The following is a 72,089-nucleotide window of genomic DNA, read 5'->3' as shown; positions in this document are numbered from 1 at the left end:
AGATAAGCAAGCTTTTTAAACATGGAACTATTTTCAAAACACTCCTGCTTCCTGTCCCATTCAAGAGAAAACTCAATTATTCATTCCATTAGTATGTTATATAAGCACAGCAGGGATTTAAGATCTCTCATTTTCTGAAAAGAACAAGACATTGTCATTAGAACAGGGAAACAAGTAAATATTAGAGAGAAGAAGCAAAAATATGGAAAAGTAACAAAAATCAACTCAAAACTCAGTATTCTCATTTTGCCTTGTCGGCTTGTGACAAGATCTAAGTACCGGTACATTCAGTAAATGAGGACAAAAAAAAAACTTGGAACTTACACTTATCTCTGTATTGAATAAAATATGCCTGTAAGCCTGAGCTTTGCATAAGATAGCATTAATTAAGATGATAACAGGATCATATTCTATATATTTGTCCACTGGTTTCTGACAGGATTTCTGAAAATAAGAGAGCAAAAACAAGTTTAAAAAAAACCCAATTGTAATATTTAAAATGCTCATTAAAGTTCTTGAAACAACCCATAATGCCCTAAAAATAGCCTCAAATAGTCCGTTCAATATCTTATTTAATTCTCACTGGAAAGTTTTGCCTATACAGCAAGCAAGTTTCAAGTTTCACTCAGAGTTTCTGCAGACAAAAATACATATACACATTGAAAAGCCTAACTTCAGGGAATGTGCTCAAATTTTACAAAATCTTATTGCTATTATTATACATTTTTATTCATTTAAACTTGCAATTAAATTTCATCATATATTAGCAGAAGACTGGTATTTTAGAATTAACTACATACTATATATTAAATAGGAACAGAGCCATGTGGTTTACAAGATGATCCAAAAGACCCATGAAAATATGATCAGGCTCTTCAACAGCAGGGAGCAGTAAGCGCTGATGGATTCCAGACTTATACCAGTCACAGCTCATCAGGAGGCTATGCTGCAACGATGGAAAGGAAAACTTCGTGTTTGAATATGGTGTTGCGTGTTATTCTTTAGTGGAAAGATGAGAGAAATAAATATTAGCTAGCAAAAGAGATTCCACCTAAATATTAGAAAGAATTTCCTGATTGTAAGAGCTGTTCGACAGTAGACTACACAGCCTTGGAGAGTAGTGGAGTTTCCTTCTCTAGAGGTTTTTAAGTGGAAGCTAAATGCCTATCTGTAATAAGTGATTTGATTGAATATTCTTTGTATGGAAGGGGATTGGACTGGTTGGCCTTTGTAATCTCTTCCAATTCTGTTTCCATTGTTCATTTAGGAAAGGACCTTATAAAATTAATCCACAAGTCTACTGTTGCCCTTATATGGGTTGATGGCACACCCATTTATGGGATAGTGTAACAGTTCATGACACCGATTGCTTGAAATCCACAAATACAGCCACCAGGTTGCTAGTCATGTCCAAAATTTTAATTCTAGTCACCTGCAGAGCAAGTTTCTAGTATACTTCATGCCAAAAGTAATAATAATAATATTATAATAATTTTATTTTTATACCCCGCCCCATCTCCCCGAAGGGACTTGGGGTGGCTTACATGGGGCCAAGCCCAGGCATCAGACAATATAAAAACATAACAATAAAACAAGTAAATCAACAATAAAACAAACCATAAACAAATGAGGTCACATACAATAAATATACTGATAAAATCTTGGGTTGGCTCCAAAAAGAACTGGGCCAAAAAGTACAAATAGTGTCAGTTACAATCAGGGAGAGAGAAATACCAGAGCTATTGTTCCCATTAAAGTGCTGGGGAAGGCGTACACAAGGAAACTATTGCCGGCTAAAGAAATGAAGTGCAATAAAGATAAAACAGGCAACAGGTTGATCCTTTACTATGGAGATCAGTCGCCACAGGCCTGCTGGAAGAGCCAAGTTTTCAGGCTCTTCCGAAAAGTAAGGAGGGTAGGGGCCTGCCTGAGCTCCCTGGGGAGAGAGTTCCAGAGCCCGGGGGCCATGATGAAGAAGGCCCTCTCTCTCGTCCCCACCAACCGCGACTGCGAGGGTGGTGGGAGCGAGAGGAGGGCCTCCCCTGACGAGCGAAGAGACCGTGCAGGTTCATAGGGGGAAATGCAGTCACAAAGGTAGGTGGGTCCCAAACTGTTTAGGGCTTTGGAGGTGATAATTCACTGTGGTGCAGGCTGGAAAGCAAGCCAGCTGCATCAAGAGGTCATGAGTTCAAGGCCTGCCCGTGCCTGCGTCTTGTCTCTGTCTCTGTTCTATGTTATGGCATTGAATGTTTGCCTTTATGTGTGCAATGTGATCTGCCCTGAGTCCCCTTCGAGGTGAGAAGGGCGGAATATAAATGCTGTAAATAAATAAATAAATAAATAAATAAATAAATAATAGAAGAATGGCTGCCGAGAGTTGTACTAGTTGTAAACGGTCATTAGCAAGACAGGAGAGTAGGTAATGGCTCTCTTTCATGTTGAACAGCTCTTTCATGGCAACATATGAGTCAGGATGTATTATTGTTGTTACAAGCTGATGTAAAATATATTGCCCTATGATTACTACATGTTGTATCTCTGAAGTGTGACTGTGTAGTGGACAGCAGGTTGGGAGTATCAACAAAATGGGGATAAATGCCAAATTAGTTAATTGTAACAAGGTCCAAGAGTAATTTTTCTGGACCTTAGTTGGCCACAAACCCTTCAAATCCTCAACAAATTGTCTTGTAAATGACAATGTGCTTCTAGGTACAGTACTTATCTAACATAAACCGGCCGGCAGAACGTTGGATAAGCGAAAATGTTGGATAATAAGGAGGGATTAAGGAAAAGCCTATTAAATGTCAAATTACGTTATGATTTTACAAATTAAGCACCAAAACATCATGCTTTACAACAAATGGACAGAAAAAGCAGTTCAATACACAATAATGTTATGTAATAATTACTGTATTTACGAATTTAGCACCAAAACGTTGCAATGTATTGAAAAACAGACTACAAAAATATTGACTACTAGAAGGCAGACTGCGTTGGATAATACAGAACGTTGGATAAGCGAAGGTTGGATAAGTGAGACTCTACTGTACTACAATTTGAAATTCAGATATAATCCTTCTTGTTTTCCTGGTTGCTTTTTTAAGAAATGGGGAGTGACTAGATTTGACAGAAAACTCATGAATTTAATAATGAAATAGTAAAGAAAAACAAAAGGCAAAAATATATACTTCACTGAAGTTAAGGAGTCAGAAAATACACTGGGATTATAAACATAAAGTTGAAGTAGGAGAAAGCTTGAACAAAATTAAAAGAAAAAATCAGTAAGCCAATAGTTTATACAGCATCAAAGCATAATCATAAAGATAAGCAAAAAATCTGTAAAATATAGTGTGAAATCAGCCATTTTGAAATTAGAAGGCCTGTGTTGAAAAATATTGATAAAATGCAAGAATGTAATTTAAAACTCAAGGATGACACATATTTACATTTTATCTTCACAATAAATGCAATCATTTATTCAGAAATGAACCAAATCTTTTAATTGGAACTTTAATATCAGATAATGTTACCTAAAACTCACTTATCAAACCCCCCACTTATCAAAATTAATTATCACATTCTTTTTTATCTATTCTTACTAAGTCACATGTACATTTAATCCTATCCAGACAGAATTGCATTTATCCCAAAAATTTTCCAGATTATCCAGATCACTTCTATACTGGGGATGGGGAAAGGGGAATGAAGTTCCCATCATCATCACAGAATATTCACTCTTTCACGTACACAAACATAGTCCTCATCATCTACAGAACCAACTGTGTGAATAGAATAATATTATGGTTCTGACATCAACTTGCTCTGGAATCAGATGCAGAAGTAAGGCTGCATTGAAGGATATTACCCTCAGTTGCCATACCAAGCACATTTTCTAGCTCTTAAATTCCACTGAAATCAAGGAAAATTAGTTTTAATTTAGTGACAACAGTACCCTAATTGGGTATTTAGATATTCCAAGATTCAATTACTTTAAAACTTTACATCATTTTTATATGCAATATGGACCATTATAGCATTAGTGCTAACCCCGAACAGCTTGTTACTTAAGGCAGAGCAGCAAATGGGAACACTTCCCTCTCCTAGACCAGTGTGCATTGGGTAAGCACTCCTCCCTATCTATGACAATAAATTAACAAATTAACTAATAACATCCATTCATAACATTGCAAACTTTCTGCCTCCTGGACATGTTATTCTACCAAGAAGTCTGGACTAGCCTTCCCTGACATAACCTGCATGTTCTTTATATAATTCTTATTTCCTCCCTGTTAAATTGCACCCTGTCCCTTATCCCTTTAGATACCCTGCAAAATCCCTTGCCTGACACCCCCCACACCTCACCAATACCCCAAATACCACAGTGTAGAGCTTTCTAAACTGTGCGTCACAACACATTTGTGTGTTGGCTGCAGTGTGTATGTAGATGAATGTAACAAGAAATGATGACAAAAATCTTGGAAATGTATGTTATTATTTTACAGATCATATATTTTAAAATATATAAAAATGAAAGGTTTTCATGAGATATGTCATGTCTCCATACATTTCCTTAATGCTTAATATCTCATAAGAGGTTGGTTTAACTTCCAGTTTGCTAGTAAAACTGAATAACTGTGTTGTGAAATGATGCATGTCTAAAAATGTGTCAGCAGCATGAGATGTCTGGAAAGCTTTGCCCTGGATAAGTTCCCACCTGATCTTGAAACCTAAGTAAGGTCAGTCCTTATTAGTAGTTGGATGGGAGATTACCAATAAATACCAAGTTTGTTGTTGTTGCTAACTGCCTTCAAGTTGACTTTGATTTATAGTGACCCCACGAAGGAGAGACCTCCAAGTCACTCCGACCACCAAAGCCCTGCTCAGGTCTTGCAGACTCCATACTATTGCTTCCCTGATTGAGTATCTATCAAAAACTGCACTCTTCCTTTTTTTTCCTACTGTCTTCTTCCTTTAAAAAATCACTGTCTTTTCTAATGAGTCGTGTGTTCTCATGATATGGTCATCTTGGCTTCTAGGGATTGCTCAAGCCTGATTTGCAGTGGGACACACTTATTTTTATTTTAAGGGGTCCCCTCCAAGCACCAACCTTTCAAAATACAGTAGGTTCCGGTTATTCAACATAAACGGGAGGGCCGAATGTCGGATAACTGAAACTGACAGATAATAGGGAGGCCCTATTATCCCTCCCGGCAAGCTGGTTTAGGGAAGCTCAGTGCGTGTTGCTGCCTAGCAATATGCATGGGGCACCTCCAAAGGGCCGAGTGCTCGCCGCAGGGACAAGGCTCGTCCCTACGGTGAGCACTCGGTTTAGGGAAGCCCGTGTGCGTTGCTGCCTAGCAACATGCACCGGGCTTCTCCAAAGGGCTGGCCTGGCATGTCGGATAATACGAAGGTCGGATAACAGGAACTCTACTGTAGTTGATTTTATTGCTACCAGTGTTCTCCACCATCCAGTTATGACAGCCATACATAGAAATATGGTAGTAAATACAATGGCTCAGACAATTCTAATTTCAATATTTGGTGACAGAAATTGTCTAGTTCCTTTGTAACTGTCCTTCCAAGGCCTAGGATGCACCTACACTGTAGAATTAATTCAATTTGACATTGCTTTGACTGCTATGCTTCTGGCTTGCTTAGGCACCAGAACTCCTTGGCAGAGAAGACTAAAGGCTGTATGAAACTACAAATCCCATGATTCCCCAGCACTGAGCCATGACTGTGAAAATGGTGTCAAACTGAATTAATTCCACCACTATTATTCTTCTGATTTCTTGAGGCCCTTCCAGATAGGCCCTATATCTCAGGATCTGATCCCAGGCTTTCTATTTATCTCAGATTATCTGGCAGTGCGGACTCATATAATCCAGTTGAAAGCAGATCAGATCCTGGGATATAGGGGCTGTCTGGAAGATGACCTGTTAGGATCATAACCTATTGAATAGTCTATTGGATAAGCATGATCTTGTTAGAGACCATTACCTGTTGCCTATTGGTTATTCACTGGCCATATAATCATATGTAGGATTATGACCTGTAAGGATCACAAACCTTGACCATGACCGACTGGGAAAACCATAATCTTTATATCTGTCAAGAAAAGAAATGGAATCCACATGCATTTATTTGTTTAGCAGATCTTTCAGAAGTGTTAATTAGTATTCAAAATCATCTATTCTTTATAGACATCTTGTTTCTATTTCATGCTCTCAGGAGAAAAAATTCAAGTAGTCTTCTTTAAAATAACATGATTGTTTTGCTCACAACTTCATGCATTTAAAAATACAGGCACCTTTCTTGTCAATTTAAACTTTAAAACATTTTGGTTTGTGTCTTTAACTTTCAGTCTTTATCAGCCTCTTCAAAACTGCACTGCTCTGTACAACTCTTTCAAAACTGTCCACTTCCAACGGACTCAAGCCTCAAGAGTTATTCCTCAACTGTAATCCTCTTAAAACTGCATTCTAAACACTTCCTGAACTGATCACATGGCTGCAGCCCCTCCCACTACCTCAAATACATAGAGCTAAGAAAACTGCACACCAAAGAACACATATACTCTTCAGTAACAAAACAACATATTATAAACAGACAAAACATTAAATAGAGGAGGCTTGAGAAGGTTGCCTATTTCCAACCGGAAATTGACTGAAGCCTCCATACTGAGCAATGTCTGAACCAAAATATGGAACGTTTTGAAACTATTTCAATGCCTTTATCATCTACCAACCTTCAAGTTATGTAAATCATCATATTATTTCTGTTTTCTTAAATGTTCAGCTGCAATTTATATTTTTTGTCTTGACCTGAACTGGCAAAACACCCCTCGAATACACACCTTGCTTAAGAAAACCCCATGAAATTCACACTCACATCTGCAGCTCCACAATGCTGTACTAGGGCCCTTCTGCACAGCCATATAACCCAAAATATCAAGGCAGAAAATCCCACAATATCTGCTATGAACTGGGTTATCTGAGTCCACACTGCCATATAAGGAACACTGATGCAGGCTGGGGTATTCTGTGGCACAGAAGGGGATGGTTCTGTCTAATACAGAAAAGTGAAAGAGAAGGAGTTTTGCAAATAATTTTATTCTGTGCTTTCAAGATGTTTCAAAATTATAGTAACCCTAAGGTGACTCTATAATGGGGCTTTCTGGGGCTGAAAGTGTGTGATTTGCCCAGATTCAGACCCTTGTCGCCCGTCATATAGGGTGCATCTACCCTGTAGAATTAATGCAGTTTGATACCCACTTTAACTGCCATGGCATAATTGTGGGAACTGTAGTTTTACATATCTTTAACAATAACTCCCATGATTCCATAACACCAAGCCATGACAGTTAAAGCTGTGACAAACTATATTAATTCTGCAGTGTAGTGGCATCGGTAGTCCAATGCTCAAACCACGACTTATAAATGAGATATCTAATTTTCACCCTCACAGACCCTACCTTCTTAATGGCTAGTAACTATGCACAACCAAAGCAAAATAAAACAATTAAGGCTGTATTTCCAGCCCTTATATTTTTTCATACTATTTCCAGCAAAACATTTACGAAACTCTCATGTGCTTTCCATTTCCAAACTGCTCTAGGAATGAACGGTTGGTCACATTAATATCATGACCCACAAGTTATTATTATGGATAGTGTGATTTTAACAGTAATTACAATATGTATATGTTTTAATGTGCTTTTTAACTCTTAGTTTTTAAATTTTAACGTAAATGTATTTAATTTTCTGTTGCCTAAAAGCATCAAATAGTTGCCATATGTAAAGCCGCCTTGAGTCCCCTTCGGGGTAGAGAAAGGTGGGATACAAATAGAGTAAATAATAAATAAATAAATAAATAAATAACCCAGTTCAAAGCAGAAAATGTGGAATTTTATTCTGCTGGAAGGGGCTCTAGAAATAGGAAAAGCCAAGTCAGGCCTATAGGCCTCCTTGGGATGCTTCCTTCCTGGGTTTCCCCGTCTTCTCCCAAAACTCACGCAGATGGAGATCCGCACCACGCCGCGCTGGTAGTCCTTATACAGCTCCGCCGCCTTCTGGTTGCACTCAATGCACCTGTACACACGAGGCTCCTCCATCTCTTAGGCTGGGAAGCAGGCCACAATCCTGTTACCACGGAAACGGCGCGTCTCCCCCTTTCTGGAGCCTTGCCTCGTCCCCTTCCGGGTTCCTCCACCAGAGGCAGGGAGGGTACCGAGGGAAGTAAGGACAAGCCGCGGAGCATCCTGGTATTTGTAGTTCCGTGACTCACAGGGGCTTGGGGACCTATCTGGTACTGAGACTACATTTCCCAGAAAGCGACGCGCGCCTTCGCTCTCTGAGGGCGGTGGGAGCGCGGGCCCCAACGAGGAAAAGGGCATGACAGTGCGCAGGCGCATGGGGAACATGGCACCTGCCGCCGGCACCGAGCGCCGGCCTTGGGTGCTCTTGTGGGTCGTGGCGGCAACGGCGGGCCGGGCGGCGCTGGCCCTGACGGAGCGGTACCCGCCGCTCTCTCTGCTCAGGTCCGAGCCGCCGGCCAAGCTCCTGGCCGCCGAGTGGGAAGGGAGGAGGCGCGCTGGGGAAGGAGGAGGAGGAGGATGCGGTGAGTGAGTCAGGGAAGGAGGGAAAGTGCATCTGGCCCAGACATGGGCCGACTTGGGCCCTCCAGGTATTTTGGACTTCAGCTCCCACCATTCCCAACAGTCTCAGGTCCCTTTGGTTCCCCCCTCAGCCGCTTAAGTGGCTGAGGGGGAAAAGGAAGGGGCCTGAGACTGTTAGGAATGGTGGGAGTTGAAGTCCAAAACACCTGGAGGGCCCAAGTTGGCCCATGCCTGATATAGCCCATAAAAAGATTACATTGTTTTAGGCGTCTGCATTTAAATTCTACCTAATTACTTCCATCCAAACAAAGGATTTCTCTTTGACCATCAAAATATTTCCATTTCAGACTCTTCTTTTTTACACTTCCATGAGTCAGACTGTGATCTACATGGATCTCTGTCCTGTGAATCCCTTCTTTCTCTCAACACTGAAAAACTTTTGGTATGTTTACCTCTCACGGTACAGAGAAAGCAACAGTGAAGTATACCTAGGGTAGTCGCTAGACTTGTGCATTTCGGCTGAACCTCAATCTGTTTCAGCAGGCTAAATTTTGGGATGCCCCCAGATCCGTTTTTGTGTGCCTCCCGAAAATGGGCAGGTAGCCAAATAGCCTTTTTTTTAATCTGCAGCCGAAAAATGCGGCTTGATCCAGCCCATTTTTAGGACTGTCAAGATGGAAATGACCATACTTGGAGGACACATCTACCACTGTTGGCCCACCAAGTTTCATAACATTTGGATCATCCCCTGAATTTTAGGAATTTCTTTTCTTTTTAGAGCACGGAGAGAAATATAAACAGAGAGAACTGTTTGCAAAGAAATGAAATTATATGTAGGTAGGTAACTAGGTAGTTTTCTGAGAATTAAGCTTGTTGGTTTGTTTGCTGGGATTATTATTAATCATAATTGTTAATTTTATAAGGCATTTCTGAAGGAGAGGATGGTAGGAGAAAAATAAGCTAAAGCAATGGTTCTCAACCTGTGAGTCCCCAGATGTTTTGGCCTTCAACTCCCAGAAATCCTAGCAGCTGGTAAACTAGCTTGGATTTCTGGGGGTTGTAGGCCAAAAACATCTGGGGACCCCAGGTTGAGAACCACTGAGCTAAAGGGTGACTCAAGGCTCTCAGAGACACCCAGATATTTTTAAATAAAAGTACACCAAGAGCAAAGAGATGGTCTTTCTTTCTCCCAAATCCCCAAATGCGTGGGCGCACCCCAACCGCCCGTCCCTCACTTTCCCAGTTCCAAGTCCCACTAAATAAAAATAATCAAGAAAATAAAGGAAAATTGAAAAGATTCAATGTTAGAGAAAGGCCAAGCCAAGCCAAAAAATAAATCTGGGAGCAAGCGGCAAGGCAATCGGACTGAAGCAACTCTCTAGAGCCAGGACGCATCTGAGAGCAATGGGGATGCTCACCCCCTGAAACTGACAAAGCTTGCGTAAGACATGTCATGGCATTCTTCTATTCTGATTAGCCCAACAGGCAAGGCTCACAGGGAACCCCCATGCAAGTGCCGCATAGGAGAGGAGCCATGACTGGCTGCCACGTGGCCGGTTTCGGCCAAAAAAAAACATGGTGGCTGAGCCTTTACTGTTATGGCCAGCCAAACAAGCTGGATTAGGCAAAGGGAATTTACCAAACCAAATCCGTGCACAAGCTTAGTAGTAGCTATTTTGCTATTTTTCTTAGCAAATTAATTTTATTGGAGATAACAGAATTTGGTGTTAACGTTCAAGGCCAACCTCAAATATTTTGCTCCCTGAATCAGAGCAGCAGATGGTATTCTCCACTCTCTTGTAGTATCCAAGGATAATCTGTTTTGGCACCTGAAGCAAGTAAGTCCACTGGTGCCCCTGCCTGTTAGGAATAGAAAAATTATACTACTAATAATTTTCTGTCTTTCAAAGATACCGCAAAGCGTATTGGCTGAAGCAGATGTTTCACTGCCTAATGATATGGCTGCTCTACTGATTCTTAAATGATAGATCATCAGCACTATGGAAACCTAAACTTATTTGATTACTCCAACTATTTGAAGAGCATATACGTGAACAGAATTCAGCACCCTGAGTGTCACTGAAACTGTACAAATTTGTTTTCTACAAATACGTGTGACTTCACAAATATTATGGAATCCAGATCAAACTTTATCTTGTCTAGTGCTAAATTTTGACAAGTCATGAACGTTGGACAAAATCCAATGAAAGTTAATTTTGCAGACATGTTGGTTTCAGTTATGGAGTCAAACCCGTGCTTAAGCTCTTTTGCATTAAAATTGATACACCTGGAGTAGTTAGATGAGTTTGCTCTTTTGATTTTTATTTTGGTAATGTTATAATATTTATATTATGAATTTTTTTCCAGAGTCAAGCAAAATCACTTGCAGAACAAAAAAGATTTCCATTTGCTACTGATAATGACAGTACAAATGAAGAATTGGGTAAGTTGAGTAGTGATTATTGATCAGGAATGGGCAATATGTGATCTGCATTTCTCCACCCCACTTTTATTTTTTCATATATATTTTATGATAAACTTGCCCTAGAGAAGCTGGAAAAAGAGTCGTTGTAGTAAAACTTGACTAGTTAGGAAACTAGGTCTTGAAATTTAATTGTCAGAGCTATGGTATCCCTATTTAGTTTTGTAAAATAACATTTAACTGTTTTTATATAGGTGATAAAACTGAAATTCATGGAAGCTTGTTTTAATAACTTGTAGCACTATTTTGGCAGCTATCGCCTATGTGTTAATTGGCAGTGGCCTTTATGATGAAGCAATACAGCAGTTCTCAACAATGCTCCAGGTAATCTTTCACTCCTTTGAACCATTGTAATTGTATATTTCCATGACTGAACATCCCAAAACAGGACACCTGCCTTTCCAGGAAAGAATGACAGAAGTGGAAATCTTCTCAGTTTATATTTAGTGCCTTAAGCACAGGAAATAAAGTATCTGGGCATAATTCTGTTAGATACATCTCCATGCAGAGGTTTTCTTGGGCATGCAGATCATAGAATCATAAAGTTGGAAGAGACCACAAGAGCCATCCAGTCCAACCCTCTGCCATTCAGTAAAAGCACAAAGCACCCCCGACAGATGGCCATCCAGCCTTGGCTTTAAAATCTCTAGAGAAGACAACTCCACTATGTTCCAAGCCAGCGTATTACACTGTTGAACATCTCGTACCATCAGGAAGTTCTTCCTAGAGTTCAGTGGAATCTGTTTTCCTGCAGTTTGAATTGCTCTGTGTCCTTGTCTCCAGAGCAGTTGAAAGTAAGCTTTCCCCCTCCTCAATGTGACATTCCTTCAAATATTTAAACATGGCTGTTATGTCCCCCTCTCAGCCTTCTTTTTTCTCCAAGCTAAGCCTACCCAGCTCCCCCAGCCTTTCTAATAGGGCTTGGTTTCCAGATCTTTGATAGGTTTGGTCACCCTTCCCTGGATAATTTTAGCTTGTCAATATCTTCCTTAAATTGAGGTGTCCAGAACTTGACACAATATCATTTTATAGGTATTCCCTTCTGTAGCCTCCTTTTCTGGGAAAAAAAACCCATGATGTTGCCCTGCATAACCACCCTGTGCTTCTAAGTAAGTAGACAGGATCGGAGAAATGTTTGGCTACATCTCCGTAACCAGAAATGACATGACGAGGTCCAATAGGGTCCTCCATGAACCTCAATGTTGCTGTGTTCATTTTGCATCTGGTTATAGGATGTATCCAGTTGTTTCTATGAGCGTGCCTGCTTATATTTTCTTTATAGACAATTAAATACCTTTTCAGAGGTTTTTAAAGAACATGTGATCTCATCCATGTGATGGATTCAGGAATTTGAAAAAGCATTTTCCGATAGAATGTCTGTCTCACATGGCCTAGTTTGTTCTGAATTCACTCACCAAAGAGAAATCAAACACTTACTGTTCTTCCAAAACCGAAACCTATTTTCATGGGAATTGACTCAGGATACATATACTTTTTAAATGTATACATACAGAAGCTTTGGATAGCATGGGGAAGGGTTAACACCCCTGTGATGTTTGTTTTGCTGCCTGTGTCCCTGTTCAGAAGATTTCAACTCACTTTCTGTCCCTGTGATAACTGGATTTTGAAGAATTTGGCTTGTTGTTGGTGATAAAGCTTCAATGGAGACACCTTTCCCCCATGAGAACTCTTTCAGGAGTGAATTTCCCTTCTGAAAACTAGATTTCCTCTCACTTCCTACTGTCTCACCTTCATTCTTCACTGAGTCATTTGTAATTTGGGTGTTTGTAACTTGGGGACTGCCTGTACATACATACTTGTGCGTCAGCTGCACTTGTACCTTGGGAAATCAGACTTGGCTATGGTGGTCAATACTCTTGTTGCATCCTGAATAGATTACTGCAACACGCTCTACGAGGTTGCCTTTGAAGACTGTTCAGAAGCTCTAAATGGTCCAACGGACGACAGCCAGATTGCTCACTGGAGCGACATAAAGGGAACATACAACTCCCCTGTTACGTCAGCTCTACTGGCTGCTAGTCTGCTACCGAACACAATTCAGAGTACTGGCTGTAGCCTATAAAGCCCTAAACAGTTCCGGCCCAGCTTATCTGTCTGTATATATGAATCAATGAACCATCGCAGAGATTAAGATCGTCTGGGGAGGCCTTGCACTCTGTCCTGCCTCCTTCACAGGCACGATTGATGGGGAAGAAAGACAGGGCTTTCTCAGTGGTCGCTCCTCAGCTGTGGAACTCCCTTCCCAGTGACATTAGATCAGTCCCCCACCCCCCCCCCCCCCCTCTGCTGACCTTCAGAAAAAGAGTAAAAACATGGGATCAAGCCTTCGGAGAAGAATCACAGTGCAATAGATTGAATTGGAATTATGTGCAGTGATTGCCAGATGGCCTGGATTATGATTGTGGATAACATGCTTTTAAACAGTGATTGTAATGTTTTAAAATGTTTTAACATATATTATTTTTGATCTTAATTTTAATTTAAATGTTTGTTTTAATTGTATATTGTTTTAAGACATTGAATTGTTGCCTATCTGTAAGCTGCCTTGAGTCCCCTTTGGGGTTGAGAAAGGCAGGATATAAATATAGTAAGTGAATAAATAAATACATTTTAAAGACATGAGGTTTGAGCCTACAGCATAACAAAGAAGTAGTCTGAAATAAACAGTCAGCATCAGGTAGGCAATAGGCTGTGGTTAATAAGGATAAGGAATTGGAAAATATAGTGCAAACAATTAAGGGATGCATGCGTGCACACATATCCTAGAGCAGTTTCCCCTATAAACAATGTCTGTGTCAAATTGTTGAACAAATTGCTCTTTGTATTTGTGCAGGCATACTAAGTGTAGATCATCCAAGCACACATAAATAGTTTATGTAAATTTGGACTCAGAATCATGGCTTTTTAAGATTTAACATTTGTTATTAAAACAGAACCTTCTAAGATAACTTTTATTTTTCTCCGAATAGGAACAACCAGAGCTTGTTAGTGCAATTTATGGACGAGGGATAGCATATGGAAGGAAAGGGCTGCATGTGAGTATCATATTTGTATCATACTACAATTAACATATAATATTTGAATAGTCAGAACTCAAGAGCACCAATAGGTTTAAGATATGTTCAGACTAACTGAAACACTTAGCTGTGAACTTTGGCAATACATATTTGTGCCTGAGACTGGTATATAAACCACTGCTATTACATTTTGATATACTGTAATGTAAAATCTATGTCATATGTCCACATATTTGAAAATGTGTTTTGAGCTGTATATGAAGAATCAAAAGTTCATTGTAGTTAGCAGACATAAATATAATGGTAAAAGCAACTGGTTTTATTCACTTGGAACTGTTCTATTTAAATTGTAGCCCTACTCTGATTAAGCATGTGCTGTTGATTATATAAATTATTTTCTATTTTTAAGGATATAAAAAATGCAGAGCTTGCATTGTTTGAGCTAAGCAGAGTAATTAGTCTGGCTCCAGATCACCCTGAAGTGTTTGAACAGCGAGCAGAGGTAACTTTTTCCCCTTTTAGATGGCCTGCTGTTAACTAATTTAGTTATCTGTTTTTGTTTGCTAGTAGCTAGTTTGCTTTTTTCTTGAAAGTACTTATTTTTAAAACAGGGGCGGGCAAATAGTGGCTCAATTGCCACATGTGGCTACTGACTTTTTCACCTTTATGGCCCCCATTATACTATAATTGGATTTTTTTTTTCTTTTTGCTTGAAAACCATGCCAAGTTGCCCCAAACACAGCAGTTTGTTATTACTATCCCAAACACCCCCAACATCAATCCCCTTTTAAAACCCTGTCCAAACTGATTACCAGATATAATGTGTTACCACTTCTTGCTCACTTGTACACATTTACAAGTTCTGGGGAACTAAATGTAGTTTGAAGCTAAATTTTGATTAATGTTGGATATGCAGTTCTTAATGCATTAAGGAAAAATTTGTTTGTTTTCAGTATGCAAAAGGTTAAGTCACATTTAATTAAAATGTTTTGTGAAGGAACTAAACAGCATAATTAAATTTGTGCTTGTAGTTACCAGTCTTCAAAGGGAATTCAGATGTTTTGGGCTGTTATAATGACATGTGCTTATTAGAAGAAACACAAGGAGACTTTAAATAAATTCCATTTCAAAACCTCCCAACATATCTTTTTTCTTCAGTCACAAAATGTCTGAGAGCATTAATTGGTGTTGGTGTGTTTTTTTAAAGATTAAAGAGGTATAATTAATTCCTGAATATTAATGTACAGCAGCTTCTTTACAGAGTGATGCATTTATTAAATTATTTGGGGTTTCAATTCAAATTTAAAGATTTGTACATAAATCTTGCATATTATCTTGAATGGTCTAGAAAAAGGAAACGTTGCTTTCATGTTCTTGTTAGGCTAAAGTATTATCTTAAATGCACAGATATTGTCCCCTCTGGGTCGGATTGTTGAAGCACTGGCTGACCTCAGTAAAGCTATTCAGCTAAAGCCATCAGCACGACTTTACCGGCATAGAGGTACTCTTTACTTCATATCTGAGGTTAGTTTTCGATTAGACACATCTAGTCATAGAGTTTGGGGAGGTTTCAAAGAAAAGGAAGAATGAAACATCAAGATCAGTAATTCCCAAACTGTGATGCTCCAGATTTTTGGGACTTCACCTCCCAGAATCTCTGATAATTGTCTAAAGTGGCTGAGTTTTCTAGGAGTCAAAGTACAACACTTGGGGATCACTGGTTTAGATGTATTGGGAAAAGGTTTATCCAGAGTCTTGGGTGGAGCATTTGTGAAAGCCAGTTTTCATACTGTTTTTAAATCTTTCTATTGAGATACTGTATTTTTTTCTGTGCATCTCCTTTCTTCCTTTGACTGGTGCCAAATTTTTTCTTGATTCATTCTCAATGGTCCAAATGAAACCTGCCATAATTCTGTTGAGAGTTAATATATATGTCCCTTTAAATAGGATTGTTTGGGAGTTTTTTTACAGGAAGGATGTGCAATTTTTTTACGGTAATGTTAACAGATTTACAAAAATATCCATATTTTATTTGTTGTTAGAGCATTTATGCTACACTTTTCTATTACAAAGTTTAAGGTAGCTTACAATCAATGTTTTTGTGTAAATAAAGGGTGAATGCAGTATTTCCCTATCATATTAGCTTTGAGGAATAGCTGATACCTACTGTTTCAACCAGCTTTTAGCAGAGGTGCTTTAGACTAATTGGCCCATTTTATAGGCAACAACTTTTTTCATCACATATAAGAATAGATTGAACACATTGCCTCCTACAAAGTGGCCCTATGCATACTCAGGCATAAACCCTATAGAATTGAATGTGTACTAGTTTGCAGTTTAAGTCTGAAATTAGCATGTAATTAGATTGTTCTAGGTGCTACTAATTTTATGAATTTTTGTGGAAGACACAGTATTATTTGTGTACAAAGGATTTATCTTGTCTTTATGAGTCAGATGCAGCACTTTTGTATGATAAAAGTTGTTTTTTTGTGAAATAGGACTATGCAACAGCTCAGGAAGATTTCCAGAACTCACTTGAATTGAACAGAAACCAGCCTATAGCCATGCTCTACAAAGGTCTAACATTTTTTCACAGAGGGCTTCTAAAGGTAATTATTTTTGAATGGTTGTGGAATTCCCATGTTTATACAATGCCTAATGCTGGATTAGTAGAGTCTGTTTCATGAAACTATTTTGCTTTGCCAGACCGGTGTCTTTCCAGTGACTCAGAATTATTTTCATTAGTGATATGAAGGACTGAATTTGAGACCTTGCTTTTTTGTATAGAAAGCATATGCTATATTCTTGAACCATGTCCCCTGATAAATGTTTGCACTGGCTTGATTGTTGTGTGCCTTCAAGTTGCTTCTGACTTACAGGAACAATAAGGCAAAATTATCACAGAGTTTTCTAGGCAAGATTTGTTCAGAGGTGGCTTGCTATTGCCTTCTCTGAGGCTGAGACAGTGTAACTTACCTAATGTCACCTTTTTCATGTCTGGTGCCCAGTGCTTGGCTAACCAAGCTATGGTGCAGGTTTTCCTGACTCTTCTTAAATCCCACAATAAGTATTTGATCGCAATAGAACTAACAATAATTACCAATTGTGCTTAAAACAGGAGGCTATTGAGTCATTCAAAGAAGCCCTGAAGCAGAAAGCAGATTTTGTAGATGCATATAAAAGTTTGGGGCAGGCTTATCGGTAAGTAACTTCAAAATCCTTTAATTTCAATACGAATTTTGCAAAGTCAATCTACAAATTGAAACATACAGAATGTGGTCTTCAACCACATTGCATTACACTGACCAGATTCTCAGTTTGTGTTTAAAACCTTTATATCATGAATTTGCAGCTTGCTTTTATTTATATTATTTATTTACGTCTCTTTTATCCTGCCTTTCTCAACCCCGGAGGGGACTCAAGGCGGCTTCACAACATAGGCAATGTGTTTAAAAACATAGTACGATAAAAATAAATGGCACCAATAAAACAATTAAAGCATTTGAATCCATACAACAAGTAGTTTAATGCAGAATTATGGTTTAATATTATTGTATTGTAGAAATATTCCCTTTGTCACATGATAGGTCCGCCCATTATGAACATCTTGAGTGTTTTAAATTGATAGTGCATCCAGAGTAAGCCCCAATGAGCTAAGTAGATCTCATTTAATATACGATACATGATTCCAGTTGAAATAACTGATAACATATTGATGGGTTTATATAATAATGAATTTTAGTACCTATGTAAGTTGTTGCTTTTTGCTGTTCATTTGACACTTGTGTTTGATGTTAGAGAGCTCGGTAACTTCGAAGCTGCTACAGAAAACTTCCAGAAGGCATTGATGCTAAATCAGAACCATGTGCAAACCATACAGCTTGGGGGAATGATGCTTTATCATCATGGAAGCCCAGATGAAGCTCTGAAGAATTTTAAGGTGAGCACTGGTGCATTTGGGGTACACTGCAGCCTTTATATTGTATTGATTAATATTTATTTACAAATTGTTTTTGTATTGAGTCTCCTTCGGGAGAGATAAAGCGGGATATAAATAAATATAACAAGCGAACTTGTGTGAAGTATGGTGAGTGTGGATACATACATTCAGACTTTTATACATTATTATGTTTTATATTTCATTAAGTACATGCTGAAAGTCTTTCACACAGTATCCGATATTATAAAACATAGTCTTACATGTTGCAAATTAGCACTATTCAGCGTGATGCCTTGTAAACCTGTCTTTGTGAACCAATGTTGCTGTGTGTAAAAAAAATTCCAATAAGCTGTGCAAAATGTAGTGAAATCTCCATGTGTCTTGAAGATTGAATTCTTTTTGGATATCCTTCAGCGATTGAAACATTTTCTAAATGAGACTTGAGACCTCTGTTTGTTAAATAGATCAACACAGTTCTGTTGAATAAGCATGGAATGCAAGATTGTTCAATGAAAGTCTTTGGTATTTTTAGAAAAAAATTCTCCAGGAAGTGTGTAATTTTTTATGATTCACTGCCATGCTGTGGTGAACTCCACACTGCGTTAGATGATTTTAAGCAGGGTTTCTTGTCTCCCTGTCCTAGAATTTCTCAGCCAGTAAGAGCAGCTTTCAAACTCTGGTTTCAGAGGGGAATTAGACCAATTCATGATGGAACAGGCTTATTGATTTTAACATAACTTAATAGAGTTCCTGTGTCCAGAGGCAGTCCTAGAATGAGCTGTTACTGTCCTGCCCGTCTATGGGGCCTTCCAAGACACCAGCCTCCCCAAAGCTAGAAACAGCATACTATTCTTCTTTTTATGTTTATTTATGCCCTGCTTTTTCTGTCCACAAAGGAGACTCAAAATGGTAAATGGATCCCTGATTGAAACTCAGGATTGTTTTTATGCTATTGGGATGAAAATTGTCAGAGCAAGTCTATCTTTCGTTTGTAGAAGGCATAATCCTGAATTATTTGTAAAAGATTAGCTTTTGCTTGCTAGGTTGACAGAAATTTGTTTGAAATAGATTTCAGGGAAACAGATAAATTTCTCTTACTTTGAAATGTGTATGAATAAGGTTGTCTGTTTTTTTTAAAAAAAATCTGAAATTTTAAACAAGTATTACAGGAGTGGGAATAATGTAGCCTTATTGTTAGTATAGTCAGTGGTGAGAAATGATGGGAGCAGTGGTTTGGCTACATTTGGAGGACCACATTATTGCATCCTTAAGACATTCAATCTCTTTTGTTATCTCCCTTCCCCATATTTTCTAGAGATGTCTGCAACTTGAGCCATATAATGAAGTGTGTCAGTATATGAAAGGCCTCAGCCATGTTGCCATGGGGCAGTTTTATGAAGGAATCAAAGCTCAGACTAAGGCTATGCTAAATGACCCTTTGCCTGGTCAGAAAGCTAGTACAGAATACCTAAAAGTAAAATACCTCCGGGGTAAGTTGCAGCTAACTAAATATTCCTTGTCTTATGTTCAGTTCTGTATACAGTTTACCATCACGATTGCAAACATCTTTTTTTTTAAAAAAAACTTATGCTTTCTGCTTTTGCCTCTGTTGTTCTATGTATTCTGTATTATCTCAAAGAAGTATAAGCCAAAAGATAACTTGAGATTTTTTAAACAAACATGGACAGCTGTTTGTTTCGGCTTGTAAATCATGTTTAGTTTTTTTTAATGCAAACAATTCATTTTATTTATATAATTAGCATATTTTCTGTGTGTTTGTTTTTAAGAATAAATATATATAGCAATGTATGAATTCTGCTTATATTGATAAAATTATTTTAGGGGTAAAGATAATGAGCCGTCACTACTCAATTTTTGTTGCTGTATAGTGCATTTCCCCTGCATATAGACTTCTGCCTGTTGTTTTAGGCTTGATGTATTTTTTCCTTAATAAAAATTGAATTTATGCAATTGTCCATATATACCCTGATAGGTCTGATATATTTTGACAATGGGAAAAGTGTGTTTTAGGAAAGGATGATATTGCTATGGTCTTGGGAAAAGGAAAACTCAATGGCTGCAGTGGTGCAAGTAGGATCAAATATTGAGGCAAATGATTGGAATGTACTCAGGAAGTCATAAATTTGTTTGTTGTGTAATCCTTTGTGTAACTGTAAGACATTTGCTGGGTAGGAATAGCTAGAAGTGACACAAATGGTGAAATATATGGTTACTGGTTAGTTATACTTACGATCTTCTGTAATCATATAATGTTTTGTCGAGGATCTTGAGTGTTGGTGTACAAAAAAAACCACTTATTTTTGCTTCCTTCACAGAGTATTCTCGCTATTTGCATGCACACCTTGATACCCCACTTACGGAATACAATATAGATATGGATCTTCCTGGAAAGTTTAAGGATCACTGGGCAAAAAATCTTCCATTTCTTATAGAAGATTATGAAGAACAGCCAGGACTACAACCCCATATAAAGTGAGTAAAATACAAGTACTTGAATCTTCTGTGATGGAAATGTTTAAAAACATAGTCTTGAAACCATCTGTTTTGGCTATCCATGTAAGCAGATTCATATTTTTCTGTCTAAAAGTTTGGAAAAAGTATTTCAAATATACATCTATCCTGACTATTGAATGCAACTGTGGTTGGCTTTTCTTTGTGATACATTAGAGCAGGGGTCCCCAAACTAAGGCCCGGGGGCCGGATGCGGCCCTCCGAGGTCATTTACCTGGCCCCCGCCCTCGGTTTTATAATATAATATATTGTATATACATATAATATTGATAATAATATTATAATGTAATACAACACTAATAGTATCACCATATAATAATATTAATTATATATTCTATATTACATATAAAATTACTAATAATATTACAGTATAGTGGTATAGTTCAATATAGTAATATATAATGCTAATATTGTGCTATGCTAATAATATAATATATTGTATGTATATATAATTTGTAAGCCACTCTGAGTCCCCTTTGGGGTGAGAAGGGTGTGATACAAATGTAGTAAATTAATGCAGTAAATAAATAAATAATAAATAAATACATTTTAGACTTAGGCTCGCCCAAAGTCTGAAATGACTTGAAGGCACACAACAACAACAACAACGACAACAACAATCCTAATTAACTTGACTACCTCATTGGCCAGAAGCAGGAGCACACTTCCCATTGAAATCCTGATAAATGTATGTTGGTTAAAATTGTTTTTATTTTTAAATATTGCATTGTTCTTTCATTGTTCTTGTTGTTGTTGTTTTTGCACTACAAATAAGACATGTGCAGTGTGCATCAGAATTTGTATTTTTTTTTTTCAAATGCTAATCCGGCCCCTCAACAGTCTGAAGGATTGTGGACTGGCCCTCGGCTTAAAAAGTTTGAGGACCCCTGCATTAGAGTTTTATGGTATATTTAGTGGGCAAGTCACACTACCTTAGCCTCAGAGGAAGGCAAAAGCAAAACTCCCTCTAAACACATCCTGCCAAGAAAACCCCATGATAGATTTGCCAAAGACAGAAACGATTCAAAGACCTAAAACAACAACAAATTCCCTTATTATTTAACATCAGAGTTTTGTTCATGTTTTTAAGGGATGTGGTACTTCAGAAATTTGAAAATTATAAACCTGAAATGCAAGAGATGATATGTATAGCTGATCACCTGGGGTCACTAACACAATATGAGATGCCTGGATTTCTTCCAAACAAGAGAATACATAGAGGTATGCTGGGAAAAGTTTATCTGAATAATGAGAAAAAATGTACTCTGACTAAAAATTGATATTTAAGTAAAGCTGCAGGACATGTAGTCCTTAATTACTTAAGCAAAAATCCTAATGTTTACAAACTTCATGAAACAGCAACCACCCTGATAACATTATAATAATAATAATAATAATAATAATAATAATAATAATAATAATAATAATAATGTTATCATCCATTGCATTTTAAATATAGATTGCAGCCCTTGCACACTTCATTGGAGAAAGTATTCTGGGGAATTTAGAGTAAGATATCTTAGGGGGTAATCCAGTGTGTTTTAAACATGAAGTATAAATGTGAATAGTCTTTGGTGGTAACTTGCTGTGTTTGTTTAGCAATGGGTCTGGCTGTGCTAGAAGTAATGCAAGCTCTACAGCGAACGTGGGTGAACTCGAAAGTACGGATGAATGGGAAAACCAGGCTGATGCAGTGGAGAGACATGTTTGACATTGCTGTGAAATGGAGAAGGTAATAAAGAAGGAAATTTGTTGAACTGGTACTCTGTGAATTTTGTTAATTATCAGTACTGAGAGGGATAAACTGGATTACGTATTTCAGTATTAAAAGGCCTCAACTGTTGCCTAATTAAAGCACAGCCATCATAGATTGGGAATATAGAGCCTTGTGTTTCCTCTGTATTTATTTTATTGCATTTCACAAAAGACATTATAGAGTTAATAAAGAACATAGTTAAGAGAACTGAGCAAATTCTCTGTTAGGAAAGTTTACTACACGTGGAACATTTTAGCTTAGGGAAAATGGGATAAGTAAAGATGGATATAACGGAACTTTAGAAAACCACGGCACATGGAGAACGGATAAAGAGAAATATTTCACTCTTTGTTATGAATACTAGAATCCTGAGTCACGCAATACAGCTGAATGATGGGAGAGGAATAGGCTTAGAACCAAGAAAAATCTTCCTTTGCATTGCTTATTGAAAGGGAAATTCCACAGAACATGGCAATAGCCATGAGTTTATAGATCTTTTAAAAATTATTAGATAAGTTCCTGGAAAATAAGGCCACCGTTGGGTATTGAACATGCTCACCATATGCTATGTTTCTGAGAACATACACAGGAAAACCATTTTTGTCCTATTTGTGGACTTTCTATGAGCTTGTGGTGTGAATTAGATTAGATAATTCTTTGGCCTGCTTCAGCAGGGCTGCTCTTATGTTCTTGCTCTTACATTTCTCTTAATTAGTACTTTTGCAGTCCAGCCTGTGAAAGCACATACTCCCAAATATCTTTGTCCTTTTGATTTCCCATGAAATTTCACTTGGAATCCTAGAAGTTTGTCTGCTTGAGTTGAAAAGAATTGAATATGTTTCAATCAACCTTCTCCTTGCAAATGTGCATTTATTACAATTAATAGTGTCTCTTTTACAGGATAGCTGACCCTGATCAGCCAGTATTATGGTTAGACCAAATGCCAGCTCAAAGTCGTAACAGAGGCTTTAATAATCACATCAATCTAATCAGGTATGGCTCTGTAGTAACATTTGTTTTCATCAGAGGTTACATCAGAATTGTATATTTTGAAATTACAACATTTGTGTCAAAATATTTATTTTATTTATTTAATCCATTTATACCTCGTTCTTCTCATCCCCCCCCCCCCCCCCCAAGGAGGGGTGGGGCGGGACTCAGAGCGGCCTCACAACCGGCAACTATTAGATGCCAAACACAACAATTATAAATCAATTACAGTAAAAAAAAATAGTTAAAACATCAATTACAAAACATCAATTTAAAAATTACACAAGTTCATAATATCTGTTTATGAGGGGGTTTTTTTAAATCTTGGCCTGTAACATTTTCTTCTGGCATTGAATAATATGTGCATTGCATATTGTAAACAAATTATAGCCTTCTTTGTCAGGGAGAATAGAATCATAGAGCTGGAAGAGACCACAAGGGCCATCCCATCCAAGTCCCTGCTATACAGGAACATAGTCAAACCACACACCCCTTCCCAATAGAAAATCTGGAGGTAAAGTAAAGGTAAAGGTTTCCCCTTGACATTAAGTCTAGTCGTATCTGATTCTGTGGGGGTGGTGCTCATCTCCAATTCTAAACCAAAGAGCCAGCGTTGTCCGTAGACACCTCCTAGGTTATGTGGCCGGCATGACTGCATGGAGCACTATTACCTTCCTGCCAAGGTGGTACCTATTGATCTACTCACACTTGCATGTTTTCGAACTGCTAAGTTGGCAGAAGCTGGGGCTAGCAGCAAGAGCTCACTCTGTTCCCCAGATTCAAACCACCGACCTTTTGGCCAGCAAGTTCAGCAGCTCAGTGGTTTAACCTGCTGCACCACCGGGGGCTCTATCTTAATGCTAATGTCAAATAATAAACCTCAAAATAGTGTTCAGATTGTGGAGGCTTAGCACAGACTTTCAAGTTGATTAGTTATAGTGAACATAGTTGCCATTATCAGTGTTCCTCACAATCAGCAATTACAAGTGCAAGGCACTGTGTCCACAAGTACAGGCCTCATTCATATGTGATGATGCTAAATTCAAAGTAAATATGTGCATTGAACTATAGTTGGAATGCCCTGCAATACACAGGAAATCTGGATGAAGCAGATGTGTGTTGAAATATCTTCCCTTGAGCAAAGTGTGTCCTTTGCTTTAGAAGTGTGAAAATGTTATCACAGTATTCACTATCCCATTTTAAAACGTTCATCTTCACAGGGGGCAAGTGATTAACATGAGATACATTGAATATTTTGAAAAGATGCTTCATTTTGTCAAAGAAAGAATCCTTGTTTATCACAGGTAAAAAACTATTTCTTGAATTGCTCATATGGAATGTTTAAATATTTATATGCCATCCCAAGAACTGTCAGCTAATGTTACAAATTGTGTCTATAACTTTATAATCTAAATAAGGTGAAGGCAAGTCTGTCTAAATACCCAGAGGTTAAGTTGCAACATCCTCACTACACGAAAAGAAAAAAGCTAAAATCATATTAGTTGTTAGCTAGGAATCTCACAGGTCTTTCAAGTGGCGAAACTTAATATTATCTTCAGCTCTAAATGTTCTTGTACAGGTGATTACAGTAGAGTCTCACTTATCCAAGCCTCGCTTATCCAAGCCTCTGGATAATCCAAGCCATTTTTGTAGTCAATGTTTTCAATATATCATGATATTTTGGTGATAAATTCGTAAATACAGTAATTACAACATAACATTACTGCGTATTGAACTACTTTTTCTATCAAATTTGTTGTATAACATGAAGTTTTGGTGCTTAATTTGTAAAATCATAACCTAATTTGATGTTTAATAGGCTTTTTCTTAATCCCTCCTTATTATCCAAGATATTCGCTTATCCAAGCTTCTGCCGGCCCGTTTAGCTTGGATAAGTGAGACTCTACTGTACTTAGATAAACTTTAAAGCCTAATGCCACGAGATCTAGAAAAGAATAAGCAGACAATGTATCTGTTACAAAATAGATGTAGCAAGAATTATGTCTGCTACCTTCAGCACTCTTGATATTTGATACAGCTCTACAAAGAGAGACTTGTCACAGTAAACATTATGTGTGAATCAGAATAATCTGCAGTCAGATTTTAGCTACAATTTTTGTATAAACCAATTAAAAACCTTGTTGGAAGATAATAAGTTGTTTGTTCCTCTTTGTCAATCAGAAAATTCAAGGTATGGTTTGCTGAAAACAAAAGTGGTTGTATCTTTTCAGAAATGCACCAGAGTTGAAGGGAGGTTAGAGGGCATGAGCCTAAGGACAAAGGTCATATAAAGTGGTCAGTATAGAACTAAGATTCAGTTTTGCAGACATTAAATAAATAATATAGCTTATGTAGGCAAAAGAATATATGTTATGGGCCATCTTGTTAAAATGCTTAATTTAAAAATAGCAACTGTTGTATGTTTTTAATGTAAAATTACGACCAAGTTATGGTATTGTATGATATTTTAACTTGTTTTAGTGCAAATAGCCACAAAGAACTGTTGGAAGTTCGAGAAGCACTGGAACAAGTTCATAAAGTGGAAGATCTTCTCCCCATCATGAAGGTAATATTCCATGCCTTATTTTGGCTCCAAATCATGTTTAGTAGCATCAGAAGCAAGATTGTGAAAGCATAATGGTGAAGAAATTAGAGATGAGAAGCAATCCATAAGATTTTACCAGGCATTAATCCCCTTTATAAAAGCCTTTTCTAGCATCACAACAAAGGGTTATGTTTGGACGTTACAGCAGTTTACAAGACAGAGGAAAAAGAAAATACATATTCTGCTGCTCCCATTTCCTGTGTAATGTTTAAAGTGAGAAGTGTCTGGTTTAATTCCAGAGCATTTTGAAGGTAGCAGATTGGAGAGTAGGAACTTTCACATCTCACTGGAGTGTGTTTTGCCACTCAGGGCCTCTGGTGTTATATAATTGGGGTGGGCAAAGTACAGTCCTTCCATTTCTAGGGGTAGATTTCTCTCACTTCCTGTTGTCTCATCCCCATTCTTAACTACGAGTCATTTGTAAGTTGGATGTTTGTAACTCGGAGACTTCCTGTATCTATCTATCTGTCTATCTCCTTCCCTCATATGTATGCATAGTGTGTGTATACAGACCACTGACTGGAAAAAACATGGCATGGCCTAATTATAAATATTATGGAAGACTTTTCTATGTCGGCAACTCTAGAAATTTGATCTAAGGCTGCATTCAGCCCTACAACCACAAGGTGCTGATCCCTTTTTTAGAGTGATTCTATCTAAACGTAGCAGATTCTCTGTTCTTTTGAAGTACTAAAGGTATTAGGTAAGTGAAATAATCCCAGCAGTGAAAAGAAAAATATGCCCATATAATATTACCATAATCAGATCTCACTAGAATAAAATAAACTGCATGGTTTCTAGAATGTTGTCATTTCAACTGTATAAGGAATGTTGAAACAGTTTTAAATATACTTATAATATATGTTAAAGGTCAATATTGTTGTCCATTTGTTGGTGATTTGAAAGCAGCTTAACAGCAAAACAAGAGATGGATTCACTGTCAACACCAAAGTCCCAAGCCTCAAAGATCCAGGAAAAGAATATGACGGATTTACTATTACCATAACAGGAGATAAGTATGTTGAGCTTTCATTCTGTCATTTAACTGTAGGCAAAAAAGAGATTATACATCTATGTCTTTTTAAAGATATATGTGACTGTGAAAGTAACCAACTTTATTTACTATTAATAGTTCTGTTAAAGATGTTTTGAATATTATTTCTAAATTTTGGTGTTTTGGTTCGAAAGGGAAATAATTAGTTATGCTGAATTCATTGCAGATTGTAGTGGCAATTGTTGGGATCATTTACTCTAGTTGCTTGTATGTTTTGCATAACTTATATGCTTACTATCTTTTCAGGATTGGGAACATTTTGTTTTCAGTTGAAACACAGACAACAGAAGAAAGAACACAACAATATCATGTAGAAATAGATGCTCTTTACAAAGATTTAACTGCAAAAGGGAAAATACTTGTGTCATCTACAGAACCTGGAGCAGAGGTTTGTGTATTTATTATTTTAAAGAAGAAATGTGCAATCAGTTCCAGAAAATCAAGAGAACTTTAGGCTCTGTTTTCCCCTAAAATCTAGTCCCTATTCAGCTTGTCAAACTGTTTGAAATGAGAAAGTCAAGGACTTTTAATAATATTGAATTATAAAAGAAAAAAATGTTTTCAAAACATTACTGGCATGTAGAAACTAAGCAACTTTTTGGTTTCTGCTCATAACTTGCATATGTATAAAATACATTAATTAAGATTTTAAAAACAAACTTCTATTTGTGGTAACTCTGGATCCAGCTTATTTTAAAAAAGCGTCTTTTCTTTCTAGGAATGTGTGTAGCAGTCTAAAACCTAGCTAAACGTAAATATAATATTGGAAGTATATGTTCCAAATCTCCCTCAAAAATTGATGGCAGCTTCAACAGACAATAGAGAACTTATAGAACCTCTGTTCTTCATGACAAGAAATATTTGCATCATGACAAGATATAGCATATAAGTTAGATAAGTTAGATAGTCCTAAAAAGCTAGATGGAAAAGGTCTGTATGGTTTATCTTGATGCTAATAGCACCTTTATGCTTTTTCTTGCCACAATGCAACTACTTCATTTTTAATGAAGAAAATTAAGAGGTATCAGAATGTTGTTTGATAAAAATCATTGAAACGTTTACATGAATTCCACCCATCAGACCTCATAAGATAGATGTGTGCAGTTTGTATGAGTGTTTCCTTTTTTAGATGTTACATCTGTACTTTTATTCTATGTAGGAATCTGATGCTGTGTGCAGTCTAATCCTCTCACTTGCATACTACTTCTATAACTTAATGCCTCTGTCCAGGGGATCGAGGTTAGTATCTTTCTTCATAGATAATGCCGTGGCTGCTTACATTCTGCACATAGTTATCTGTAACTATGAGCCATCTTATCTTCCCTTTCTTCTCATTTCGTAACATTCAGCTTAAAAACTGCTTGTCCTATTTATTGTGGTTTTAATCTTTCATGAGAAAACAGTTGAATGACAGAATATTGTTTTGTGTCTGAGATGGTAAAACTTTGTCTTGGTCTGCATTTTTTTTTACATCAGGAACGTTTTCCAGCCCAAATGGGCATAGCAAAAGCCAAGTGTGGGCAAGAAATAGATGGAATAATTAATGAAATGTACAAGGAAAAATCCTGTATGGGTTGAATAACAGGTATTCTGCCCAAGATGCCAGAGCTTATTTAGTTCCCAATTGTTCCAGGAGAAAGATTCTATTACTGGGGAAAAAAGAGATGTGTTGTTTTTTGTTCTTCCTGCTATGGATTTCTTAGGAGTAAAAGCATGCCCTTTTTTGTAACTGCACTGAATAGATAGTAGGGTGAGCTAGCAATGCCAAAACAGGTTGCCCTATTTCTGCACCTTCAACATACTACGTTTCCATATTTGGCACAGAAATGGGCAGTGGGGGTGGGGTGGGGGGAGTAGTGATAATTTTTTCCATTGGCAAATCCTTTCACTTTTGTGTTTGAATCTATAAATGTATGTTGATGCTTCAAAACATCACAGGATGCATTGTGTTGATTCTGGTTTTGTTCTTCTTGTTTTCTAGTGTAGTGGCTTATTCAGTCATTATGGGGGCACTGATGGCAAGTGGAAAAGAAGTATCTGGAAAAATTCCCAAAGGAAAGGTACGATCTGCATAAAATACATAGAAATGTAGGTAAGAGCAGCTTCTGGCATTAGATAACATCCAAGTTATTAAGTCTCACATAATGCTTCTCAAAGTATAACACGAGACTGATTAACATGGAAGTAAAGCAAAGTTCCTGTAAGTTGCTTGGGAGTATTAATAATTTCCCCAAATAGGCATGTTTTTCTCTGAAACAAATTGGAAATCCCCAGAAAAATAGCTAAATGAGTCTACAGACCTATATGCATTTACATATAATTAAGTCCCCCTGAACACACTGAGATGTACTTGCAAGTAAATATACATAAGATTGCATTGTGACCGTCCCCCTGTCAAGTATTTAATGGTATAGCCTATCATGCTATAAGTGGGAATGCATTGGTAATATTTAATCTTTTGCTAGAAATGATGTAGTGTTTGAACATGCCCTCACTGTAAATAAGCACAGAAAGCTTGTGTAAGAACAGTATGACACTGTTTTGTGTTTACTATCAGTTGACATGTCCAGATTTAAAGCAAATGGTGTCAGCACCTTGAAACAGAAATTAGTTACTTGTAATTGCTTAAAATTAAAATGCATTTTCTTCCACAATTATATTAGAAGATTTGACTCTGCATTATTATCCTGCAATTTGTTAAAGTACCACCCAGAGTGAGACAGACAGACAGTACATGTGAACCTCACTGCTTTTTCAACTCACATCATGATATATCTTTGATAGTGCTATATGTGTCAGTATGCTTAGGTAACTCAGGGAGTTACATTTTAAAATAGGGGTTTAAAGTAACCATCTATGTGTTCTAGCTGGTTGATTTTGAAGCCATGATTGCACCTGGTTCAGAGGCCTTCAGTAAAGTCGCAAAAGATTGGCTGAATCTAAAAAGGTAAAAAAAAATCCTGTTATTGATTATGCTTATACCATTGTGTGTCCTAGAAAAGAGCTTACATCTTTCAATGGGAAACTGGAGTTGTTCTTTCCATATCTCCTTTTGTAGCAGTTATCCATTGGCACAAACTAGATGTTTAACCATTGCAACACATTGCAGTTATCCTTTTTCACTCTATAGTCTACTTGTGAGAATGTTAAAACAATAGCAGTGTTTTTTCAACACCATTCAATACTGTACTAAAATGTTACATTTTTGCAAGTTGCTCTGTACTAAGAATGGAAGGTGCCAGCACAGGTTGGGTATCCCTTATCCAAAAAACAGAAGTGTTTCAGATTCTCCCCCCCCCCCCCCCCCAACTTCTCTCAAAACACTCCCATGGTGATGCTTTCGGCTCTCTGACAGGCTCTTAAGCATCTCAACTGTTTTCGTGAAGGCTCATCAGGTTTTGCTTGCACAGGCTGATGGCCTGACCACCTAAAAGGGAATATACTGGCCTCTTCTCGGAAGCTAAGCAGTCACACTCCCTCAGTCCCAGAGCACTGTGCAGGCACACCCCTTTTAAAATAGAAATCGTCATGAAATGGCTTTCTTACTCATCTGGGATGGACATCCCTGCTATGACCTTTAGAGCTGTGCTTTTGCCTCATAGCTAAGTAGCTTTGGACCCAGTCTGGACTTCAGTGGAAAGGCCAGCAGTTAACCCTTTCTATCTGTATAATTGCCCTCTAAAAGGCTCTTCCTGCTGACATCAGTGTCTAGGCCTCCTGAGAAGGCCTGTCTTAGAGTGTATCCATGGCAACGCTCTACTGCCCTCTTGCGGTTAGTTCCAAACCCTGCAGACTCATTCATTGGCAATATAGATCGTTTTAAATGTGTGTGGGGAAAAAAAAGGTTGGGTTTCTGAACTTCCAACCCTGCCAGTATTTTAAGCTGGGCAATGAAGATTATGTGTGCCAGATTTGATCCAGATCCATCAAGCCATGTAGGAGCCTTTGTAGTTCACACATACATACATACATAACTTTTATCTATAGACTTATATATCTGGGTGTCAGAGCGGACGCTATACACACACACACACACTCTCACCCTGCTTTCATCCCTTTTTTTCTCTTTCCCTTCCCCATACCTTTCCCTCTTTCCTTTCTCTGCCTTCCTTCCTTCCTTGCCTCCCTCCTTTTTCTTTAATCTCCCATTCTCTTCCTACTCCTTTCCTTTCTCATTCATTCATTCATTCTTTCTTTCTTTCCTTCCTGTTCCCTTCTCCAGTTCTAGGAGGGCCTAGCTCCTGATGTCTCCATGGCAACATGACTCTCTTTATGGCTCTTTCCTTCCTTCCCTCCTTTTTCTTTCTTCCCCTGCCTCCTTTCCCTTCTTTTTCTCTTTTTTTTCTCTTGTCTTGCTCCTCTTCCCTCGTACATGCCACATTTCTTTCCCAATAACATCACAAAGGCCACTTCACCTAGCCACAGCCTTTGTGGTACAAACAGATGGCTAGAGGGGGGGAAAGACATACTTTGACCCTTAGATAAATTTATAGATAGGTAGATGTCAGAAATATAAAAAAGTAACTAGGTATTTTTAATTACAAAAATGTGAGTCAAGCACTGAAAGGGTTAAATAAGCTAGTGTTGCCCTGAGGAGATTGAGTTGCCAAAGCCTGTTAGAGTTAGTGGGCCAAAGCTAGTGAGGAGTGTTAGAATGCCTCAGTGTTAGTAGGCCTCACTGTGAGAGAAAGCCTGGTGTGAGAAGCTTTGGTGAGAGAAGCTCCAGTGTGAAGGTTCCTGTGTGTAAAGCTAATGTGTGAAGCTTCTGTGTAAGTTTGAAGTGAGAGAATGCTCTGTGAGGGTGAAGCTGTTTATCTGCATGAGAAAGAAGCCCAACGTGGAAGCAAAGAAGGAAGTATAAAGAACCTTGTTATGGAAACCTTGTTTTCGTAAATAGTGCAACCATATTATTTTTCTATAAAGAAAAGCCTCCAAAGGAAGCAATAACATTGGTCTGTGTGTTTTTGTTCTTTTTATCACTTTTGGCTACTGGTGCTGGGTCATGCTGCTGCTAATAAGTTACTCTGCTATACTTTATGGGGAGGGTCTTTTGTCAATAAGCCCACTTGCCCAACGGATGAGACCCAAATTTCATATCAACCTTTTGCACATAGCCTGAAAGTCCTTTTTAAAAATAGTTTTGCCCATGAAACATTTATATGCAGGTGTGGAATTTTCCACTTCAGTGTTACGCTTTGGGACTCTGGGGCATTTTGGGTTAGGAATGCTCACCCTTTATTAAAATAATACCTCCTAAGCCAGGCAGGTTCTGAAAATAAAACCATTTTGTGGCCAAATATTTTAGTGATTTTGAAGCAATGATAAAGAATTTTCCCTCCGTTTTTCAAGGGGATTTTTCTAGATCTTCGGGATCTTCTTGTCTCTAACCCAGCATTTATCCTGAATATGAATACTGATATATCAAACGTTCTTGGAGTGCATAACAAACATGCAAAATGTTGATCTATACTATTTGTATTTTTCCTTTTAAGCATTTCACTTTCCTACAAGAGTCTTCCACTGGTATCAGAATCCTTTCCAACGTTACGAACCATGATTGAAGTGCTAAGTACAGATTCATCTCATTGCCTGAAAAGGCTTTAGTTGCTATGTGACTTCTTACAATAAAGATCAGTGATACCTTAATTCGTATGCTGTTGTTTTTTCCTAACATAATAATGAAACAGTCTCTTAGAATCATAGAATTGGAAGAGACTACATGGGCCATCTAGTCCAACCCCCTGCCATGCAGGAAAAACACAATCAGAGCACCCCAACAAAAGGCCATCTAGCCTCTGTTTAAAAGCCTCCAAAGAAGGAGCTTCCACCACACTCTGAGGCAGAGAGTCACACTGCTGAACAGCTCTTACAGTCAGGAAGTTCTCCCTAATGTTCAAGTGGAATCTCCTTTCCTGTAATTTTGAACCCATTCCTCTGATCCTCAGTTTTCTGAGCAGCAGAAAATAAGCCTGCTCCCTCTTCCTTAGGATAGCCTTTTGCGTTATGTCTGATTTTTCTCCAGAAGCCATGTTTTTGAATCAATTCTTCTTACAAATTAAATAGTAAAAGGAAATATTTTCAATAATAAAGAATTACTGAAGAGTGGATGTAACCTATTTGTTCTGTATATGTGGTAGTTTCTAGGCTTGATCGATCCACGAAAAATTTGATTCTAAACTCGTTTCAAAACTAGAGGGGGGCAGCTTTTCGTTTCTGATGGTATTTCCGAATTTGGCCCCCCAAAAAATTTGAAATTAACGAAAATTCGTTATTTTCTAAATTAATTCGTTAATGGCGGACGCGCATGCGCAATTCCCAAAAACAGCACAGAGGGAGAGGAATTTACAGGACTCTCCCACCCTCATTTTTTGAGTGATCTTCTTCCAACTTGGTACAGTGGTAGAACACATTTAACACTGATAGCTCACCAAAATTTGGAACGTTTCCCTTATCCTCTGATTTTTGGCGAATTTTCATAGCTTTTATAATAAACCATTTTTTAATAATTGCAGAAATCTGTTCCTGGTTTGAAAGTCTTATTTCCTGTTAAATTGGGTTGTCTTTACTGTGAAAGTCATTGTTCTACTTCAGAAACTTTGTTTTTGTGGCTGAAACTTTGTTAAATTGGTGTGTGTGTGATATATACTGTGTATATAGTCCCTGCATAATGTGTGTGTGTGTGTGTGTGTGTGTATAGGTAAAGGTAAAGGTATCCCTTGACGTTAAGTTCAGTCATGTCTGACTCTGGGGGTTGGTGCTCATCTCCATTTCTAAGCCCAAGAGCCAGTGTTGTCCATAGACACCTCCAAGGTCATGTGGCCGGCATGACTACATGGAGTGCCATTACCTTCCCGCCACAGCGGTACCTATTGATCTACTCACATTGGCATGTTTTCAAGCTGCTAGGTTGGCAGAAGCTGGAGCTAACAGCGGGCACTCACTCTGCTCCCAGGATTTGAACCTGGGACCTTTCGGTCTGCAAGTTCAGCAGCTCAGTGCTTTAACACACTTCGCCATCGGGGCTCATGTATATATAATATACATACACATACACACAATGTGGAGAATATGTGGAAAGGTAGATAGATAAGTTGGGAGCCACAGCGAAGGCACCTTCCTGGGAGCAAGGTCTAATAATAATAATAATAATAATAATAATAATAATAATAATAAAATCCCTTACAATATCCAAGATGGCTCACTGCTACAGAATCTTGGAGGTTTAGTTTGATATGGTACCATTATTGGCAGAGAAAGCTAAGCTGTAGGAGTTGAAATCCAATCATTTATCCTCCCTATAGAATCAATTTTATATGCATTTTTAGCTACAGAAAAGCTAAAATCAGGACAGTAAAAGAACAACACCCAGAAAATGGGAATTCCAGACAGGAAACAATCAGGGCCAGCTAATACCTCCCAACAAAGGATTCCCCCAGGTAGGAAGCAGCCAGGCTTTGAAGCTGCAAGGCTATTCAATGCTAATCAAGGTGACCAATTGCAACATTCACACTTGCCTCCCACAGACAAGAGTTCTTTCTCCCACCCTGGACCTTCCACAGATATATAAACCCCACTTGCCTAGCTTCGCACAGACGTCAAAACCTCACCGCCGGGCCCCTCTCTGTCTCTCTCGGTCTCTCCATTCCCGGCTCCATCCGCCGCCTTCCCGCCTCACAGAGAGACACCAGGCCTGAGCTGAGGCGAGGCGGCGGCGGCGGCCATTTCCCCCCTCCGTCTTCCTCCTCCTCCTCGGCCTCCTTCCCCCTCGCCCCCTCCCATTGGCTGAGCCCGTGACGCCCCTTTTGCTGAGGGGCAAAAGGAAAGGGCCTGAATGGTGGGAGTTTGGGTGATTTGCAAAAGCTTTTTTTTCCTAACGAAAAAAACGACGACATAACGAAAAACGGCCTCTCGCGATTCGAAACCGCGATATCCAGACGTGTGGACAACCAATGCTTCAAAATTGCTTCAAAACAAACGAAAATAACGAATTAATAACGGTTAACGGGGAAAACGAATTATTTGAGCAAGCCTAGTAGTTTCCAGTAACAGATGTACTTAAAATGTTAACAGTCCAACTCTGGAAAGTCATTGCATTCAATCTATATAAAATCAGACTTTCGGGTTGCGATACATTAAGGCTTCCCAAGCAGGTAATCATAGGACAGGAGTACAAATAAGAAATTATCACTGAAATAGAAATTACTCTGAAATGGTTGCCATTTTTAAAAATCTGCAGATGTATTTGTCCTTTTAAAATGTGATTGATTTGTCTAGTAAAAGGTAAAGGCTTTCCTCTGACATTAAGTCTAATTGTGTCCGACTATGGGGGGTGGTGCTCATCTCCATTTCTAAGCTGAAGAGCTGGCGTTGTCCATAGACACCTCATAGAATCATAGAATCGTAGAGTTGGAAGAGACCTGATGGGCCATCCAGTCCAGCCCCCTGCATGAAGCAGGAAAATCTCATTCAAAGCACCCCCGACAGATGGCCATCCAGCCTCTGCTTAAAAGCCTCCAAAGAAGGAGCCTCCATGGTCATGTGGCTGGCATGACTGCATGGAGAGCTGTTACCTTCCCGCCGGAGCGGTACCTATTGATCTACTCAAATGTGCATGTTTTCAAACTGTTAGGTTGACAGAAGCTGGGGCTAACAGCGGGAGCTCACCCCACTCCCCGAATTTGAACTGCCAACCTTTCAGTCAGCAAGTTCAGCAGCTCAGTAGTTTAATGCACTGCGCCACTGGGGGGCTCCTTGGTTTGTCTGTTTTTTTTTTGTTGTTTTTTTTAAATGCTATAGTCACAATATTGCTATGCTGGTTTGTTCTATTATTCTCATGAATTCACTGTGCCAGCTCACCATCACCACTAATTAATTATCAATTATTACCAACAAAATTGATTACTATTATTTTATTATTATTATTATTGAAAGCTCAAGAACGCGTTTACTCTATGACCACAAGTTATTGCCAATATCATTACTTTCTATATCATTACAATGGTCTCATGAACATTGCACCACCCCATTACTAATTATTACTTTCTATTACACAATCCATTTATTTATTTTTCAAACTTATATGCCGCCACTCCCCTAGGGCTCGGAGCGGCTTACAAGAACCAGCTAAAATCAACAATTTAAAAAACATCTTAAAAACATCTTTAAAAAACATCCTAAAAGCACCTTTTAAAATATCAACAACAGAACTCAAAAGCCTGTCGAAACAGATGTGTCTTACATGCCCTGCAGAAGGCCGACAAGTCCCGCAAGGCACGAACTTCAGGTGGCAAGGTGTTCCAGAGCGATGGCGCCACTACTGAAAAGACTCTGCGTCTAGTTGTTGTTAGATGCAAGGTCTTAAAACTGGGGACTTCCAATAGGTCTTGGCCCTCAGAACGGAGGGATCTCTGGGGTTTGTAGGGAGTGAGACGGTCCCTCAGGTACATCGGCCCTAGACCATGTAAGGCCTTGAAGGTAAGCACCATCACTTTGAAAGTGATCCGGTGCTCAATTGGTAACCAGTGCAGGTGCCGTAAGATTGGTGTTATGTGGCATCTTATCGGGACTCCCGCAAGGAGGCTTTTAAGCAGAGGCTGGATGGCCATCTGTCGGGGGTGCTTTGAATGCGATTTCCTGCTTCTTAGCAGGGGGTTGGACTAGTTGGCCCATGTGGTCTCTTCCAACTCTACTATTCTATGATTCTATAAGGAGCCGGGCAGCTGCATTTTGCACCAATTTGAGCTTCCGGATCACTGACACAGGAAGGCCAATGTAAAGGGCGTTATAGTAATCCAGTCTCGAGATGACTGTAGCCTGGATCACCGTAGCCAGGTTGTCCCTAGACAGATAGGGGGCTAGCCGTCTAGCCTGCCGAAGATGAAAAAAAGGGTTTTGCTAACGGGCCTCCATCGTCAATGAAGGGTCCAAGCGGACTCCCAGACTCTTTACCAGTGAAGACGGCCGTAGCACTTCGCCATCCAGGGTTGGCAACTGGATATCCCCACTGCCCGGTCGGCCCAGCCATAGGATCTCCGTCTTTGCTGGATTCACCCTCAACCTACTGGAACGCAACCATCCAATAATGGCCTCGAGGCACTGATGAAAACTGTCGGGTACAGACTCTGGTCAGCCTTCCATCTTTAACACAAGCTGAGTGTCGTCAGCATATTGATAAACACTCGAGCCCAAAATCTCAGACCAGCTGAGCAAGTGGTCGCATATAGATGTTAAACAACAGAGGGGAGAGAATGGCCCCCTGAGGAACCCCACAATGTAGAGGGGACCTCTCAGACACCAGGCCTCCCCTCTCCACTCGCTGTCCACAGTTGTGAAGAAAGGAGGCCAGCCGATTTAAAGCTGTCCCCTTAACTCCAGCAATGGCAAGGCGGTGGGTCAGAAGCTTGTGATCGACTGTGTCAAATGCTGCTGTGAGATCCAATAACACAAGCAGCACCGACCCGCCCTGGTCAAGCTGGCATTTGAGATGATCCGTGATGGAAACCAATACAGTCTCTGTCCCATGCCCCGCACGGAAGCCGGACTGGAAAGGATCCAGTCCGGCTGTGTCATCTAGGAACTGCTGCAGCTGCACCGCTACTGCCCTCTCAATCACCTTGCCCAGAAATGAAAGATTCGAAACTGGGCGGTAGCTGGAGGGAACCGAACGATCTAAATCTGGTTTTTTCAGCAGAGGAGAGACCACCGCCTCTTTTAATCCCTCTGGAAAGACTCCTTGCTCAAGGGAGCTGTTTATTATCTTCAGCAGCGGGTCACATAATCCCTCCAGGCAGGATTTCACCAACCAAGAGGGACACGGATCGAGGGAGCAAGTGGTCAGTCTAGCTGCAGCTATGAGCCAATCGAGAGCCTCTGCGTCCAGTGGGATGAACCGGTCGAGGGTGGGCCCAGCGAGTGGCCACGGCATCCCAAGTTCTCTCACTGTGTCGATTGTGGCAGGGAGGTCCCGGCGTAGTAGTGAGATCTTGTCGGTAAAATAGCTCTGAAAAGCCTCGGCTGAAAGGGCCTGATTATCACTTTTCTTGATGTCTTGATTTTTAGGGCTCTTCCAGTGGTTCTTTAGGGTGGTGATTCAGATAACTGCATTGGATAGATCTCATCAGCTCTAGTTCCTTTGATATGGATATCATGATTTTCTATGAGCAAGCATATGTTATGTATCTAAAGAAATAGAGCTGATAGGGGGAAACTGGTGCTATGTTTTGGAATCAACAGGTCAAATATACCCAGAAACAGGTCTAATATTTGAGATACCAAAATGTGTGTTGGCCAGGCATCAAAGGCTCAAGAACACCATGGCACCCTATTGCCACACAATTTTACCAATATATTTGTTTTCTATATCGTTTTTATGGAAGGATCATGGATGTTGCACCATCAATTATTAACACTGTCAGTTTCTGTTATCATCATCATCCTCATCATCATGAAAAGCTCATGAATGCTTCACCATCCCACCACCACCAGTTGTTAGTAACGCTTTGTATATCAAAATTAGTAATGTTGATATAGAAGACAATAATAATAATAATAATAATAATAAAGATCGAAAAATCAGCTGATGACCCAAAATGCAGACTGTGCAAGGAAACCAACGAAACCATTGATCATATCCTCAGCTGCTGTAAGAAAATCGCACAGACAGAGGCACAACTATGTGGCCCAAATGATTCATTGCCCAAACACGAATCAAGGAACATGAAAGGCACTGCAGACTAACTCAACCAGAGAAGTCAGCCACAGCAGAGCACTTGATGAGCCAACCTGGACACAGCGTATTATTTGAGAACACAGAACTGCTGGACCACTTTAACAACCACCATGTCAGACTACACAGATAAGCCATTGAAATCCACAAGCATGTGGACAACTTCAACCGAAAAGAGGAACCCATGAAAATAAACAAAATCTGGCTACAAGTACTGAAAAACACTAAAATCAGGACAGTAAATGAAGAACTACACTCTGAAAACAATGGAATTCCAGACAAAAAAACAACAAGGGCCAGCTAACACCTACCAACAAATGATTTCCGCAGGCAGGAAGCAGCCAAGCTTTGAAGCTGCAAGGCTATTCAATATTAATCAAAGTGGTCATTTACACTCTCCTCAAACAGACAAGAGTTTTCTCCCACCCTGGACCTTACACAGATATATAAACCTCCCTTGACTAGTTTCCAACAGACCTCATAACCTCTGAGGATGCCTGCCATAGATGTGGGCGAAACATCAGGCAAGAATGCTTCTGGAACATGGTCAGTGTCAGGACCCAGGCTGCAGAGCACCAATAACCATGCACAGAGACCAGAATCTATCTAATATCTTTATTAAAGGAATATATAAAGTCAATAAAAACAAGTGGAGAATATAGTTCAGAAGTAGACCTTTCAGGAAAGGTCAAATATAGTCCAGGAAAACAATGTCCAATATGTGATATTAGAGTCCAAAGTTATAATCCAATAACCGAAACACACACTTTGCCAAGCAAAGTGTGGGGAAATGACAAGGTCCTTTAGTCCAATGGAGCTTGACAACAAGGCTGGGAACCAAACTAGATTCTTGGCAAACAAGACTTGATACGTGGCAACAAGAAGCAAGAAGCAAGAACAAGGTCCGTGGCGAGGTCCGGAGAACAAGGCAGGCTTGGAACTAGAACAAGGTCCGTGGCAAGGTCCTGGAAACAAGGAACTGGAGTAGCGTAGTCCACACACGATCTCACTCCCGAAGCTGACGAATTGACTCCGCAAGGATTTCCTTGCGGTGAAACACCTATATAGGATCTTGTTTTCCCGCCAAGGAACACTTTCCCTGGGGAACAAGAAGTGAAACCCAAGCTGTGTCCAGATGCATGACTCCTTAAGATTTCCCAAGGGAAACAGGTTTAATCAGCTAATTGTCTGGCAGCGATTCTGGCGCTTCGGCGATTCGCCTCCCTAGCGCCTCTATCTCGATTATAATTATCCTTGCGAGAGAACGGGGGAGAATTCAGCCCAAGGCTTGTTTGGCTGGCTTCTTGAGGGCAAACATCTTGCAGGTGCAGCGGCTCCGATTCAGGCTGAATCGGTGGGAAACCCAAGTTTTCCTCTTCGTCTGCCACAATAGTACTAGGAACGGGACTACATGGCCCATGAGACATCACAGTCAGACAGCTCGGAAGACTCACAGCAACCCAGTGATTTCGGCCATGACAACAGAATAATAATAATAATAATAATAATAATAATAATAATAATAATAATAGTGATGTTGACCGGCTATATCTGCCTAGAAGATCAGGGGGCAGAGGACTCTTACAAGTAAAACAAGCAGTAAAAGAAGAAGAACATGCCCTGGCAGAATATGTAAAGCAAAGTGAAGAACCTGCTTTGATTGAAGTAAAAAATCAGAAACTCCTCAAAGCACAGCAGACAAAAAATCAGTACAAGAAAACCGCACTACAAACTAGAGCTGACAGCTGGCACAACAAAACATTGCATGGAAAGTTCCTTGACAAAATTGAAGGAAAAGCTGATAAGGAGAAGACCTGGCTATCGCTCACGAATGGGACCCTGAAGAAGGAGACAGAAGGCCTGATCCTTGCAACCCAGGAGCAAGCCATCAGAACAAATGCAATTAAGGCCAAGATCGAAAAATCAGCTGATGACCCAAAATGCAGACTGTGCAAGGAAACCGACGAAACCATTGATCATATCCTCAGCTGCTGTAAGAAAATTGCACAGACAGACTACAAACAGAGGCACAACTATGTGGCCCAAATGATTCATTGGAACTTATGCCTCAAGTACCACCTCCCAGCAGCAAAGAACTGGTGGGATCACAAACCTGCAAAAGTACTGGAAAATGAGCACGCAAAGATACTGTGGGACTTCCGAATCCAGACTAACAAAGTTCTGGAACACAACACACCAGACATCACAGTTGTGGAAAAGAAAAAGGTTTGGATCATTGATGTTGCCATCCCAGGTGACAATCGTATTGATGAAAAACAACAGGAAAAACTCAGCCGTTATCAGGACCTCAAGATTGAATTGCAAAGACTCTGGCAGAAACCAGTGCAGGTGGTACCAGTGGTGATGGGCACACTGGGTGCCATGCCAAAAGATCTCAGCCGGCATTTGGAAACAATAGACATTGACAAAATTACGATCTGTCAACTGCAAAAGGCCACCCTACTGGGATCTGCGCGCATCATCCGAAAATACATCACACAGTCCTAAACGCTTGGGAAGTGTTCGACTTGTGATTTTGTGATATGAAATCCAGCATGTCTATCTTCTTTGCTGTGTCATACAATAAAATAACAATGTGTATGACGGTTTTCAACATCAAGAAGAAGAAAAAGAAAGGAGGCGGCTTCGGGCTCATGAATTCTATTTCCTATATTTCGGATGTTCTTGTTTATGGTGATGATGATGATGCTGCCCTGGCAGGAAGGGGGCGGGGCCAATGTCGGGAGGGGCGGGGCCTGGAGGGGCGGGGCCAGGCGAGGAGGGGGTGGAGCCTGTCGGCGGCGGCGGCGTCCCTGCTGCTCCTGCTCCTGCCGCCTGTTGTTTTGCGCCGGGGCGATGGCTTCGATGGCGGCGGCGATCGCGGCGTCTCGGACGGCGTCCCTGTCGGGGAACCGCCCGCTGGACGAGCGGGAGCGGAAGCGCTTCAGCTACTTCTCCTCGCTGAGCCCGATGGCGCGGAAGATCATGGCGGAGAAGGCGCGCATCCGGGAGCGCTACGGGCCCGACTGGGAGCGCCTCCCGCCGCGCCGCCAGGACGAGATCATCGACGCCAGCCTCGTCCAGCCGCACGTCCAGGCCCGCTACGCCGCCCACCGCGGGGGCCCCAGGCAGGCCCAGGCCCAGGCGCAGCTCCTGCCCAGCCTCCGCATCAACACCGGCCAGAAGGTGGTGCACTTCGGCGAGGAGGTGAGCGCTCTGCACACGCTCAGGGGCACGCTTCTTCACCCTGGGCCTTTCCCTCAAGGCCAAGCTGTAGCCACAGTGGGGTTGAGGTTGAGGGAGGGACAGCACTAGGAGAAATGAGTCCTGAAAGAGTACCAGGAGGATGCACATGCTCAGGAGCACGCTTCACTACCTGTGGGGTTTTCCTTGAAGGCCAAGCTGCAGACACAGTGGGGTTGGGGTCGAGGAAGGGACAGCACCACGGGAAAGGACACCTAAAGAGGACCAGGAGAATGAAAAGGCACTCTGCACATGCTCAGGGACACACATCGTCATCCTGCTTTAAGGCCAGGTTGCAGCCACAATGGGATTGAGGTTGAGGAAGGGGCAGCACTGTGGGGAAACCAGTCCTGAAAGAGGGCCAGGAGGATGAAAGGGCACTCTGCACATGCCCAGGGGCACACTTCTTTACCTAGGGGTAAAATCCTAACCTCAGTCCCACAATGGGATTCAGGTTGAGAAGGGGCGACCAGTCCTGAAAGAAGACTGGAATGAGGAAAGTCCCCTCTGCATATGCTCAGGGGCATGTTTTCAGTCCAGGCTTCAGTCAGAATGGGATTGAGGTTGAGCACTGTAGGGAAATCAGTCCTGAAACAGGGCCAGGAGGATGAAAGGGCGCTCTGCACATGCTCAGGGGCACACTTCTTCACCCTGCTTTAAGGCCGGGCTTCAACCACAATGGGATTGAGGTTGAAGGGGGCAGAGACCTGAAAGAGGAGAACCAGGAGGATGAAAGGGGACTCTGCACATGCTCAGGGGCACACATTTTCATTACTGGAGACACAGAAGGGCCTGTGTTTATTCCAGAAGTGAGCTTTTATTTAATGTGTTGTTGAAGGCTTTCATGGTTGGAATCACTGGGTTGCTTTGAGTTTTCCGGGTTGTATGGGATTCCCTCAGGCAGGAAGCAGCCAGGCTTTCAATCTGCAAGGCTATTCAATGCTAATCAAGATGATCAGTTGCAACATTCACACTTGCCTGAAACAAACAACCTGGACTTTCCACAGCTGTAAAAACCCCGCTTTCCTAGTTTCCAACAGACCTCACACCTTCTGAGGATGCCTGCCATGGATGTGGGTGAAACGTCAGGAGAGAATGCTTCTGGAACATGACCATATAGCCCAGGAAATTCACAGCAACCCAGCTTTTATTTATTAATTAATTCTGTATTTTATTATTTTATCGCTCTTAACTCCATCTACAGGGGCAAAGAGTAGTTGCACTATCTAATCCGACTCCCAATAAAATACGTAAATGAAAAGGCACTCTGCTCATGCTCAGGGGCATACTTCTTTATCCATGGGGTTCTGCTTTAAGGCCAGACTTCATCCCCTTTGGGATCGGGATTGAGAGAAATGAAATTTTCAAGAGAACAAGGGAGGCGATCAGATTGGGATGGGGAGACACAGAAGAGCCTATGGGTGCATTTGAATGGTAGAAGGAATGTAGTTTGACACCACATTGATGCTGTAAACATCCAGTGTGCTGTTACCACCTGTGCAGAAGCTAACAACAGGTTTAATAGAAAATAAAGAATTACAAAGGAATAGACTACCCCTGAAAAAAAAGCAAGGGGTGCATGTCTACACTGTAGAATTAATGCAGTTTGGCACCACTCGAACTACCACAGTTCAGTGCTATGGAATCCTGGGGATTATAGTTTTTAAAAGGTCTTTAGCATCTGTCAAAGCGGGCTGGGACCTCACCAAACTACCAACACCCAGGATCCCATACCATTGAGACATGACAGCTAAAGTGGGTCAAACTAAATTCAATCTGCTATACAGATGGCCCCAAAGATGACAAATTTAGGCATTATAATCTTGGTTGTTCCAGAACCTATATTCTACTGTACTGTTTACTTTCTAAAGATGTGGTTCCTTTTATTGTTGATGTGATCTACTTGCTTTTTATCATGGAATCTCTTTTCAGCTGTTGTTTTGGTTGTCGCTGCTGATAAACTTCTCTGAAAGTTATCTTTTACTCATTTGTACAAAAGAGCTGTGTATGAAGGAGGTCACGATAAGAACAGAGGGAGCAAATGACATATTGTTATTTAGGATTGCTACCTCTCTCTGGAAATGGCCAGGGACATTGTGCATATGTTTAATTTTCGAAAAGGGGCATTCTCATCCCCCCATACACACTTTTCCAAATAATTTCCCTACTTTTATGTCACCCAAGTAAAACCATGTCCTTTAATAATTTTTATTTGGTCTACACAAAGACTTGGCTATTAGGAGATGGGATATAAACCTTGTAATCCTCTTTCTTTTGGATGTAAAGACACCTGTCCTTTGTCCTTAATTTTTTAAACCCTAGCTTTTAAATCCAGGTGATGCAGAGAAAAAACAATTTAAAAATGGAAATGTAAGTATAGCCACCTGCATTGTGTGCATGACTAGCCACTTAAAATCTCTTAATTGCCCAGTACCGCATAGTTCAAATTTCCCAGTGTGTTGACACTGTTACAGTCAGTCTCTTTACAATGTTGGCTGTCTGGTTTGACTTATTTCTTTTGCTGAGCATGAAATAAACAGTGCTCTGCCTTGGCTGTGGGTTGCCGTGGCAAACTACATTTTGAGGAATTGGGTCCACCCCATAAAATGGATCTTGTTGATCATACATCTCCAATGAACCTCACTGTTTGAAACAGCTGGTTTAATAGAATGTTCTTCTATTTCGGCATTTTAAATCAGGACTACCAGTTCTAAAATTGGTGGCCCAGTTACAGTGTGTTGAATGTAAAGTAAGCCAGCTTGTGTGAATTAGGAGGGGAAACAGAAGAGAATATAAAAAATGTCATTAGGTATCCAATGAACAAAAGGACCTAGAGTGCATCTACACTGTAGAATTGATCCAGTTTGAAACCACTTAAACTGCCATGGCTGTATGCTATGTAATCCTGGCCATTGTCATTTTACATGGTCTTTAGCCTGCTCTGGCTCACCAAGCTACAAGTCCCATGATCCATAGTATTGAACTCTGACAATTCAAGTGGAGTCAAACCGTGTTAATTCTACAGTGTAGATCTACCCCCAGTCTAATTAGCCATATCATTTGCCTACAGGAGCAACTAAGAAATTGCGTTTGCTGAAAGTAAACCTATTTAGCAGCAGGCAGGAGGAAATGATTGCTAAAATTAGAATTGAGGAAATGTTTACATTTCCCTGAAGAAATCTGGCATCCCTTTTCTGTGCTTCTTCAGCAAAGCCTGGCGGCTTAATCAGGGTGAGCATTCCAGGTTCTGATGTTTTTTAAGACACTTTCTAAAGAAAAAAAATAAGTCACATTTTCCACTGATATTCTGGAGCCAGGAAAAACAAGAGCGTGGAAAGTAAAATGTAACAGACTTATATGTAAGTGGTTTTTCAAAAATGTTTTCCTGTTCTCTTATGGCAAAACCATTAGAAAATTGAGCACATGGCTCTTAATGAAAATGTGCCAGAATGGTGGCTTTCATGTAAAATGACTGCTAGTGGGCCTGTTTCTCCTGACCGTTCAATTGGGTCTTGTGTTGTGTTTCGTTTTAGTGCATGCAGAACCCCCGTTTTCATTTTTGGGAGGTTTCACATCTAGGACTTCAGTTCTGTTTATAAGTGGTTACACAACACACAATACTAGGTTAAGTGTTTTGATGGTATTTATGTGACAACTATATTTACACAACAACTCCTTGTGCTGTCACAGTGGACGCTGTCCATATAGTTTGTGTAGTTTAACTGCACATTTTATGGGAACTGAACTGGAGCTTGAGAATTAGTTGGTGGCCACCTTTCCCCAAAATTTATTTTTATTCCAGTGTTATAAGCACTCTAAGGAATGTATGATATCAGTGATTGTGTTAAACATTGTTTATAGTCCAAGTATAGGCCATAAGTATAACACAAAAGCTAAAAAAACACACAGTTAAAATAGACTTTCCAGTTCCTTACTTAGACAATATGATGAAAATATTTTTATCCCCTTATCTTCGTATCTTAAAAACCTATCATATTGTTGCATATATCTAATCTTCAAAAACCACAAGCATTTTTACATTTTCTTTCTCTTTTTAGTTCCTGTTCTTTTTAAAAACAAAAACAAAAAACTGTCTATTGACTTCTCTTTTATTAGGCAAGATAGTGTACCCATTTGTGCCATCTAGAATTTTCATAATCCAGTTCTTTATTCTAGCATTTTTGCACATCGAGTGTTCTGGCAGCTAGAATCATATTGTGTAACAACTTAAAATTTCAGATTCTTTGTTCATTTGAAAGCCCCAATAAAAATAAAGTTACATTTTGGTTTTTAAAATCTCTTGTATTAAACTCTGTGTGGCCACTTTTTAAACAGTCTGGCTTACATTGAATTGCTAAGCTTTTCTGCTAAGGGTCTAAAAAATGATTGTTGCTATGGTGTTTTTCATTAGATCCCCTGAGTACACATTTATTTTCATTGTGGCCTGAATTTCGAAACCTTGGCTAAGATCCAGAATGTGGGACAAGATTTCTAGAGGGATTTTCAGTTTTAAGGGCTGAATTGAAGTCTTGCTATGTTACATCATAAGCTGCTTTGGCCACAAAGGTAGCTATATGGCATGGCAGCAAATGAGCTTGAGGAAACCCTTGAGAAATACAGGGATGAAGGCCTGCTTGGCATGGGGCACATAAAATGGTATGGCTGGCCAGGCTCGTTCTGCGGGCCTTGCGTTGGGCACATGTGTTTTAGACTGACAAGTCTTATTCAAAGTATAGGATCAGATGTAACTAAATGTTAAGCTTGGAGTAGTCTTTCTAGGTCTAAAGAAGTAATCATAGATAATAGATGTTGTTGCACCATAGACTGTGATGTGGTCCAGGTTGAGAATTCCTTATGTGGAATTTCAAAATCCAGAATATTCCCAAATCTGAAATTGTTCACATAGTGAACCATGCTTTCTCCTTGTTTAAAATATGCAAACTTGGTTTCATGCATAAAATTATTAAAATATGTATAAAATTACTTTCAGGTTATATAAAAGCAAAAAGAAATCATTTCATTATGTACACATATGCAAAAAAGTACAGGCAGTCCCCGAGTTATAAACATCCAACTTACAAATGACTCCTAGTTAAGAACAGGGGTGAGATAACAGGAAAGGAGAAAAATCTACCCTAGGCAGAAAAATTCACTCCTGAAAGAGTAATCAGGGGAAAATATATATAAATATATATGCCAGGAGTTACACTTTAAAATGTATCTGTTCTGACACATACAAATACAACTTAAGAACAAACCTACAGAACATATATTGTTCATAACTTGGGAACTCCCTGTATTCCGAAACGGTCTGAAGCAGTTTGGATAAGGGATACTCAAGCTGTGTCATACACAGAATTTCTTATTCCAGATCTTTAAAAAAGCCTATAGGTCAGATATGGGCCTCTGGACAATGTTTTGTCATAGAGTTTGTACATTCTTTGTCCCAGGGGCTCCTTGAGTCCTTTTGATAGGGGAAAGACTGCATTCAGCTGAAAATGGACTGAGGAGGTTGCTCAGCCCTTGAAACTATCCCCTCCTCTGCTTTTTAAAAAGCTCTCAATGTGGTTTCTATCTGCTTGAAATATCACTTCTGGGTACTAGTGTGATCTCCTAAGGTCTAGATCACAAAAATAGCCCTCCAGGTCTTGTGTATCCCCATTCTGGCTCTTAGGGGAGATGATAGGTTGAAAGGTGCAGGATTGTAGCTATACACACAGAAAAATAATGGTTTTGTCCCTCAAATAGAAATTCTCTTTCCCCAAATGAAATGTTGGTTAATTCTTTAGATTTCTAACATTGCAGAGATGAAATGTTCAAAATTACTGATACTTCAGACTTTTATATTTAGCTGGGTTCGCCTTTCCTTGATAACTTTCCATAGTCTTTTTCTTTGGATGCCTAAACCTCATTTTCAAATGTTGAAATTAATTTTTGAGTTAGTGTTGGAAAATTTGGGAAAATAATTCTCATCCTCTCAGGGAATAAGCAGACAGTTGCATGTATCTGTTTAAAAATACTTTTCATATTGCATTTCCATCACCACGAAAAAGCATGTAATTTCCTATGTTGTTGAAGGCTTTCATGGCCGGGATCACAGGGTTGTTGTATGTTTTCCAGGCTGTATGGCTATGTTCCAGAAGTATTATCTCCTGACATCTATGGCACATCTATGGCAGGCATCCTCAGAGGTTGTGAAGTATGGAGAAACTAAGCGAGGAAGGTTTATATATCTGTGGAAAGTCCAGGGTGAGAGAAGAACTCTTGTCAGTTGGAGGCCAGTGTGAATGTGGTCAACTTCAACAGAAAGGAGGAAACGATAAAAATGAACAAAATCTGGCTACCAGTATTTAAAAAACTCAAAAATCAGAACAGCAAATAAGAAGCAACACTCTGAAAACAGAGGAGTTCCAGACATGAATCAATCAGGGGCAGCTAATGACTCTGAACAAAGGATGCCCCCAGGCAGGAAGAAGCCAGGAGATGATGCTATTCAATGCTAATTAAGGTGATTAACTACAACATTCACACTGGCCTCCAACTGGCAAGAGTTCTTCTCTCACCCTGGACTTTCCACAGATATATAAATCTTCCTTGCTTAGTTTCTCCATACCTCACAACCTCTGAGGATGCCTGCCATAGATGTGGGTGAAAGGTCAGGAGAGAATACTTCTGGAACATGGCCATACAGCCCGGAAAACATACAACAACCCCATGCAATTTCCTCCAGTTGGCTTCTTAATTTAATTGCTCCACTTCTTGTCCTTTTCTTTTGTAAAAGAATCTGTATATCTTAGAGCATAACTTTTTCCTCTGGTGCTTTTTGTTGATCTGTGCCTTTAAGTCATTTCCTACCTATGACTACTCTAAGGTGAAGCTGTCATAGCGTTGTCTATGGCTGAAAGTGTGCAGTCCTCCAGATTTCACAGTATGAACTTGCATACGCTCAGCATGTGTTTTCTCTTGCCATTTTCATCTTGCTTGCACTATTCTTCTGCCACAGAGTGTGGGTGTTTCACAAATAAAACCCTCTCTGCCGAATAAAACTAAAATGATCTGTTCTGAGTTTGCAGGAAGTTTGAAAATAAAACTGAAATTGTGCACTTTCCCATCTTTTCTTAAAAACACCCAGCCGTATCTTAAACCCTCTTATTGTGAAGCTGGGTGGTAGGAATCTCCCCTGCAATCCCTGTTAAACAGCTGGATGGAGAGAATTTTCTTAATTACTTCTGATGTGCTTTTGTAATCCTTTCTCTGCCGAGTGAATAATTAAATGATACAAAATCATGCTCCTGATTAACAAAATTTGGTATTGGAGCAGAATGAAATATTTGTTTCTCTAAAGGAGAGCACAATTTTAAAACAGAGATTAAAACATGAGGAAAACAGTACATAGCACGTAACAGTGGCTAGAAATAAGATTTCTTTGTTTTCCCTGTCCAATTACTCAATTGGCATTACTGTATTTCAGAATGGAATGTATACTATTCTTGATATTACTGTATTTGTCAGACTAGAGCTTGGCTTTTAAAAAGAGTACTGTTTTGGGGCCCTTTCACAGTATACAGTTGTTATTAGACTCAAGGTGGGTTACATAGATTAAAATTAAAAATGTTTAAAAGCCATACTGAGTATGCCTGCCCTGTTTGGCACAAGTCTGTCCATGCGAAGCAGGTGAACATAGTACTGAATGAAACATGCAGATTAACCACAGGATGTCTTACGCCTGTTGGTAAACGCTACAAGCTAGCTGGCATTGCCCCCCCCCCCCCCCCAAATGTGTGACAGGTAGTTGTTGCCAATTGTGAGAGAAATAAGGTTGAACACAGTTTTCCTCCAGGGCAAACCAAGAATGGGCAACTTGGAAGTCCCTGAACAGACTAAGAGCAAAGCGGACGGATCAAAAGACAATCTGGCAAAATTGCACGGCCTAGAAGAATCCTCCACCTTGTGCGACTGTGGAGCAGAACAAACAACTCTGCATATGTATTCTTGTCCACAATGCCCTGCCTCATGCACAGAGGAAGAATTGTTTACAGCCACATACAATGTGGTCACTCTTGCCCGTTTTTGGACAAAAATTACTTAACCACTTGTGTTCCCTCTATTTTTATCAGTTTTATACTTATTTATGCAATGCTTTTGACTCAAAATAAATAGATTAAAATACTAAATCCACCTAAAATCCACTTAAAACACATAAACATAAGATTAAAACACAATCTATTGCACATTAAAATCATATATAAACTTTAAAATGTCAATTTAAAATTGACTGGGTGAGTCTGCCAGAAGAGATATGTGTTTAATACTTTTAAAAATTCAGATGGCATGTTTAGCTGTCAAATCTCTTCTGGCACGTCATTCCACAGTATAGGGGTGACTGATGAAAAGTTCCTCTAGGTGACAATTACTAGTCTCATCTTAGTTTTTAAAGTAAACATCCCTTGAAGGACTACAATATATGGGGCAGATTGTACAGGAAGAAGTGATCTTGCAGGGAACCTGGACCCAAACCATGCCCCCAAGTTACAAACAAGATAGGTTCTGTAGGTTTGTTCTTAAGCTGAATTTGTATGTAATTTGGAACAAGTACGTTTTTAAGTGTAACTCCAGTCAGATGGATAGATAGGTAGGTAGATAGACAGACAGATAGGCTTAATATCACTGTGGTGTTTGTTTTGCTGTCTGTGTCCCTGTTCGGAAGATTTCACCGCACTTTCTGTCCCAGTGAGAATTAGATTTTGAAAAATGTGGCTTGTTGTAGAAATAAGGATTAGTGATAAAGCTTCAGTTGAGAACTCTTTTCCCCGTGATAATAACTCTTTCAGGGGTGAATTTCCCTTCCAAGGGGTAAATTTCTCTCACTTCATGTTGCCTTCCCCCATTCTTAACTGAGTCGGATGTTTGTACAGGGGCAGCCTGTAATGCTAAACCTAGACCCAAACCATGTTGTGTTGTGATTCCATTTAACTATCAAGGGAGCATCCTATGGAATCCTGGGATTTGCAGTTTAGGAAGAATTGCTTAGAATTCTCATCTGACAAAATATCCTAAAGCAGTGGTTCTCAACCTGTGGTCCCCAGATGTTTTTGGCCTCCCAACTCCCAGAAATCCCAGCCAGTTTACCAGCTGTTAGGATTTCTGGGAGCTGAAGGCTGAAAACATCTGGGGACCACATCTTGGAAGCTAACCAGGGCCAGTCCTAATTAGTACTTGGATGGGAGACCACAAATACAGTAGAGTCTCACTTATCCAACACTCGCTTATCCAACGTTCTGGATTATCCAACGCATTTTTGTAATCAAAGTTTTCAATACATCGTGATATTTTGGTGCTAAATTCGTAAATACAGTAATTACTATATAGCATTACTGCATATTGAACTACTTTTTCTGTCAAATTTGTTGTATAACATGATGTTTTGGTACTTAATTTGTAAAATCATAACCTAATTTGATGTTTAATAGGCTTTTCCTTAATCTCTCCTTATTATCCAACATATTCACTTATCCAACGTTCTGCCGGCCCGTTTATGTTGAATAAGTGAGACTCTACTGTACATACAAAATGCTGTATGCTATATTTTCAGAGTAAGGAACTGGGAAACCCATTTGTGAGTATTCATTGCTTAAAAGACCTTATAAAATTCATGGTGTCAACATAAGTTGACAGATGACTTGATGACACATGCATACATACTTGCAGTTCTCAGAGAGCTGTAGTGCCTCATCAGCCTGCAAGCTCTCAGATTCCCTGTGATGTTGCTATGGCAGCTAAAGTAGAATCATAGTGCTAGGGTTGTATAGTGTGAAAGGGCCCCAGGACATGCAACTGCCTCATAGCAGGAGGTTGGAAACAGATGCATTTGTTCCAGTCTTTCAATTCCATCTCAGCTATGAGGTGAATGGCTGTGTATCTGCCTTCACCAGGTGGTTGAAGTTCCAAGAACCTGACAGGTGGAAGAACAAGCCAAGCTACCTTTATCACCTCCAGTTCAGAGGCACAAAAGCTTGCCTTTGTCACAGCAGTCTGAACTCCACCTGCCTGGCAGGTGCTGAAACAAGTCTATGCCTGTCCCTCGTTGCTGGAGCCAGAAAAGGAAAATAGAGCTGTGATTTGGCACTGTTTGTATCCAGCAGACAGAGAGCTAAGGGCAGTCACAAGGCTGGGGAAGGGGGATCACTTTTCAGAGCTTGGAAGCAGGATTCTGTGAATTGTAGTCTTTCAAGAGCAGCTCTTCCTACAATTCCTTACAATTCCAAGCATTAGGGGAAGCCTTGGGATCATCTCTCTCATGGTCTGGCTGCTTTTTCACGAAGCAGGCAAGTGAGATTGACAAACCCTGTTTAAAAATTACATTTAAGCAGAGCTTTGGGAGGAAAACTTCTGTGATTAAACTCATGTTGTGCGGCATTGTTGTGATAGGTTTTCACTCCTCTAAGGCAGTGACTGTCAAAACAGATTTCCTGAGTCTGGTCGCACGGTGAGCTAGTGCCTTCTGAATTTGCAATTGCATTCAATTTGAAAGAAGTGGGATGTTGAATTAACTCTAGATAGATGTAATCATATAGGAAGTGCCGTTTCTGATCCATATGGTAAGGTCAGGTTGCATCTTCTGTTTCCCATGCTATCAAAATGTTGAATGATATTACTATTTGCCATTAATTTTTAGGAGTGTCTTTTTGATTCTACAAATATTTGAGAATTTTTAAAAAACTGAATAATAAAAGTACAAAGATGGAAGAGACCACAAGGGCCATGCACTGATAGGGGACTTGAAGGTGTGCATTTTGGAATATGAGAAGTGCCAAGCACTGCTGCTCATGTGGTTATCATTCTGATTGAGAATACAGTGTATACTCATGTATATGCTGAGAACAAGTTTTGAGGTCAAAGTTATGGATATGACCCATAGATAAGTTGAGGGTCATTCAACAGAGAGGAGGATGAATCAATGCCACGTCAAAAGGCCAGCTGCTTCTGGCCAGTGCTGCCACTTTCTCACTAGGTATTCAAACAGCCAAAAGTGGCAACCATGGTGGAGAGAGTAAAGGGTATTGGTGCTTCTTTTAGATTCATCTTTCATCATTCTACTCATAGAAGGGCATGGTTATATTTTTACAATAGTTGAGGTGCAGTACTCTCGTTGATCCTTGGATAAGACAACCAGGTTTTGGGATTGATTATCTGACTAAACTTTCTGGACTTAAGCAAGAGGATATTGGGTAACTCTTGACCAAGGATGGATGGAATACTCTAAAGCAGAGCTTTCCAAACTGTGTGTCAGGTTACACTAGTGTGTTGCCTGTAATCCCTAGGTGTGTCACGTGAAAAATATAGAGAAGTATGCAGTTTGTTGATTGACTTGCAGCAATTGCCACTAAAATGAAAAAAAAATCTAATTAAGAAAAGAAAATCCTTTGATAATCATTTTTGTGATGAACCACATGGAGTAGCTGTAGAGGAAACTACAAAAGAATAAACTGTACTGTAGTACATAAGAATAAAGAAAAAAAATTCCAACCTCATTTATACAGTAAAGATGGAACTTGGAATACACACACACACACACAGTCTGAAACTCTTATAAGAGCTTGGTTTAGCCTCCAGAGTACCAGTAAAACTGAATTACTCTGTTGTGGAAGGATGCATGTCTAAAAAACGAGTCACCAACATGAGAAGTTTGGAAAGCTCTGCTCTAAAGCTTACATACACTGATTTGATGTAGGTAAATGTTAAGTGTGAAGATCATGCTGTAGCAAGGAAGTATCAATATACTTTTTTGGGAGGATCTAATAACCGAGCACTAATTAAAACTTCTTACGAATCCTGGGCAACTGAATGCTTATTTCTGTGTCGCATCCATGTGCCATGCCCCATATGTTGAAAGGCAGACACTCACAGCAGGGAGCTCTCAGTGGGTGGTTGTCTCCTCTGCATATTCAGCAATCTGAATTTGCTTTATAGGTTTGTCTTCCAACATGTGTGGGACTGCCACAGAAAGATAAATGGAAGGGACAGGACAGGCTACTAGTGTGTTTACCACACATGATCTTAATATGCATAGTCCTGCCAAATAAGACCTTGCATAGCATGTGACCTAAGTCATGCATGAGCTACATTTTTTAACTTCCCATTTGTATTAGAAATTGCATATGTAACAATCCCTAATGAAAAAGAGAAATATAGAAGTAATTTTCACAGAAGGAGCCTTATTTGTCTTTTTCAACATAAAAAAGAAGGAAGGAGGAGAAAAAATGTGGCATCATATTTAAGACTAACTGATTTTTATGTTTGTATGAGCTTTCATGGCTATAAACCCACACTTTTGAATGCATACACTCGATACACCATCCAAAGAAGTGGGCTTATAGCCACAGAAACTCATACAAAAAGGAAAAAAGTAACTCTTAAAGAGGTTGCTACGTTTCTTTCTTTTGTATTCTTCTTCCATCCTTCTTTTTAGGAAGGGATCCAAGTTCATTTCATCATTTTAAAGTAAATGTTGAAGGTACTTCCACACATACACACACACAGCGAGGTGGGGTGGGGATACTGAAGATACTTCCCCCCTTTTTTCCTAAACTTTTGTCTCTTTGTGTGTTTCTCCAGTATGATTCAAAATCCTGTTTCATGATAGATCTGCTACTGTAAGATTTGTGGAGTTTCCAACAGAGAACTCTTTTATGCCAACTTGGATAACAGTGCAGTTATTTGGCTCTTCGGCACTGTGATGGATGATCCGATTTTAGTTTATGTCATCTGCTATCAAGAAAGAAAGATACCAGTGTCTTCCCTCAGCTTAAAATTCCAGTGCCTCCCTTCCCCCAAAGCTGCCTGGATGTTACTGTTAAATTGCATATTTCTCTATATTTTGATGTTTTACAGCTGGCTGCTGAGGTTAGCACTGTGACCAAATTCTTGTTTGTGTATGGGATTTTTGTCATGAACTCAAATGCACAGAAGCCAACAAGAAAGGCTCCAGCTCTTTAAATACACTACTAGGGGACAAAAGCCAAATTCCTTGGCTCCACGTCTGACTTGTTGGGGATGAGAGAAAAACCTATTTTTATGATTTAAATATCCTAAGGGATTTATTCTAAAGTATCCAGCTTCAAGAAGGGTTAGAAACCCCATGGTCCTCAACCCTGGTGCTCTTCTTTCTTCTGTTGCTCTTTCTCTCTCTCCCTCCCTCCCTCCCTCCCTCCCTTTTTTTTTTTTTTTTGAGTGATGCACCTTTTCTTTATTTTTCTCACTCTGCTTGGGTACCAGCTCTCTCTGTTCATACTCTGTTCTCTCTTCTCTTTCCTCTCTATATTTTCTTTTTGGTGAAATTGGGGTCCAGCAGAGAGAAGTACCTTATGAAATTACCTGAAGGCCCTCTAAGGAAATGAGTATTCAACTTGTTGTTGTTGTTGTTGTTGTTATTGTTGTTGTTGTTGTTGTTGTTATACACTTAAATCCTACTTTTTCTCTCCCAAAGGAGACTCAAAGCAGCTAACATTAAAAATCATACAATACGTAAATTAAAACCTAAAGCATACAAATGTTAAGATAGAATTAAACACAGGACATATTTAAAAATACATAGTTCAAACCAATAAAACCATTTAAAAATTGTTCAAACTACATAAAACACAGCACCCCTTATCATGATCTTTAAAACTCTCTCCTTTTAAAGCCTGCTTCAGAAGAAAGGTTTTAGCCTGTTATTGTGGCCTATATCTCCTATATAAATGCCATAGTTCATATATTTCCAAAGTATCTTTTCGGTCTCATCTACACTGCCATATAATGCAGTATATCTGCATTAGACTGCATTATAAGACATTATAAATGCACATAATCAAATGCAATGCAGTTAAACTGCATTCTGAAACTGCATTATACGGCAGTGTAGATGTAGCCTTAGATATCTTAACTGCCATGTAATGCGGTGGAATGGAAAAAAATGGACTTCGCAATATCCAACAGAGTAATCTTTCTGCGTATTGGACCCAATAAAAGTTTTCTTTAGCAGTTGTTGTTTTTCACAACCATGTACTGTAGTTCTGTGACAACTAGGAAGCTTTTGCATGTTAACACAAGAGTCAGAGCATGCACAACCCAGAGCATTCCAACATTTCAAACAGTCAAAAGATAAATCTGAAATGGCTTTTGTCCTTTTGCACAGGGCAGGAGAGGATTCAGTCTGCTTTCATTTATCAGCAGCAGTAGTTCTGACTTAACTCACCTGTGGCTGACCTCTGAAGGATGCTGCTTAAAGAGGCCAAAAGCAAAGAACCTTTTCACTTACTGAGCAAACTCTGAAAGGCATATGAAATAATAACTGATGACCACGCTAATGTCCATGTCTGTAAATCCTACACTTTGACAGTGTATCAGTTACTTGATACAGAATGAGATGACAACTGTCTTCTTCTATATCATCGGCGTCAGAACAAAGTTGATATACTGATCTAAACAGAGGCATGTAGTCATTCATGAATTTCAGTTTGCATCAAATTCTGGATTTATTTATCAAGGCCATAGCCAGATCCTAAATTTTGCCAGTTAAGGGGATCTTCTGGTTTGAGTTGCTGCTGCTCAGTCGTTTAGTCGTCTCCGACTCTTCGTGACCTCTTGGACCAGTCCACGCCAGAGCTCCCTGTTGGCCGTCACCGCCCCCAGTTCCTTCAAAGTCAAGCCAGTCACTTCAAGGATACCGTCCATCTTGCCCTTGGTCAGCCTCTCTTCCTTTTTCCTTCCATTTTCCCCAGCATCGTGATCTTTTCCAAGCTTTCCTGTCTCCTCATGATGTGGCCAAAATACTTCAGCTTTGCCTCTAATATCCTTCCCTCCAGTGAGCAGCCGGGCATTATTTTCTGGAGGATGGACTGGTTGGATCTTCTTGCGGTCCAAGGCACTCTCAGGATTTTCCTCCAGCACCAGAGTTCAAAAGCATCTTATCTTCCTTCGCTCAGCCTTCCTTATTGTCCACCTCTCGCACCCATAGGTTACTATGGGGAATACCATTGCTTTGACTATGCGGACCTTCGTGGCCAGTGTGATGTCTCTGCTCTTCACTATTTTGTCAAGGTTGGCCATTGCTCTCCTCCCAAGAAGTAAACGTCTTCTGATTTCCTGGCTGCAGTCTGCATCTGCAGTGATCTTCGCGCCTAGAAATATAAAGTCTGTCACTGCCTCCACGTTTTCTCCCTCTATTTGCCAGTTATCAATAGGTGTAGTTGCCATGATCTTGGTTTTCTTGACGTTTAACTGCAACCCAGCTTTTGCACTTTCTTCTTTCACCTTGGTGATAAGGCTCCTCAGCTCCTCCTCGCTTTCGGCCATCAGAGTGGTATCATCTGCATACCTAAGGTTGTTAATGTTTCTTCCAGCAATTTTAACTCCGGCCTTGGATTCCTCAAGCCCCGCATGTCGCATGATGTGTTCTGCATACAAGTTGAATAGGGAGAGTGAAAATGCAGCCCTGCCGCACTCCTTTCCCAATCTTGAACCAGTCTGTTGTTCCGTGATCTGTTCTTACTGTGTCTATTTTGTCTTTATACAGATTTCTCAGGAGACAGACAAGGTGACTTGGTATCCCCATACCACCAAGAACATGCCATAGTTTATTATGATCCACACAGTTGAAGGCTTTAGAATAGTCAATAAAGCAGAAGTAGATGTTTTTCTGAAACTCTCTGGCTTCCTCCATTATCCAGCGGATATTGGCAATTTGGTCTCTCGTTCCTCTGCCTTTTCTAAACCCAGCTTGGACATCTGGCAACTCTCGCTCCATGTATTGCTGGAGTCTGCTTTGCAGGATCTTGAGCATTACCTTACTGGCATGGGAAATAAGTGCCACTGTACGGAAGTTTGAGCATTCTTTAGCATTTCCCTTTTTTGGTATGGGGATATAAATTGATTTTTTCCAATCTGATGGTCAATCTTGTGTTTTCCATATTTGCTGGCATATGGCATGCATCACCTTGACAGCATCACCTTCCAAGATTTTAAACAGCTCAGCTGGGATCCCATCGTCTCCTACTGCCTTGTTGTTAGCAATGCTTCTTAAGGCCCATTCAACCTCACTCCTCAGGATGTCTGGTTCTAATTCACTCACCACACCATCAAAGCTATCGTCTATATTATTATCCTTCCTATGCAAATCTGGTTTGAGTAGCTCCATCTTAATTAATTAAATTTCTTCCGCTAAGACAAGGTAAACATGATATTTCAGAATGCACACAGGAGTAGACTTAACAATTTTGGCATTCTGAAGCTTTTTTAATGTGAACATTTTGAACTATTACAAATTTCAGCTACATATACATGTATTTCTCTTTTTCCATACACACAAAAGGTGACTGGAATTGGAAAATCTGTTGCACTGTGTCACTGAATTACTTTTTTGTTCCATCCTATTTTATGTATTGAAAAAAAATATCCCACATATTCTGCTAGTAGATTCCCCCTTTACAGGACTTTTTATTGAGTGGATTTTAGGGATCATTGGGATCAAGAAATACTCTGCACTACAAGAAGTACAACTTTTCTTTTGAACTAGAACATTTTAATTCCATTTTGTGTTTTCTGACTCTGGGTGTTATGCAAAACATGCTTTGTTCTGGAAACATCCTTCTGTCTTACAGGTCATTGTACAATTCCTTCTGGTCTTTACAACATTGTGCTTATTAGTGCATAATTATACTTTATTTTTATTTCAGGATATCACCTGGCAAGATGAGCATTCAGCTCCTTTCTCATGGGAAACTAAAGTAAGTTTACTAAGCTGTTTTATTCTTCTATAAATTTACTTCACCTTCTAGCAGTCTTAAGTGCTTTTGACACCATGGTCAAGTTGGATCAGTTGTTCAAAGTGAATGCAGATTTTCTGTTTAACAGATAGGTTGCAGGTCATTGCACATGGATTCACTGACTATATCTTTGCCAACACTGTATAAAAATGAACATTGTGTTCTTGAAATGAGTGTGAATAAAAATAACATAGCCCAACAAAAAGAATTGTTCTTGGTGTTTTGTCTTTTAGGCTTGTTCCTGGGGTTATTTGGGGTGCTAGTTCAGAAAATTGCATTGGATAGGCTGCATCAGCTCTAGATCGCATCAACTCTACTTTCTTAGATAGGGTTACCTTAGTTTTCTATGGGCAAGCAGATGGTGACTGGCAGATGCCATATGTTCTTTATCTCAAAAACTAGAGGTAAAAGGGGGGGGGGGATTGGTGCCATTTTTGGAATCAGCTGGTCAAATATACCCCAAAACAGGGCTAAAATTTGAGGCACCAAAATGTGTGTTGGCCAGTATAATCATTATTGAAATTTACAGTTGCCTTTTTATCACTGCTTTGTCCTTCAATGATCAGAGAAGCACAGAGATCCACTGCTTCATGAGCTTCCCAACCACACTGAAAACTAGATTAGGTGAAGTGATGGCAATGACTGGTTCAAAGTCACCCACAAGTGCCATGGCTGTGTAGAGACTTCAACCCAGGTATTCCTTCCTGAATGCACACTCAAAACATGATGCAGCTACATGTAGCTCCAATGAATAATCAGTGACTATCCTCCCCTTATTTGCAGCTAAAGCTGGTGTAGCATAGCAGTTAAAACTGTGAACTCTTGAGTCAACAGGTTCCCTGATTTAAACTGTAACAAAGGCAACATAGCATGCCCCATTTGTCACTTCTCCACCTTTTTCAGCTTCATCTCATTTGCAGTAATGTTGCTGTGCAATACAGGACTTTTGCAAAGGATGTAAAGAGGACAAATATGTAGGCCACTGGACATTCAGAAATCATTATATAAATGAAAAGTTGATTATTTTAATATATCACCTGTTCTCAGTCATAGCAGTTTAGAGCTGAGGGTGTGTGGGGAGGATGTTTCATTTTTTTAAAAGTTCTCTTCAACAGGATTACCTAAATATAATTGCAAAACAGGAAAATTATTATTGTTATTATTCCACTTTTCTCTATAAAAAGAGGCTCATATTACAAGTTTGGTCTATATTTTCCATTCTAGTTTGGGTTTTGAGGAAGTTGTAGCTTGTGATTATAGCATGTTTCATTATTTTACCAGTAATTAAAAGTGTGATAATAGTCTTGTCATAGTGAGGTTTTAAAAGTAGACAAATTGAATAGCTCTAGTGCTAGTCTTTTCTGTGAAGTTTTTTTCCAGTTGCAAGGAGAATCTGGAACCAGTTTGGAAACGCAGTATCTGGAATGTCAGTGGTCTAGTCAGCAACACACTCCAATGGGGGGAAGTGAGTGCATTAATTAGAAAAGATCACTAATTTAAATTTCTAGATGTTTTGAAGTTATTATCTCTTATAGAAGGACTTTGACTTTCCTGCAAGAAAAGGGGTTGGCCCCCTTCCTCTCTGCTGTACCCCCTTCCCTGGATACTTTTTAGTCCATATATTCTCTTCTTTGCCACTTGCTATAAGAACAGCACTTCACCTGGACAAGAAAATTGTGATGGAGAAAAGAAGAAAAAATGGGAAAATCCATGTTCACCCCGGGAAGTGTTAATGTTGCAGCAGTTAGAACATTTTTATGCAGTATTGTAATAATGGTGGTCTTAGAAGAACCCAAAAGGCCATTCGGTGTGAAAACCTGTATGCTATCTATTTCAGTGAAATTTTAATTCTTTCCTTTTTCACTCTTTATTCTCCTGTCATCTTTGCATGGTCTTTGAGCAGCTGTGTGGGCTTTTTGTGTCTCACATTTCCTGTCATCTTTGATAGAATAATAGAGTTGGAAGAGACCTCGTGGGCTATCCAGTCCAACTCCCTGCCAAGAAGCAGGAAAATTGCTTTTAAAGCTCCCCTAACAGATGGCCATCCAGCCTTTGTTTAATTGCCTCCAAAGAAGGAGCCTCCACCACACTCGGGGGCAGAGAGTTTCACTGCTGAACAGCTCTCACAGTTAGGAAATTCTTCCTAATGTTCAGGTGGAATCTTCTTTCCTGTAGTTTGAAGCTGTTCTTCCATGTCCTAGTCTCCAGGCCAACAGAAAACAAGCTTGCACCCTCCGCCCTATGACTTCCCCTCACATATTTTCTTTCTCACCTAAACATTAGGAAGATATTTCTGATGGTATGCGTTGTTTGACAATGAAAGATGCTGCTTCAAAGTGTGGTGGAGCCCTATTCTTTTGAGGTTTTCAAATAAAGGTTGGATGGCCTTCTGTGGAGAGTGTTATGATTCTGTGTCCCTTCATAGCAGGGGTAGGACTGGATGGCTCTTGTGGTCACTTCCAACTCTTCTCTTTTTCTCTTCTCCTCAATGTGTGTATGCACACGTTTGTGCCTTTTTTTAATTTTCTTGACCTGAATGAATTTTGTTTGAGGAGGAGAATGACATGCAATATCTGAAATTCTAGATCTGAGCTGAGTACTGCAAACAGCTGCCTGTTGCTTTTCTCATGAGGTGACAGTTCTTTGTGAAGCAGCAACTGTGATTAGAACAGAGAAGCAACAAGAGGGAAGGCCAGATTTATCTTTATATGTGTATTCCAGAGCATACCATATGGTCCTCAGGACTCGGGAAGTAACAAAGTCATGACCCAAATCTATAATTACTATACTTCTAGCAGTTCATATTTTTGGAACATGGTCATGTTGGGAAACCAACATTTTCAAAATAGGACTTGGATTAAGATAGCATTTTTATTTAATGGCTAAGAAAACATTCTGCTTCTAGGCAGTTGTGCTTTCATAACCACCACTCTCAAAATACAATACTTGACCTGTCAGATTGGTAGGAAGTGCCTATATATGTTTCAGATGACTGTGACATTGACAATTTGGGTGGACTGTATTGCAGTAATAGAAGGTTTTAAAAGAGGAGGTGAGTGCTATGCTGGATATAAAATTGGAACCTTTTTTTGGCTGTAGCTCAGTAATAGCACATATTCTTGGAGAAGGTTCAGTTTCTGTTGTCTCCAATTAAAAGGGCATTGAAGGTTGTAATGAGAAAAACCTCTCACAGCAACTCTAGAGAATTTAGGAATGAGATGAATGTATATATAGCTGTTTATAGAAACCATCTCTCTTTTCAATATTTGCCCATGAAATTCAAGTGTTGCCCAGACTTTTCTAATCAGTTTGAAAGCAGCAATATGTAGACTAACTACAGGGTAGTATACAATCTAATGAAGTAGAACATGAAGAAGTCTCCTTCTTTGGAGACTTTTAAGCAGAGGCTGAATGGTCATCTGTCTGGGGTGCTTTGAATGTGACTTTCCTGCTTCTTGGCAAGAGGTTGGACTGGATGGCCTGTGAGGTCTCTTCCAACTCTATGATTCTATGAAATCAATTTGCAACTTCTAAAAGCAGTCTGATGTAATCTCAGTTGCCCACTACATTGTCAGAAGCAGTTCTTAGGATCTGAGGATCCATAGCTGTGGACCCAAATCCTCATCTCATTTTACTGCTAAATCTCCAAGCTTACATTTGTATAGGTAGCCAGAGTGATACAGTATAGGACTCTTGATAACTCATTCAGCTAGAGATCTGAATGCAGGCGGTTTCTGGAGCTTAATTCTCATCATTCCTAAAGTCTGAATTTTGCAAGGAATCTATGTATTCCCTTCTGATGTGATTTGACTGCACCTCCCATCTTTCCACAAGCATGGCCAATACATTTGTAGTGCACCTGATTGTGTAAAGTTGGGATATGCTGTACTTAATTGCTGTGACAGGCAATGTGTATAAAAGGAAATCCAAACAAAAGTACTGTTTAGTGATGTTTGGAATCTTGATTTCTTGTGAACTTCTAAGATTGCAGGATTGGTTTCAGTTGTTTTTCCCTTATAAGGATTTATTTTAAAAGCCAGAGAGACTGCTACCTTTCTCAGACCTCAGTGACTGTTCAGTGGTCTGCTATACTCTATCAGTGCAGCCGGCTATTAATTCTGATTTCAATTAACTAAGGCTTTTGCTTCTTGAAACTCTCAGTTTTAGTAGAATTTAGCCATTTTTGTTGTTTTTCTTTTCTTCCATTTCTTTCTGGTAAATGCATCCTAGAAGTCTTACTTCTGTATTTAAACCCCTCTCCCCACTTTTCCGGGTTTTGAGACTGCCAAGCCAAACAGTTTGTTTTGGCTATGTGTGCTATCTGCTTAACAACATACTCCGCATTCCCAGCAAGTGAATAAGATACAAAAATAACTCAGCAAATTCTTAAGGTCCTTTCTGTTTTTAGTGCAGAGTCAAGTATTTGTCAATTCAGATTTAGTTGGTTTCCTTGTGATGTGGGGCTCAGCCATATCAGTTTAGTACTTGCCTGGTTTCATATGGCCTTTGCCACCTCTTGACTGTGGTGGCAGAAGCAGGGCACATCACCTCCAAGGGGCACTTTTGGGAAAGCCAGGACTTCCATGCCCCCTTCTTGATTAAACCCTAAAACAGGGATGGGCACTCTCTCTCTAGCTGGGGGACAGATGTATGATGTCCGGTGACCTCATGTGCGCTACAAGTTTCTTCTTCAGTATATCTGGCCAGAAATAAGCTTTAAAAAAAACTGAACTGTTCTATGGAGCTGAACTGTCCCAGGCAGCTAGTGCACAGGACTGAAAGGGTCTAGGCCAGGCATAGGCAAACTTTGGCCCTCCAGGTGTTTTGGACTTCAACTCCCACAATTCCTAACAGCCAGTAGGCTGTTAGGAATTGTGGGAGTTAAAGTTCAAAACACCTGGAGGGCCAAGGTTTGCCCATGCCTGGCCTAGAGTTAGTGAATGTCATCATGGAAATTGTCTGTGTAACATTCGAAGTGCAGGTTTTGACCTACAAAGCCCTAAACGGTTCGGATCCTGCTTACCTTCGTGATTGTATCTTGCTCTATGAACCAGCGTGGGCTCTAAGAGCTGCCGGGAAGGCTCTCCTCTTGCTTCCACCACCGTCACAAGCATGGTTGGTGGGGACGAGGGAGAGGGCCTTCTCGGTAGTGGCCCCCCAGCTCTGGAACTCTCTCCCTAGAATCATAGAATCATAGAATCATAGAATAGTAGAGTTGGAAGAGACCTCATGGGCCATCCAGTCCAACCCCCTGCTAAGAAGCAGGAAATCGCATTCAAAGCGAGGGAGATCAAATTAGCACCCACCCTGGCCAGACTCTGAAAAGACTTGAAAACATTGTTGTTTCAATGCGCTTTTGAATAGACCAGCTTGCACTTTACTATACAGTCCCAATTGTTCTTGCCCAGTTCTTAGCACTTTATTCCACTCTGGTTCTATTATCCATGGTTGCACAGCCTGCCCCTTCTATGCAACTTGAATACTTCCACTTTTGCTCTGTAATTGATATGGTTGTGCATTCATTTTAATATATTTTAAATAATTGTTTTTGCTATGTTTTAATCCTGTAATTTGTATTGTGTTTTAATTGTATATCAAACTGTTTTTAGGGCTTGTCCCCATGTAAGCCGCCCCGAGTCCCTTCGAGGAGATGGAGGCGGTTTATAAGAAATAAATTATTATTATTATTATTATTATTATTATTATTATTATTATTATTATCATTATTGTGATAAGATGGAATGTGTTTAAATTGAAAAAGTCCTAACCTAAAATATGAGAGGAAGCAATTACATTCTAAATGAAAAAAATGTTTCAGGCTGAGATTTTTGAGGAAGAACAGAATAGTGGTTGAAACTAGCAGCCTTCTTTTCTCCCCTCCTCCCCACTGAAGCCCCTCAAGTTCTGTGTAGGCTCCCACAATCATCTGAAGCAATGTTTGCGGATGTTGAAGGAAGGCAGAAATGACAGATATTCCCATTCTATTCCACTGCTTGAACTGTGGCATCTGTGAAAGCTCACATTTGGTTAGATGGTATGTCCTATCTTTAGTTCCCAGTTTGGGCAAAAACCCAGGTTATCACAGTACTACAGCATTCCATTTTTACCATTAACTTTATTTTTAAAAAATCCTTAGTAGGCCGGAAGGTTCATGTCTTAAGTGGTACATTACTGCCTACTGCCTAAATATACAGAGAAAAACAGGGCATGCAATTTGCTTGAAATGCAAACAGCTTCCAGGTATTCTAGGCTGAAAGCATTCAACCACTCTCCCCTCATTAGTTTCAGTACACTTTTGTCTGGAAGAGCACTCTTAAGGGCTTTGTTGACCGCTTTACCTTGCCTCAGGAATGTTTTCTGAGTGTCCTTTCTCCGAAGATATGGATGACCCCTGGATGACTGGCTCCCACTCTCCCAGAACGTTACTGGTAGTCGTTTCTCTGTATGTCTAAAGCAGTTCCTGGCAATCTATCCCATTCTAACATGCCCAAAGTCAACTTGTCCCAGCTCAACTCTATGTGGGCTTTACTCACTGACATTGTGTTATCATTTTTTCTATTGATAGATGTTTCTGCAGAAAATACTGGCACTTACTTAAGGAAAACACAAAATACTAGTCCAATACAGCAGTTTTAAAATTATAATGTAAACCCTTCAGATGACTGTTCCTGGAAGCATGTTTTACCATTTTCAAAGAACTGTGTCTTTAAACAGATATGTGTTCAATCTTCCTTCTTTTATGCCATGTAAACCACGAGAGCCAGCTGGTGCAGTGGATTGAGTGTTGGACTATGATTCTGGAGACCAGGGTTCAATTCCGCACTGGGCTATGGAAACCCACTGGGTAACTTTGGGCAAGTCATATACTTCTGGTCCCAGCAAAGCTCCATGATAGTCACCTTAGGAATTCAAAATAATTTGAAAGCTCACAGCAACAACAAAGCCAAAATGGGCAGATGTGACCTTCCCTTGTTCTCTTAGTCAACATGGCAATTGGTTTAGGATGTGGAGTCCATCAACATAATGACACTCTTAATTGCCTATTCCAAGTAGTTTTTGCTGTTGAGGTTTTTTGTATGTGTGTCTTTAGATATTCTTCTAGTATTTTAGCCTCTCATAGATTTTGAATCTGAGAAGTCTGTTTTGAGTATGGTTAGGACCACATTAAGTGCACTTCATTTTTTCCATTTGGTGAAATATTTTAATTTTGTTAATTTCTGAAATATTTTACAGAATGAAATTCTGATTCAGTTTTATTTTATGTAAATTCATATAAAACATCCTAATTCATATCCCAACCAAATCCCACACTACAGAAGCCAATAGCAGTATCACTTGAAGACGGAGATCAGCGAGTTTGTACATAGAAGGAATACAATCTATCCTAACATGTAGCAAGCTTATTGTTTTAGAAAGAAAGGTTCAACTTAGTCTTCTCAGGGGCAGGAGTCAGAAAGCTTTTCCAGAATAGCTCCAAAGTCTGAGGGCTTCTACTATAGGTTTGAACTCGTTCAATCCAAGTGAGTCAGTCCAATCAGCCTTCTGATTCTGCTCCATAAGTGGAGAATAAGAATCTAGGCTGGAACTCTGAAGATGGGAATAAGACTCAAGAGAGAAAGAAGAACAGGTTTCAGGAGCATTTTGGTGGGTTGTTACTGTTAGGGGTGTGCCTTCAAGATGCTTCCATTAACCCTATCATGGGATTTTCTGAGGCTAAGAGTGTGTGATTTTTCCAAGGTCACCTAATGGGTTTTCGTGACTGAGTATGCACTGTACCTCAAATTCCTTGATTATCACACTCTGCAGTTTTCATGGAGTTGTCAAAGAGTAAAGGAGGCAAGATGGAATCCCATACAAAAGTTTATATAGGGAATTGTCATAGCTGCAGACCTAGTGAAGTGTGTCTTGATGTTCAACTAGTTCAAGGATTTGATTGAACATGGGAACATCTGATCAGCTAGGCTTGTGAGTGACAAAATTCACTACTGGGAAAAAGTATGTGTTTTTATGCAAGATATGCCTATTTCCCATTGTTGTGTATTTGCTTCTAGATAATTTGTTTTATATTTGAAAATATTTTTTGGGGTCATCAAGTTAACTAGGATTTTATATCTCTTCTCTGGTCAAGTTTTGTTTGGTTTCCCAGCCCATGCCCATAAAATAAGCATAGCAATCAAGAGTATCAGTATGCAAATGTGCTGTGCACGTCTGTGTTATTAGCATCTTATGTTTAAGTGTGTGTGTTTCTTTATATTCAAAGTTCAGTTTCTGCTTACCTTAAAAACTTTAATATCTGCCAGATTTTGAATTCTGCACACAGCTGTTCTATATCAGGCACTAAGCCTCAGTCAATCAGATGTATTCCCCTTCTCCATTACCCTCACAATTCCTTCACTTGCCCTTTCAGATCTTATTCTTCAAGTATTTTTGCCACATAAAAAGATTTTGAAATTCATTATTTATTTATTTTCAAAATCTCCAAACAGAGTCAGATGGAATTCAGCATTGCTTCTCTATCCATACAAGAACCGAATGGAGTGACAGCACAGAATGAACAGAAACAACCTGTCAAAGCTGCTCCAGCTCCTCCGCCCCCCAAGTCCTCACAAGTTGGCAAAATGCCTGGCCCAGATGGGCTTATACTACCCAGGAAAGAGGAGGAAGCTTCATTCTGGAAGATAAATGCAGAGCGCTCCAAGTGTGAGGGTGAACAGTCTCAGTTCTATTCTCTTACCCCAAGCCAGATCAAATCCATGGAGAAAGGCGAGAAGGTCCTTCAGCCCTACTACAGGCAAGAATCTGGTACAAAAGAGGCAACTAAAATAGAGAAGCTGAGTGCTGCTAAGCCTGAGAAGGAGGTCACCCCAGTTCTTGCCACAACATCAATAGAATGGGAAAAAAATCAGCCTTCTCCACCTTCGGTTAATGCCCTTAATCCTCCTGAATCATTAGAAGAGTCACCAGTGACTGGGACCAAAAGCGAAGACAGTGATAGTGGCTTTCTTTCAGATCTGCATACGCTTGGTCAGGTAAATTTTTAATCCCTTGCCTTATTTATTAGAGTGCTTTGTGAAACACACCAACAGAACACATACTTTCCCAAATGCTCAAAGACATTAGGTAATTTTGGTATGCTAAACTCTAACTGATCTTGCTTCTCTTTCCTACACCTTCCTTCCTTCTCTCTCTCTTTCTATCTTTTTTTGCCCATGGATTAGAGAAATACAGTACTGGTTGGGTATCCTTATTCAAACTGCTTAGGACCAGAGGTGTTCCAAATTTTGGATTTTTTAAAATATTACTTACATCAGTGTGGTCCAGCCTTTAGTTACCCGAGGGCCAGTCAAACTTTACTATAGGAATGTTGGGGCCAAAGACATTCTAGAAATAAAACAAATTCTTAAAAACTTAAAGCAGTAAGAAGGGTAAATATTTTTTTCCAAATGTTAAATTAAAATATTTTTCCAGTAAGAAGGGCAAGGGCCAACAAAAATGAATTGGTGGGCTGCATGCGCCCCGTGGCCCATGGGTTAGACCACACTGACTTACATAATGAGATATTTTGTATCAGGAACCAGATCTAAACATGAAATTCATTTATGTTTCATATACACCTTATACACATAGACAGAAATGAATTAAAATATTTTTAATATTTTTGTGCATTAAGCAAAGCTTGTCTACACTGAGACCAAAGGAAGTTGTAGTCAATTGTGAGGAATGGTCAAAGTGACAGACCAACAACATCTGGAGGGACACCATTCCCACCTGTTATATAAATAAATAGTTGGGTACATGCATTGATGTACCAACTATTTGCTGCCATTTGAATTGCATGACATTATTTAACCTATTGTATAAACATGTCTTTTGGAATTGGAGATATTGGAGTGTCTATTATACTGATTATTTTTCAGTTTACCATAGTCTTATCTGACTTTCGGACATTCAATTTGTCAAAATTTTGTGTCCCTGCAGAGCAATTCAAGTAATGTTATCTTGAAGACGGGATTTGATTTTCTGGACAACTGGTAAAGAGACACTGAAGTAGCATCTGCTCACTTTTGGAGAAAGAAGAAGAGCATCTTTTCTGTTTCTGTTCTCTCGTTGTTTTGTTCTTGGCTTTAAATCTTTCTTTTTTAAAATAGTATTTTTTTTCCAGCTCTTTTTAAATGTTGCCTTTGTACTAACACTTTTTTGTAAAACCAGATGGTATTTGTATTTTGGAATGGTGAAGTGTTAGAAGTGTTTTTAATTATTATTATTATTTTATTATTATTACTCTATTCAATGACTAGCCATGATGAGGATGGCCTGGATGTATTTCTATATTGTTATATGTCTATTAACTGCAAGGTTGAGAAATTGATCAGAGAGAGAGAGAGAGAGAGAGTCTGAAGATGCCTTAAAGGGGCACACAGTTTTGTTCTGCACACTCATGGGAAATGCTAACAAAGTGCAATGAAGAGAAGAACCATTAATATTGGTGGGGTGGGGAATTAGATTTATTAAAGCACAATGCTTAAATACCAAAATATATCATGTTTATTTAAAATAAATTAAGGCATGTTTTAGTTTGACCTGGCTTATTTCTGTTGCTGCTTACTGGTTTGCAAAACAGAACTGAGCAGAGTTACCTGATACTGTATTAAGAAATAATTTTGGTATAAACATGGCATAACTAAGGGGGAAATGTTTAAAATAGGCATGCATGTATTTGGGACAATAATTTGCCAGAAATAAAGCAATGGACAGCAAAAGAATCCAGATATGAAATATTAAAATATAACAAAATAAAATATATAGAACAAAGAAGCTCCTTTCTTTGTATAGATTTGTAAGACCACTGCAAAACAAAACCTTGTGATGGGGAATGTAATCTTAGAGGGCAACCGATAGTGTTGGTGCTTGTTGGCATTCCTGTAAAAGTGCCATTAGAGAAGTGTACCATATAATCTCTAAGGGAGTGGATTTTTTTCCTCTTCTCCCTTTCAAGAATATATATTGTCATCCACCATATTGCAAAGCATCATGAGATGGTTTGTTTATTGTTTTTAAATTTTAAAAATGGCATCTTTTAAAGAAATGAGTAATTTCTGGTGCTATTTCTAGGAGCAGAACTCCAGCTTGTCACATGCGCCTTGGTGTGCTGTTTTTGTTCTTGATGTTACATATAGGGAGCTCTTTACATGAGAGGGGAACATGCAAAAATGGTGCCTCCCAGCTGTAGCTTGAAAAAAAAACTACCAACCTACCACTCAGGTTTCTACCACCTTCTTTCTGCTGTATTGTAAGCCAGGCTTCGTTCTTGTCTAATGTTTAAGATGTATACAAGTAGAACAGCTATGTCAGTTGAAAGTGTATCTTGAAAAGCGCCCTGTAGCCTTCCATCCTGACTCAATCTCCCACACCTTCACGCCTTAATTTCCCTTTGCGCACAAATGTTATTCTCTCCTATCCAATGCCAAAGGTGACTATCCTTCTGAATTTTTAATCTTCAGAATGGAGTTTCCAGTGCAGTGATCGGCTGTAGTGGCTCCTTGTGCATGGTGATTTTTGATGCCACGTGGAGATCTTCCAATGTTTGCATTGAGGTGCAGATGTCAACATATGTTTGTAGAATGATGATGGGAGCTGGGAAGGTACTTGGTTGAGGAATGGTGCTGTATGTCCAAAAGCAAAGCACTTTCTCTTCCTAAAGTTAATTACAGTATAGTCTCACTTATCCAACATAAACGGGCCGGCAGAACGTTGGATAAGCGAATATGTTGGATAATAAGGAGAGATTAAGAAAAAGCCTATTAAACATCAAAATAGGTTATGATTTTACAAATTAAGCACCAAAACATCATGTTATACAACAAATTTGACAGAAAAAGTAGTTCAATAACCAGTAATGTTATGTTGTAATTACTGTATTTACAAAATTAGCACCAAAATATCACATTATATTGAAAACATTGACTACAAAAATGTGTTGGATAATCCAGAACGTTGGATAAGCGAGTGTTGGATAAGTGAGAATCTACTGTACTGGTAGTCTCCACAATAACTATGATGAGATACGGCCATAGTAATCTTAAAAGGTTTCCATTCCCTTGACCGTTGACTAGTGCAACCAAATCCTGAAAATTCGGGTTACACCTGCATAAATTTGGTGTTGTTCTTTCTCATTTCAGTCCACTTGCTAATCAAACTGCTGCTCCTTTTATTGTATTTTGTAGCCAAGCAATATATAGTATGTTCCTCAAGTATCCCCAGTGAATTAAGAGTCAACTTCTTTATTCCTTCTGTTTTAACAGAAGATAAAGTGTGTGGGCAATACAGTAGTGAACAAATGCAGTTTTCAAGGCTGAATCACATTTTAATAGGTTGTCTTTCTCACTCATGTGCGCACTAAAGTGATTGTAGTACAAGGGAAGGGTGGGATTTGTGTGCCTCTCCAACCTTTCATGGCTATGGTAGACCCTTAGTTTGGAACAAAAGCCCCATGTGGCATGTTTGAAGATGGAGCTTGCTCTCACAGTGGAATGGATCAAAACCTAGAACGCATCTACATTGTAGAAAGAAAGCAGTTTGACACCACTTGAACTGCCATGTTTCAGTGCATTGGGATCCTGAGAATTATAGTTTGGTGAGGCACCAGCACTCTTTAGCAGAGAACACTTAAGACCCTGCAAAACTACGGCTTTCAGGATTTCAAAGCATTGATCCACGGCAAGTCAAGTACAGTCAAACTGGACCAATTCTACAGTGTAGATGCACTTTTAATCATACTTAGTGTAAACATCTTGAAATCAATTGAACTTAAGTCCAGATGTAAATCTTCATCTTGTTATTGGATGCAGCATCAAACAATATCTAAACTTTTTCTCTCTCTTGTATTTTCTCAATACAAGTTTTGTGTATTTTTTGCAAACTATTCTCTTCATCTAACTTTTGTGAAACAAATACTGTTTTGCGAATAACACCATGTTTTTTCTTCAAAAATGATTTTGTGCAATCAAATGTTTGTAGTCGTAAAGCGCCTCACAATACTTGTCTAATAAAAAGGTGTCTCATTGTGTTAAGACACTTTCATTTGAAAAACAAGAATATTTCTTTATATTATTTACATCTTAAGGTTTCAGCGAGACATGACTTAATCCACCTTGATTGAAGTCCCATTGTTTTCATTGGGTTTTATCTGTGTTTACTTTTCAGTTCATCCTCCTGAGAATACTGTAGTGACATCTCCAGTGCCACACAACTGTGGGTTGTGTAAATATGAAGTGGCTATAAGTACTGTGGCTACAAGTG

General features: G+C 39.6%; 3 protein-coding genes across 5 annotated transcripts in view; 2 read left to right on the top strand and 1 right to left on the bottom strand.

The window, feature by feature from the left end:
- Positions 1 to 8,243, bottom strand: part of arv1 (ARV1 homolog, fatty acid homeostasis modulator) — a 15,221-nt gene extending 6,978 nt beyond the window's left edge. The window contains exons 1-2 of the mRNA XM_003215822.4: positions 8,018 to 8,243; positions 325 to 444 (exon numbers count right to left, since the gene is read on the bottom strand). Coding sequence (XP_003215870.1) covers positions 325 to 444; positions 8,018 to 8,116 — 219 coding nt within the window. The 5' untranslated portion in view covers positions 8,117 to 8,243. The remainder of the gene's footprint in view (positions 1 to 324; positions 445 to 8,017) is intronic.
- Positions 8,244 to 8,390: 147 nt separating this feature from the next.
- ttc13 (tetratricopeptide repeat domain 13) lies at positions 8,391 to 32,663 on the top strand. Of its 3 annotated transcripts, none has more exons than XM_062975769.1 (23): positions 8,391 to 8,622; positions 8,968 to 9,062; positions 10,988 to 11,063; positions 11,356 to 11,426; positions 14,093 to 14,158; positions 14,550 to 14,642; positions 15,548 to 15,664; positions 16,639 to 16,749; positions 17,259 to 17,341; positions 17,939 to 18,080; positions 19,396 to 19,570; positions 20,417 to 20,573; positions 21,703 to 21,833; positions 22,212 to 22,344; positions 23,269 to 23,361; positions 24,579 to 24,662; positions 25,840 to 25,924; positions 26,873 to 26,979; positions 27,264 to 27,405; positions 28,177 to 28,256; positions 28,999 to 29,077; positions 29,885 to 29,964; positions 32,510 to 32,663. In XM_062975769.1, exons 1-23 carry the CDS (start codon positions 8,397 to 8,399, stop codon positions 32,619 to 32,621), a joined length of 2,538 nt encoding a protein of 845 aa, XP_062831839.1. In that variant the 5' UTR covers positions 8,391 to 8,396; the 3' UTR covers positions 32,622 to 32,663. The 3 variants fall into 3 exon arrangements, with proteins under 3 accessions (XP_062831839.1, XP_062831831.1, XP_062831842.1); XM_062975761.1 differs by having other exon boundaries at positions 26,870 to 26,979; XM_062975772.1 differs by lacking the exon at positions 8,968 to 9,062 and having other exon boundaries at positions 8,393 to 8,622; positions 26,870 to 26,979.
- Positions 32,664 to 41,511: 8,848 nt separating this feature from the next.
- Positions 41,512 to 71,854, top strand: c1h1orf198 (chromosome 1 C1orf198 homolog). The gene is made up of 4 exons (XM_003215872.3): positions 41,512 to 41,949; positions 58,701 to 58,751; positions 67,277 to 67,819; positions 68,769 to 71,854. The coding sequence occupies exons 1-4, from the start codon at positions 41,599 to 41,601 to the stop codon at positions 68,823 to 68,825; spliced, it is 1,002 nt and encodes a 333-aa protein (XP_003215920.1). The 5' UTR covers positions 41,512 to 41,598; the 3' UTR covers positions 68,826 to 71,854.
- The last annotated feature ends 235 nt before the right edge of the window (positions 71,855 to 72,089 follow it).

Source organism: Anolis carolinensis, chromosome 1 (genome assembly GCF_035594765.1).
Source record: "Anolis carolinensis isolate JA03-04 chromosome 1, rAnoCar3.1.pri, whole genome shotgun sequence".
In the NCBI taxonomy this organism is placed as follows: Eukaryota; Metazoa; Chordata; class Lepidosauria; order Squamata; family Dactyloidae; genus Anolis; species Anolis carolinensis.
This window is presented reverse-complemented; position numbering and strand designations above follow the sequence as displayed.

Coding starts and splice junctions, on each gene's coding strand:
- ttc13 (XM_062975761.1), top strand. CDS start 8,397: ATGACAGTGCGCAGGCGCATGGGGAACATGGCACCTGCCGCCGGCACC. Junction 20,574..21,702: donor GGACTACAACCCCATATAAA/GTGAGTAAAATA, acceptor CATGTTTTTAAG/GGATGTGGTACTTCAGAAAT. Junction 29,078..29,884: donor GAAAAATTCCCAAAGGAAAG/GTACGATCTGCA, acceptor TATGTGTTCTAG/CTGGTTGATTTTGAAGCCAT.
- c1h1orf198 (XM_003215872.3), top strand. CDS start 41,599: ATGGCTTCGATGGCGGCGGCGATCGCGGCGTCTCGGACGGCGTCCCTG. Junction 41,950..58,700: donor TGGTGCACTTCGGCGAGGAG/GTGAGCGCTCTG, acceptor TTTTTATTTCAG/GATATCACCTGGCAAGATGA. Junction 67,820..68,768: donor ATCTGCATACGCTTGGTCAG/GTAAATTTTTAA, acceptor GTGTCCCTGCAG/AGCAATTCAAGTAATGTTAT.